A 71,331-nucleotide genomic window follows, 5' to 3' on the forward strand; every position below is an offset into this window, starting at 1 on the left:
TCAGATCTCACAGAAGAAGAACAGTCGTACAGTTACTCTGCTGGGAGTTCAAGTGTAGATCCGATTTATGAAATTTACGTTCAATTCGTAATATTTTCTGAAAATAGGTTGATTTTCCATTGCATTGTATATTCGTTTGGTTGTTTGTTTTCTTTACGAAACATGAAACGAAACGCCACCTGAATGCGGCGGCTTTTTTATGAACCATGGTACTGTCAGTGACTAATTCTGACATTCTGACTAGTTTCTTGCTCTCTGTAGTATTTATTCCCACATAAAAAGGCGCTATATAAATTAAAGAAATAAATTTCTTCCTCGACACAATTTGCCTTTAAACCGCTATAAATGGAATTTTTAGAGATTCATACAGTTAATTTTTCTCGGCCACTTTAGAATGTTATATTTCAAAAGTTCGTATTCAAATTTGGGACCAGTTCAATAAAAAAAATCATACAAAAAGAAAAAAAAACAACAAAAATACAAACAAAAAAACAAAACAAAGCAATAAAAAAATCAAAATGTACGTAAACCCAAATGTAGTCTGTCACGTGTTTTTTCTTCGTCGTTCAAATTATTTAAAATTGTTTGTTTAAAAAGTTTTGCGACTAAAAAACTGATGTCCTGGGGAATTTTGTAAGACTTTTACGACAAAAGAACCAAAGAAAAAACAAAACAAAAAAGAAGCAAGTTACATGGAATCCACATTTCCCGCTGGTTAGACAGAAACAAAGTATCAACGTATCAACACTTTATTAACAAATTCGATTCATATGAAAGAAAAGACCGCAATACTTTCCTTAATGTAGTCCTTCGTCATTTTTTTGTCAAACCAATGGATGATCAGAACACGACTACGTGTTCAGAACAAAAATCAAAATAAAATACACTTTTTAAAAGAGCCGATGCATTATTATGTATTAATCGAAAACAACTTCAAAGGATGCCGAGGTTAAACAATACTTTCTAGAAGCTCAACACATACTTTCTAGAAGCAGACTTGCCACGATAGGAATCTTCTATTAATCACGATCCCAACCAAAAAAAAAAAATGTATTTCAATCAAGTGGAAAATTTAGATCGCAATCACAATCAATTTTTCAATCAATTTTGCGCGCCACCTAGTTATAGAATTGAAATTGATTACATTTACGAAATGATTTGAATTGCTCAATATGTTGTCAAAGCAGAGATCGCACGGCAAGTCTGTCGACTTGAGAAATAGTATAGTTGTAAAAACAATGAATAAGGACACCACCTGGGCTACATACAAATGCAATACAAAAAGAAAAAAAAAGAACAAAATCTTTCTTTTTATAGTTAATTAACTGTAAGTAAAGGTTATTTGAAAATATAAAGCCTTATCGACGAATCTTCTTTGTTTATTATCGCATATTTGGGCTCAAACTGAATTTTAGCGTGAAGCTTGATTTCATTCAGAAATTAAAAAAAACTATTTTTAACAACCAGACAAGAAAGCATCTCACAAAAATGTAATAAATGGGTTTTTTCTGATTGGAACAGTTACTTCCTTTCGGCGTACCGAAAGGATACTTCCGTTCCGGAAGTATTTCCAAGTAGTTTTTCCCCTTCAGGGCAGGCCCAACCGCCAAGTAAGGCAAAGCTTCCGGATCTCGCCGAAAGGAGCAGCGCAGTCGAATTCGTCGTCTGAGAAGGGGGAGGGGGCAAAATGTCGACTGCTGGACTTTCCAGAGAAACCCCATCTCCTTATCTGGTATGAAATGTAGTGTCGGTTTCGCTTTAGCTTAGGAGCGGTAACTGTAACCACTTTCTATCAGGATAGTTATAGACAAACACCATAACACCTTTTCGCCACCAACTAACCAATGGTAGTGATGGAGATTGTCTAAAAATTTCTATTTACCAACAATTGATTTTTTTCAAGATATATAATATCAATAAAAATATATTAAATCCAACATCAAACAAACGTATGTATAGCCTACTACAATGATCAAGCCCAAACGTTGCACAGTTAGTGGCAATGCCCTAGTATGACAAGGCTAGGTCGATTTTAAATAGATTTTCGTTGAGATTGAAAGATGCTGCTCCAAACACAGAGCTACAATGATAAAGGGTCTGCTTTAACACCATCATCGCGACAAATTCATTCAACGATGTAGCTCTCTGTCGGCGGCAAAGATGGCTTTTTTAAAACATCTTCTCAGTGCTTCTCAGTGCTCAGTGCAAGTGCTTCTTGGTTAACGAGGTAACTATTGTTTTTAAAACGAACAAACCGACCACATAAGAGGTGGCTTGAGAATTCTTAGAAGGCTTTAGAATCCTTTCTTGGATACTTTAAAGGTATTTTGTCGAAATCTGACATACAATCTTTGTACAAGCGAACCAGGTTTTCTCTTTCGAATTTAGTTAGGTTAAGGATTCAACAAGGAAAGCAGGCAAGTTTGTCGACTTTATCCCAGCCACAAATTTATTTTAAATCTTTACTACACTGGCGTCTCCAATATTTACCAACAACAATTATCACCACTATTTACAATCATTACAATCATTTTTTTTTTAAATAAATGTAAACTGTCTTTAATGACCAAATAGGAAGGTTTTAAGTAACATACCTGGAATATAATTTTCATGTATGACTATGAAAATGTTCTAGAGAAGTATATTGTCTGCCACAGGTGTAGACGGAAAGAGAAATATAGCCTCTTTTTAAGGCTTCAATTTTTGTGTACAGGCGAATCCCTGTTGGGTTTTATAGGCACTGAATATGCTTTGACTTGGTGTTCAGAACATCAATTGCATCTTTCTTTAGAATCGGGACTCCTAAAGTGTAGGTAGCGTTAAACAAAGAGGAAAAACTCTTTCGAGCATGGTAACAATATCGTTTATACACTCCTTGTCTTTTGGCGGCAATGGTGAGCTACTTCTTGCTTGAGAACCAAACTGTTTTGGCTCTCAATAAAGGCTCACAACTGTCGGGGATGTGGGTGGTTGTGGATCTTGCATATGTAAATAGTGGGTTGCCATCGATAAGTTAGAACATGATGTGGAATTGGTTTACGGGTTGAGTGGGATCCCCTGGGATAATCTGTTCCAAGTCCCAGCGAAAGGCCCTATCACCAACATAGAGTATCATACTGGTTGGTCAGGTTTATCGACAGTCCTCAGCCAGAAAATGCCGAGAGAAATCCGTTGTTCATCGCTGTTAGTTTTGCCGCTGTGTTTAAAAATAGATCTTGTTGGAAAGCAGCAAGTCTATCGACTTTATCTCAGCCACAAATTAATTTAAATCATTACTACACCTGGCTTCTCTATTCTTCAGCGTTAGATCTAACTCTGTGACATCGATTACAATTTCACAAGAAAGATCAAGCTGAGGATATATTAATTTCTCAATGCAGATAGAAGAATGGCAAACAACAAGTTGTATTTGGAGGATTCATCTCCTATCAACAGAAGGGGATCGGAAAAATAATATTAGCTTTGGAATTTAGTTGAAGAGTGTCGTTTTTTGGAAGTATTTTGCGTCAAAATGCCAAAAACAGCAAAATCAAATTCGGAATGGGAGACGAGAATCTTACAATTTTTGGCAAGGGCAGAGGGCTAGTAAAACCACCAAATGGGGCAAAGTTGTTGAAAAAATAGAAAAGTGCCCAATGAGAACACTTCAAAGTAGAGGTAGAGATGTTATGGGAAAGCTTCGTGTCTGTGATTGCGGATACCATGTAAGTATTTGACATTTTACACAACCTGTGCAATTAATTTAATCATACTCTCTGTCAACAGGGTAAGCCAGTGGTTCCTGAAAAGAATTGTCAAGTTGTAACGGCCACAAAACCAACTGTGGCAGACTCTGTCAGTGAGTCTGGATGCCATGTAAGTATTTGACATTATAAACAATCTGTGCAATTAATAAAATCATACTTTGTGTCAAAAGGTTAAGCCAGTGGTTCCTGTAAAGAATTGTAAAGCTGTAACGACCACAAAACCAACTGTGACAGAGACTCTGTCAGTAAAAGTGCTGTGGTTCCGCTCTCTCTCCCTAAAACATTAGTGTCAACTGGTAGGCATAGTGGACAAAATTTGATTCCGTTCAATCAGTCTATTCATCAACCAACAGACAACAAGTGTGATGAAAACATTCTGGCTCCGTTATCAAAACCAGTGGATTCAACAGTAGCAGTTAATGTAAAGAATCCTGGTGTTCAAGTATAACTAATAAGTTGCATTTATTTTGTAGTCATATCTTTTAACATTTCAATTTATTGTTATAGGCCTCATCCACCAATCTTCCATCATGTGAAGAGAATAATTCAAGGCAGCATGATTACTCGAAAAGACTTCTACTTGGCTGGAAAGAAAGTTTAGGAGAGCAGGATCAACAGTGGATAGGGCACCAAGTCTTTTCAAATAAAGGTTTTCTTTCAAAGAACTTAAAGCAGTGGTGGTATCCACCAGAAATACCGGGTCCAGAGTTGAAGCAGTACCCGAACTTGCATTCATATTTCCACAGAAGACTTTTGTTATGGATGCTTAAGCGAATGTGGGCTTTTGATCTAAAATGCCCAGTGTGTGCCAAGAGTTTTTCACTCAATTCAAAAGGAGTATATCGAAAAGTTCGCAACGTCAGTGTGTGCCAAGAGTTTTTCACTAAATTCAAAAGGAGTATATCGAAAAGTTCGCAACGTCATTGACTTGAAAGGAAGATATTATCTCGCTGCTGCATATCATCAATGTCCAACTTGCCAAGGAACTTTCATATCATATGATGACCGAATTCTGAGTCAATTGCCATTTTTTCTTTGAGTTCGATTCCCAGTCTTACTAACTCGAAAGTGACACTGGCGTCGTCAATTTGATGCGTAGTCGGACTCTTGAAAATAGTTCAAATTCCCTTTGGAATAATGTTACAAAAATGCACTCTTATGAGTGGATGAGGAAAGCTGTAGCCTATCTCAGTGATTGTGAGCGCCATAAGATTTCGCGTAAGCGACTTGGAATTCCGGATGTTACTTGCGCCACTTTGCCCTTCTTTCATAATCCACCTGGCTGTAAATGGTTCCTCGTAACCTATGTACGAGATGTGTGGTCTCGTCTGCCTGCTTTAAAATCACGAATCAACTCAGTGTATGGAACAATTTTGAAAATTGACTCAACTAAAAAAATAACACTGAAGCTACAGGTATATTTCATTCTTAAATTTTTTTATACGTTTTTAACAAATAATTTTTACAGGTCAAAGCTGCAAGATCTACCTCATGGTGTACCAATGTGGGGAATAAGCGAGGAGAGATAGTAATCTCCGTCTTATCAACATCCGAGAGTTTGTCAAATCAGAAACCTTTAGCCAATGGCCTAGTTGAGCGATTTTCCAAAGCTAATCATTAACATCCATCATTTTTATACACAGGTATAATGATTAAATGGTTTTAATTACTGCAATCAATATTCCATTAAATCAATTTTCCATTTTACAGACAGAGATTGCTGCAAAATAGACGAAAGCAAATATTGACGACTTCTTCCACAATGGGAAAATCTTCTAGTACGAATGGATTCGTGGCATTTCATGCGGCGGATCGCCAAGGCATGCAGCAATGAGAGCCATCCCCTCTACCGTCCCCTTATACAGAAGTTTCTTCAGCCATTTTTTAATGGGACCTCGGCGATGTTGCAACATTACGTTCTGCTAAGGAGGGTTAACTAAAAAAAGCGGGTGTGTCCAAGCCTTCCACTGCGGCTGTCAACAAAGCCATCACGAAATTTGAATTGACAAGGCATTGTCGGCGAAGAACCAGAGGAGAGAAATAAACCATCCGGCTCATAGAAAGTCTGATTTTGAACGCCGAGTATCTGACCAACTTTCTTGGAACTCCTTTATTAAAAGAGGACGCTTTTGAAATATGGCAAGAAGAGCAATGTCATGTTAAGTGCTTACAGAATCCTGTTGATGTGATGCTCTACACGCAAACCGATGCAATATCCATGGGTGGTATTTCATTGCAGGTTTATCGTTTTTTTTTTACCATCTGGTGGCGCCACTTCTGGCTGCACCTTTTCACAGTCTCTGCTTTTAGTCAAAGGTTTTTAAAGTTTATCCTCATCTTCGTCTTTGTGTTTGTGTAGACTTGACTAAACTTGTTGTCGTGCATCCGCTGAACCAAGTTTTAATTTTTTTTGTGCCGTGTGAGTTGTACTATGAGTGAAAGTCTTTCTCTCTGTATCCGCCATGACCATTGTTCACAGTCGGTCTGAGATACTTGCATGTCGCCCACGGCAATATCCTAAGTTATCTCTATCTCTTCACAGCTATCGACAAGTTATTCTTCTAATTATTCGTATTTTTCATTTGTAAACATTTGCAGGCATAAGAACAGCATTTGTGTTGAGGAGATAAAAACTTAAGGAGGAAAATTACTCACTATTGCCATATGCGCAACATAACCACTGCTGTCATGTCAAGTCAAGTCAATTGAGTAACCATATGGTTTTTGAAGAACCCCAAGACAATACCGGTCTGGCTCAAGTTAGACGACGATACACGGTTCCATCTAACAATGAAGACAACTCTCTCACAAGTCAAGAAGACATTGCTAAAAATCCTGAAATTGACCTTTTTACAATCGTTGTGATTGATAATTCCAAATTGTTGATCAGTCCAGCCATATCACGAACAACGGCATGGCGTAAAATAAAGAATCCTCCAACAGGAAGTGTAGGAAAAGAAAAGGAGCAAGAACGGTAGGGCTTACACCTGCAATAAGTGTCAACAACCGATGACAACTAACAATGGATATTCACAGTTTAGAGGACAACTATACTGTCCAAATACAGAGACCCTGACAAAACAGAAATGGCTAGAAGTAAAGAAAAACGAAAAGAACACATAATGTGGGTGCTTTTTCTTTTTGTGTGTTCTTCAATTCTTTAATTTATGTTGGTTACTATTTCTATAACCAAGTTCTTTAAATAGGATTTAACGTTACTTTCATTAAATATAACAGTACAGTTACAATCACTAATAGTGAAATTATGATTCTTCCCTCTCTGTCCAGTTTTAGACATGTAGTCTCAGCTTGTGGTGGCACAAAATTGAGACCACTTTCTCAGCCCAGTTACAGTCCACAACTAACAGCTTTTGATGGTCAACCTTTGAGACCGCTCTCTCATCCCAGTTTTAGACATATAGTCTTCGATATCATTCAATCTGGATTAAAGAGAATTCCTTTTGGTGAAGATTTGAAAGAATTTGAAAGGGACCTGACTGTTTCTTTTCTTACTATGGCGGCAAATTCAGGTCAAAGCTGATTCGCCTCCACAAACCAACTTCATCCGCATGCTTCCACCGAGGTCCAGCAGGACGCCATACGATGCCTTCAAGACGAAATTGCGGCTAATTTAAATTCCAGCGACCTTGGCGCCTTGTTGACAAGTTTCAGGCAACGTTTGACAAGAACGCAATGCTTCTAGGTTGCGCTTCATGTGGAATAAGTGCCTTTCAGATGGGCTCACTTGAGTTCGAAGAAATTCACATTCGGAATTTGGCTCTTCTTCGAATTACTGACGCCCAGACTATATCTTTATTGAATATACCTCAGCCCTATCAGTGATGCATAAGTGTCTACCAGGTGAGTGTTCTCAACGTAACGTCTTAATAAGCATTGAAAAATTTGAACGACACTTTATATTTTCTGTTAAAAGGTGGACATCAAATTCTACCATCTTCATCTCGAGTTACTTGAAAACAATATGGCCACGCTGTGAGAAACGTGTTTATACCAAATCCGACACTCTACTTTGGAGGTTCCAAAATTCTGTATTGTAGGCGGAATAGATTTCGGGAATCCGGAGAGACTGGGACTTACGTCTCTCACTCTGGTCAAGGAACTACTAATTGCGCAAAGTCGCCTCTATGTTTCAATAGTGAAATTGACGTTCTGATGATTGTGTCCCGATCATTCAGCAAAGAAAGAGCATGTTATCATTTCCTCAGCCTGACGGACCTACCAAGCTAGCCGAACTACAGAGGATTATTCGTCTGATGTTGAACAATATCCCAGAATAGAAAATCTAGCAGCATTTATTTCAGTCGTGTTTGTTGGATCTCGTCGTCAGTTTAATGCACTAGTCCCATCTCCTTTGAAAGACGTTAAGGAACTCCGTGTTAGGACTGAGATAGTTTATTTTTGGCTTCACGCATTGAAGATTTTGAATCCACTTTATCGAAATGTGGAAATCGTGGAAACAACAACCATGCATTACGCTTTCAACAGGATATTGTCCGACCTTATAAAAATGCCACGATTGTTGACAACGAGGCGGAAATATTGGTAGATCGCCTTACCACTCTAGAAGGTACCACTGATGTTCCAGTTGAAGAGATTGACCAAGATTGTAACGAGTCCTCAGATCGGCCACTTCCTGCTTCGTTTCTTACTCGAAGCATTCCTGTCAGTCTTGACAAAACTAAACCTGTTTGCGCAGCTTTCCGTGGTTTGTTACACACATTTGGAGATGAAGGCGATGGTACTGAAACGGTAAGCATAATGTGTTTTACTCTTAATATTTGTGTATTAATTTCTTTCGAAATCTTCAAGGCGAATGAAACAGTCGACGCCAACGTCCAAGAAGGAGATGTAGAACCCGCTACTACCGGACGAGTAGATAATGATGAACCTAAAGAAGCAACAGTAAACCATTTGAGTTTCTTTTCAAGTTAATTAATTTTTACTTTTATGGTTTCTAAAGGTAATCAATTATTTGTAGGTGGATGTCGAAAAGGGAACAAAGCCGTTCAATGAATTTCAAACGAATGATATATTGTTCTATGCACCATTTCCGTTCCTTTTTGTCTTCGGACGCGAACTTGAAAGATCCGGGTCAATTTCAGAAAAACGCGTCAGGCACATGATGTTCCAGTAAACAGGGTGTTTTGCAACTTGTGAGCGCCTCATTTTCTTACTTTTCGATCAGCTTCAACGTCACGCAGCTACTCGGGTTCTATCTTTTAGAATAAAATGCAATCCTGTATCATTGATACGTCATTGATACGTTTGCAAAGTGGATGAATGAACCAAACTTTGCGACTGAACTCGCCCAAGCATCTCGCAACCCCACTGCAAAGTCATTGACCAAATTGCTTGAAAAGTTTGCTCCACACATCAATAAGTCGTGCACAACGAGGATTCCATTTACAAGTGCACATCGAGGAGCTTCAATTTCAAAATTTGATTGCGATGCGCTACATGTATGGGATGCCTAGCATTTTCTTCACCTACGCCCCTGACGATATTAATGGAATTCTCAATCTCCGAATGCCATTCCCAAAAAATGGAAACGGCGGTTTCCCAGCCGATGGTTCCGGCTTTGCTGAGGCTATTCAGAATAAAGAAAAGGATTTCCACACAATTAAAATAGCTCCACACCATCTCAGAACTATACTGACAAAAGGACCTGTCGCCGCAGCTGAAGTGTTTCGTCTGCTGACAGAGGCAGTTTTTGAAATTCTACTAGGTACTCCGACGGATCACTCTACCAAGAGAACGCAACCTTTACCAGATAGAAAACCTGGGGTATTTGGAACTTCAACAGCATCCTTTGGATGTGTCGAGGAGCAGGCAAGGGGATCGTTGCATTTGCAACTCGTTTATTGAAGTGGATTACCAGCTCATCTGTAACAGTGTGTGGCATCTTACGAGGCTTTAATTAGTGCGGTGGCCAAAGCACTCGACGGCATCGTAAAAGGTGCACTTACGACGGCTCGTCATCCTTTGCGTCAACCAACACAATTTCATGATGACGTACAACAGGCTGCAATTATCTGTAACTGCCACAGCCATTCACAAACATGTAAAGCTTGCATGTTGTATTTTGATTGTAAGCTTATTGTATATTGCATTAGAAACATCCTGTTGTAAAATTGTGCTGTTTCAAGAAGCTTATGGTGTGCGAACGTATAAAAAGCGTCCAGAAATCAGAACACCAAATATCGGGTCTCAGGATTACGAGAAATATGTCAAGACTTCAAATTCCTGAACGTAACAACAGATTGGTGATGTGGGAAATCAAGCGGAGACCGATGCTGCCAATCGAGAACAAACGAAGAATTGAATGCAAAAGAAACAAAAACTGACAATTGACCTCTTGGAAAGATATGAAAACCTTAGTCCAGAAAACAAGAATATTGTCAACAAGGTGCTCTTAAAACGAAAGGGCCTTATCGTTGAATTCAACGAAGTTATCACAACGTTATTAGGTTGCAATACCAATGTTGGCGTACTAGGAAGTGAAGAACAAGCTAAAAGCACCTTGTGTTACCTGCTGAAATACGTGACGAAACCGACTTCCGAAATTACTCCCAAGATTAGTTTGATTAAAAATGCTCGTCGGACTGTTGAAAATCTTCCTTCAGTTCAGCGGAAGATTCCAGAACAAAAAAGAACTGCTATGCACATCCTTAATTGGATCATCAGAAAAATAAGTAGCACTATTGAAGTGTCGTCATCCTTCGCATCCCTAGCTATATTGGGTGGTCCAGCCGAATTTACATCCTGCACGTTTTTTAAGGTATACGCAAGATCTTTATGCAAACAATATAAATTTGTATTTGTCCAGTACTTACAATATTGTTTGTAATTTCTTCAAGGTATTTGTCATAGAAGCAATTAAATATTTCGTCGATTATCCAGAGTATGCAGCTTATATTGCGGGCGATGATTCAAACGAGTTCGAAATTTTACCTGGTGACGAATATGAAGAAGACGACGAACAAACTAGAGAAGAAGATTTAAGACGTGCAGAAAAACGGCTTGTCACCACATCAAGATTACTTATATGATGAAGATCTTGATCCGGAAGTCTTGGGCATTGTAGACGAGGAATGTCCAGCTGAAAGCCTTGATGTGAATTCCACTGCTCAAATTTATACTGAAAGCACGGGAAAGATAGCTGTGCCTCAACATATTCACTATGCCCACCGTGGTTGCGCATTCAAGGATTAAAGCATATACGAATTTTTGCTTCAATAGTGGATGTCGTTCCGAAAAAAAGGAAAAAGCAAACAGTAAGCATGAACGTTACCTACATTATTGGAGATCTAGCACGTCAAATTACTTTTATTTTAAGGAAGCAAAAGAAAAACGAGGCAGGCCATCTAGGCCTAATGGTTGCTTTCCATTCGCGTCAACACACCCGCTTTATGAAACTCATGAACTATGTCTACGTTCCAAGATAAAAGTTTCTGTGCTTTCATACGCACCTATACCTCCTCCAACTAAACCTGGCAAGCTAAAAGAAGCTTGGAAGAAACAGGCTAGGATTTTTGCGCGTTTTTTCTGGTCCTGTTTCGGCCGTAGGAAATTGTGGGCCAACTTTTCTCGACAAAGTCCGAATGAAATGGATTACAAATAAAACCCATGGACTGCGTACAAGTAGTACCGATAGAGAAGCAGTTCAAATGTTCAGCAGACGAGACGCAAAAATTTGAAATGTTCCTGACAATACATCCCTGCCTATTGGGACGGCAGAAAAACTAACAAAAAACGAAGAAAATGAAAACGATGAAGCCGATTTAGCACAGCTAAAAAGCATAGATATTTTACGGGCCCAGGCTACTTCTGATGACAATATGGGAAAACCTTACTCGAAAGATGACGAATATCTAGAGGCAAACTATGAACGCTCTGTCGACTATCATGGGAAGTAAAGACAATCCGGAAGCGCCACCATCGCTAACTGAAATTTATTAATTAACACGCAACTCGAGTAAGAGCCTGATATGGACGAAGTCATCAGCAGATTAAGTCCCAAATATCAAGAAGAGAACGACGAAATGCCCGATGCAACAGGACTATCCGGATGTCGATTCGAGTTTACTGAACGAGTGCCAAAAAAATGTTTTAGATCAGTGCATCACTTACTTCCAGGTCAGTCCACTTCTCCTCTCTGGCATAAAACGCTGTAATAGAATAGATGTCCTCTACGAAAATTAACTTTAAAATTCTAAATTTAAAGTAAGGGTTGCTTTAAAATGTCATATGGGTAATATAGTAACAAAACGTTGTCATGTTCATGATTTGAATTTTATATCGTTTTTATGATCTAGATGATTAATAAAACCGTTTTGAATGAAACTAGGCTAAAAGAGATGCTGAAGAGATCAAATCGCCAGAACCGGAAATCATTCAATTACTGATGCACGGAGGACCTGGTACTCGCAAATCTTACCTGACCAGCTGTATCTACCAAAAAGCTTTAGAAATGGGATATTTCATTTAATGTATGGCTCCAACCGAAATAGCGGCAAGTAACTTACCAAACGGCTGCACGATCCACAACCAATTCGAATTCTCAATTACCGACCTAAAGAGTCTAATTTTTTTACCCGACTTACCTGCTGATCAGTTGAACGCTTTGCACGCGAGATTCAAATCTGAAATATTAATTATGATAGTGATTGATGAGATTTCGTACATTTCCCCTGAAATGCTGGCCCAAATCGACAACCGCCTTCGTCAGCTAATGGCAAATCCTGAGACTCCTTTTGGAGGAATAGCAGTGTTGCTGATGGGAGATTTTTTCCAATTGCCACCCCTCACAACACGGTACACTTTTTATGGAGCCTGTGTAAAAATGATTCAAGACAAAAAAATAATTAGAAGACACGATTGGACCAAAAACAAGAGGCACAATTCTTTTTCGTAAATTTAAAATGATAGAATTGACCCAACAAACGAAAGCAGCTCTAGACGTGGATCACACGAATTTCCTCAATCAAATGAGAATACCTCGTCAAGGTCAACCGCGGATTAATGCAGATCACATGAAGAAATTACAAACTTTAACATCAAATGATATTTAAGAAGATACCTTATGGCAATGGGCATCTATTGTTGTCACAAGCAACAAAGAGCGGATGGTTATCAATAATTACCAATCGTCAAGCTGGGCACGATACCAAAGTGTACAAAGATTTGTTTGGGAAACACCGCTACGTGGACGTCTGGCTGCAACAGTACGTACCGCTGTGCATACCTACATCTACCAGTATTTTCAAGCTTTTACTAGCTGCTTCGTAAGTGGTGCATCCGGCTATCTGACAGAAAATATTAACCCTTCACTGGGCCTATCGAACGGAACACAGGTAAAACAGAAAAAAAAAATTAAAAGCATAATTAATAAACTATACATTCCTTGACCCTTCATCCTGAAGAAAATATGCACCGCGTTTTGGAACCAATTACGATAAACACCGGCTCAGACATCAGATTGCAATTCCCCCCGTCTACATTCACGTTGAAATACCCAATGCTGACCCACACAAATTCATTGGAAAGTCTCTAGTTCCAAACAAGGTGGTGATACCTATACGCCCGAAAACAAAATCAGAGGAAAGAAAAGTATATTTTCCCTTACGAGAACAACCTGCGGTCATCAAAATTAGGCCACACACAGAAAAGTTTGCCTTTGGTATTACGGTACACAAGATGCAAGGCCAAACTTGCAAAAGAATCATTCTGGATCTCAATAGCCGTCCTTTTTCACCACAAATCGACTACCACGGTCTTTATGTTGCCCTGTCGAGGGTTAAAAAAGCCAAAACCTTCGTATTCTACCTTTTCAGCACCTTCAAATTAATTTAAATTATTGATTTGATCTCAAACCTCCTTTTGCACTGACAGATTGGATTCAAGGATTTGATCAAGAAGGTAATTGGAGTGGCACATCAATTTTGACAAACAATCAATCATCAGAAAGAAAATTCATTAAGAGGAAGAGGAAGGATTCAACAACAGTAACACTCACCTACCTCGTGAAAAATATCAGTCGATTTCCAAACAAACTCGTACAAATGGCTTCAACTGGAAGTCCATCACACAAAAAATACCAATCCAGAATAATCCTCCAAAGAAAAAAGACAAAGTCGACACACACCCCAAAGAGAAAATGTCCTGTTCCTGTCCCTGTCCGTTTGTCAAAATTGTGGATCTTAAAATCGGCCAGCAAAAGTAAGAAAACTAATTAATTTCGCCTGAAGGTCCTCCGCCACTGAGTTAAGAAGGATGGGAAATCAGCGACTAAAACTTATCGTAAAGCTTATTTTACCAACATCCATGAAGGTTCGGAAAAATTTTTTGGAGCGCTTCACGATTTTGCGTGTCATACTTGTGCGTCTTAGACCCCAATCTTCGCTGTTGATTTGCAACAATTGAAACAATTGGAGAATTGAAACAAAATTGGAACAATTGGAACAAAATTGGAACAATTGGAACACAATTGGAACAATTGGAACAAAATTGGAACAATTGGAACTGGAAAAAACAAATGAGTGTCGACAAGTGTCATTACCCAGTTTATCATTTTTAATGCTGCTAGTTTCATTTAATTCAAGTTTTTTTCGCTGATTTCAAGTCTAAATTGATAAACTGATTAGCTTTAAGGGCAGTAATTTACATAGAATTAAGTTTAAGTCTTTAGCTTGGTCACTTGCTAAGTCTTTTCGAGTCGAAATGCCCAAGAGTGGGAGGAAAGAATCTTGGAATTTTTGGCTGGAAAGCCAAGGGCAGAAGCCTGGTAAAACCACAAAATAGGGCAAAGTTGTTGAAAGAATTGAAAAGTGCCCTATGAGAACGCTTCAAGAAAGAGGTAAAGATGTGATGGGAAGGCTTCGTGTCTGTGAGTGTGGATACCATGTAAGTTTTAGAATTTTAACAGAAAAAAATTAAGATCTAACTAGTAATATGGAGATTTTTGTTCGTTCCCTCAGGTCAGTCATCAAGCAGCAACATCATCTGGTGACAACCAAATTTTGGTAACGGTCTCATTCTAAACTTTGCCATAGAAAAACAAGGTTCTAATCCAGAAATATTGTTCTTTCCCTCAGGTCAGTCACCAAGGAGCAACATCACCTGGTGACAACCAACTTTTGGCAACGGTCTCATCCCAAACTCATTCTACAGTGAAAAAAGGTTCTAATCTAAGAAAATTGATTCCGTTCCCTCAGGGCAGTCACCAAGCAGCAAAATCAGCTTGTAACAACCAAGTTTTGGTAACGGTCTCATTCTAAACTTATACCATAGAAAAACAAGGTTCTAATCTAGAAAAATGTGTTTGTTCCCTCAGGTCAGTCACCAAGGAGCAACATCAGCTTGTTATGAACAACTTATTGTGGCTGGCAATGCAGAAACTAAAAGGATGGAGTCGCCTCATCGAAAAACCGATTATTCACAACGATTACCTTCAGGATGGCGTGAAACTCTTGATCCCATTGACTGGCAATGGGTCGGCCAAAATCTCTTTCCTTGTAAGGGTGTTTTCGTGAGTGACCTCAAAACTTGGTGGCATCCCCTACATCTACCGGGTTCATCGAGGAATCTTCCATCCTTGGGATCTTATTTTTACAAACGGCTTTTTCTTTGGATGCCACGTAAAATGTGGCTGTTTGACTTCAAGTGTACAAGCTGCGTTCGCCACTCATTGTCTTCCAAGGGACTTTATCATCGCGTAAGATCAGTAATTGACATCAAGAATCGCTACTATTTAGCTGCAGAATACTTGGAATGCTCCTCCTGTAAAGAAATGTTCATTTCTTACGATCATAGTCTAATGGAGCAATTAACCGAAGATTATAAAGCCCGATTTGGAATTTTTTTTGACACGAAAGTTTGCTTGTGACAAAGCTATTGTTTTTTTTTATGCGTGCTAGGTCTTCGGGAAATAGCACAACGGCATTGTGCAAAAATATCCATGAGCTGCAATCAGAAGAATGGATGAGAAGCGTTTTAATGTATTTATCGGATTGCGAACGGCACAAAAGGGAGAAGGAACGATTAAAGCTTCCGGCTCATGTGTATGAGGCGAAACCGATTTTTAAAAGCACGCCCACTCCCAAATGGTTCTTAGCCATTTATATTCGAGATGTGTGGTCTCGATTATAAGCCCTGAAATCAAGTGCCACGTCCATTTACGGAAGAATTCTTAAGATCAATTCTACAAAGAAGATCACGCGAAAACTACTAGGAGCCTCCGCGAATTCTGTATCATAGTGCACTAATGTTGGAAACGAGAAGGGCGAAGTGTTGCTTTCAATTTTGACCACATCTGAATCTTTATCAAACTTGGATAAAATAGCTCAAAGACTCATGGATCGCTTTCAAAGTGCTGGTCAGCCCGCTCCACTTGTACTCTACACCGATCGTGATTGCTGTTCGACCAAATTTTAAACGATGTTCAACATGTGAGAAGATCTAGTTATTCGGCTTGATTCGTGACGTTTTATGCGACGACTTGCAGCCGCTTCCACAAATGAGTCACATCCATTGTATTGAACCTTTATGTCACGCATATCGATGGCCATCTTCGAATGGGGCTTAAATGACGTCGAAATGCTGAGAAAGGCCAAGTTTGGTGAGCTAAAGCATGCTGGAATCTCTAATCCATCCAATGCAACAGTTTTGAAGTCCATTTCAAAACAAGAACTAGCTAAACATTGTCGACGTAAAACGCGAGGCGTAGAGGGTTCCGCTACTCTCTTGGAAGAATTATTTTCATCTTTACAAGACGTCTTTACAACGCTCTTGAAATTTTGCGCACAGTAGTCCAACACATTAAATGTTTGCAAGATCCTGATAGCGTTCTACTATACACAAAGACGGGATCCATGCAAAAAGGAGGGATTTTGCTGCCGGTCTATCGGTGTGGTAGAGGTACTACCTCATTAGAAAGCTTCCACAGTTACATCAAAAATTTTATTCCTGGTATGTGTTTAAGATAAGACTTCCAACATTTCACAATTTCATTTTGTTTCATCTATAGGAACCTCAGCAAACGATGTACATTTTCAGGCTTTTCTTCTGGACGTAATAGCTATGTGGAACATGGCAAGAACGTCGTCTTCGATCGATGCACCAGTTTCATCGTTGCGCTCTTTTGACGTAGCTTTACAAAACAAACTGCATCTGCTTTCTTCTTATGTGATGGAAACACCTCCAGATCCCAGATATCAGCCGCCTTCAGTCTGTCGTGGAGAGTTATTAGGCGTGGAATACTTATATGGTGAAAATTCCGCAACTGTTTCACTTGACGTCGACAAAGATATACAGTCTTCCGTGAAAGTTTCTTGAACAGGCAAATGGCTCTCTATGATTTAAGTTTAATTTGACGGAAGGGATACTACGGTGCCTACCGTACCCACGGTATTTTACGCCCTTTTCTCTTTTTCTTTATATTCTTTTCTTCCTTTACCTGCAAGAACAGCAAAATCCTCTCGTTCTCTACTTTTGCTGTTCTTGTTATAGCACAAATTATGGTTTGGATTCATTTTAAGGCGCAAGATTATGTTTACAGGCGCAAGTTGATCTGGAGAACAAACTTTTGCTACACTTGCGCCAATTTATCACTTACTGATCGAGTTTGCGTGGGTTGCGTTTTCAGTTTCGAGCAAAAGTTTGCAAGTTGTGCAAAACCCAACACAAGTTAATTTGAGAAAACAACACAACTTTTTATTTCTCGATATTATTTTTTTAAAGTTTATTTAAAAATACTTTCGCTTACACTTTGTCTAAATACTCTTTAGTTTTAGAGATATTGATTTAAAAAAATTGATTTTTTTATTAATTTTATCAAATCTGGCAATAACTGAGCAGACGACGTATTTCGTCTGTATTCCAATTTCACTACGGTTATCCTATCTTTACTTAAGTTTATATTTATGCGTGATAAATACGTTTTACCGCAGCTCCTAGGGTTTAAGTGCACTGCTTTTAAGCCTTCTACCGATAAAAAGCCTAGCCACCTTTTCTTATCTTGTTCTGATTCGGGGCGAAGATAAATAAATACTGCTTCACATGGGTCGCTGTCAATCAACTTTGCGTCTGGGTGATTGACACATCTGTTGTTGTGTACTCTTTTAGTAACAGAGATTTGACATTTCTCCTCAGTCTTAGTGTCTCCTTCACACACCTGCAACGCATAATATGTTATTTAATTCGTCATTTTAATAAATCTAATTAGAAAGCCTACGTTGACCCCATTGCAAAAGGATCTGCGCATCAATATTTTGCACTCAGCGGATTCCGTGGAGCTGGATGCCTCGGACAGATTTTTTTTACTTGAAACTGGAATACTGGAAAACTTTGTTTTTTTGAAAGATTTATATCTTCCCACAAGTAATCTCTCTTCGGTTTAAATGGATATCCTTTTGGTAGAGTATAGTCCTACACGAACAGTAGTTTAGTCGAGTCATGATGATAACCAAGCATTTCGAACTGTTCATTTCTTTCTAGTTTTATCCATGTTTTAGGTCCGGCACTCATCATTTTGACGATTCTGCTGGTGTTTTGATCGCAATGCCTTTTTCTTGTTTTTTGTGGAGTCTCTGTGAGGTTTTCATCGCTCCTAATTAGAGGAAAAGAATTGTTATTTGTTACTTTGTCCATGTATGATAAATATAAGAATTACGTGGACAAACGAGCTGCAACCATGATTGGATCCGGCAACATTGGAGCATTCACTTCCCCATTGGCCTCCTTAGCCGTTATCGTTTCGTCGGTTAAGCTCAAGTATTTTGCCAAGTTTGTTGTGTTTGTGACGGTATTGAACTCAAGGCAAACGTATTTCAGTGATAAACACTGACGCAATGTTGCCTTTATGTTAGATTTGCGCACAGTTTCGGGAAGCTCTTTCAAACATGCATAAGTAACTTCTTCCATGTTGTTGGAGTTGAAATGCAACCACATCCAGTTTGTTTCCGCGCCTTACATCCATTCTCTGACTTGCTTCTCGTACACTCGAGTTACGTTGTTTACCTTATTGTGAAAGTATAAATTATGAGAAAATGAAGCATAACTTTAAATGTAATCAATGAATACCTTAAGGAAATATAGGGTTTGGACTAATAGAAGTAACTTATCTGTAGATTCTAATGGGATGGCACTCTTGATTTGACACCCAGTACAGCACTTCTCGAGATGTCTTGCTGGAGCCGATATCCTTTTTTCTTCAAAAAATTGGTGCTGATATTCTCGCAGGCAATCACCCGTATAGATCTTTGACATATAGATCTAGACGTCCATGAAGTCGTTAAATCACTCTGCAGAGAAATTGATGCCATCTTGATCTAAAGGAATATCAAACGTACGAAGAAGGTCTTGGATTGTAGAAGGTGAAGGAAAAATTCCAATAAAGTTTCTGTGAAAGATCTCGTAGATACGACGGCCTCCAAGGATCCAAACATTGATACAGAAATGTTTAAGAACAACGTCGTCATGCCGTAACCCTTTAGGTTTCTTTCCAAATTGTTTTACAGCTTGCCGCATCATTCTAATTAAAATAGATTGACCAGCAACTTCTAGTGGATTTTCTTGATTATGAGAGGCGTTTTTTTTTATTTCTTGTATTTTTGAACAAAGATATTCGTTTTCCTTGCGAAGGCAAATTTCCGTGTCAATTTTGTTAACGAATTCAAAATAGTCAGAAATGCGACTTTGTTGGGGATGTGAAGAATTTTTCTTAATTTGAGTTGCCGTCTATCGAGTCTACTATTCCAATTAATTTATGAAGTTTTCTGACGGGAGTTGCTGTGCGGCAATACGGCTTCTCCAGTTTGTCTGTCTCAAAGACTCTGAACATCTTTTTCTCCATTCAACGACGAAAGCGATGACACCTCAGAAGTCTCGTTGGATCTTTTGCTTTGATGTTTGTCAGAAGTCTTTCCTTTTTCACAGTCGTCAAAAACTGAGAACATTGTAAATAAAAGAATTAGCAATAACATCCACCTTTTTCTTGTAAACACTCTTTTTGATGCTAACCATCTTTTGATGATCAATTTTCTGAGCTGCTGCCATCATTACTTTCATTAGTGTCGTCACCAATAAGTTCAACAACTAAAGAAGACACAAATGATTAAGTATTAGGAATATTTGTGGTTTCCTAGCAACAAGGAACAATTCTTGTATCAATTTAAGCTTATTGTTGAATAACTTTTAATGAACAAAACAAAAATTGTTATATACCTGTACTAGTAGATTTCTTTTTTCGTGAAACAAAATTTCCGTTTTTGGATGTAGAATTGGCAGTTACAGTTTTCTGATTTTAATTTTTTGGACTGGCTTTGGAAACTTTCTTTGGGATATTCTTGATTTTGGGTTCAACTTTTAAGTGGTTTGTAAAATTTGAGATTTGCCAGGAGGAGCCATCCTTACTTTTTTGTAACTTATAGCTCTTGTTGCAGTAGGTTGAAGCAGATTTCTTGTAAATCTGCATGGAACAGTATTATTGCCATCAACTTTGAAATTACTTTCACAGGCGAAGTCTTTTTTATTCTCCCAACGTATTATACATTCTTCTAGGGAAATACTAGGTCTGCTAGAAGTTTCATCTAGCAAGATGGGGTTTTGGCTACAAACACCTGCTTCAGCCTCTCAATTTGAAGATTGGCTTTTTGCTGTGGATGTATGAGTGCGTGCTGACTCTTCGGTTGGTTGGGTGTGATCTAAATTTATGGATAGAAATGGTGATGTACATGTTGAGTATGAGCAGAGGTTTCATCTATGTCACAAATTTGAAACTATCCACAAGTTCTTTACTCACTTTTTGTAAAAAACATAACACAATTTTGTCATCAACAGTAAACTTAAATTTGTCAGGGCATAATGCATAAATTGGGCCAAAGAGTTCAATTTTCTCTTGTTGATTCATTTTGACAGTTTGCCATTTTCAATGGCTGCTAGTTTGACTTTGACGTATTTCAGTCATTCAATTCAAGTTTTTTTTGCTCATTTCAAGTCTAAATTGATAAACTGACTAGCTTTATGGACAGTAATTTAAATATAATTAAGTTTAAGTCCTAAGCTCGGTCGCTTGTTAAGTCTTTTCGAGTCGAAATGCCCAAAAAGCCAAAATTGAATTCAGAGTGAGAGGAAAGAATCTTAGAATTTGTGGCTGGAAAGTCTTTTGGCCAAGGGCAGAGGCCTGCTAAAACCACAAAATGGCGAATTGTTGTTGAAAGAATTGAGAAGTTCCCTATGAGAACGCTTAAAGAAAGAGGTAAAGATGTGATGGGAAGGCTTCGTTTCTGTGAGTATACCATGTAAGTTTTAGAATTTAAAAAAAAAAAAAATTAAGATCTATCTAGTTTGGCTATTGGCATTGAAATTAATAATGAAACGTTCACCTTGGAAAAAAAACGACTATTTATCTTCACCTTCCAATTCTTTCATCAATTCCCCGTTGATAGCCATCCACATGTCACTACTCATCTTTGCCTCGTCATCCGTTTCAATGTACGAGTCCATTTCTGAGTCATCTATTCCTTCCAAATTCAATTTTCCCGAGTCGGGTGGAGCCTCGTCTTGTTTGCTGAGTTCTTCCTTTTCCACGGATCTCGAGAAAATACCCAAACTGGCTAATGAAGGCCCTAAATAACGTGCGTGAAATAAGTTAACAGAGCATCAGGTGTTTGAACTAATACGGGGAGTGCTTACTGAGATGATGGCGTAGTTGAAGGTACGTGGGGCCAGGTGGAGGCATCAAAATAGATTCGTCTGTATCGGAAGTAGTTTTTCGGGCAGTGGGTAAGGAGTTGGCATCAACGGTGGCAGCTTCGGTAGGAGTAAGGCATTCCTTGACGGCTGTCATCGTCATGTCGGCGATGACGTCTTCAATTTCAGGATCGGTGGATGGACTAATTGTCCTGCTGGGGCCGGCGATAGGTGAGTATGGAGCCGCTAGGGCCTCTGTAATGAAACGACGATCCATTACTGGCGATGCAACTAGCACAATAGGAGGTAGAGACCAAACCTTTGGCGTATTTTGCATAAGGACCTCGTTTCTTCGCTAGGCTCAAGGCAATCTGCCGGTTGATCTCTTTCTCCAGTTCAACCATCTCTTCTGTCGACTGAACGAATTTCAGAGACGGTTATGCAGAAGAATTTTTTGCCAAGCTAAATTGTTTGCACTACCTCTTCCTGAATTTCGTCAATCCTGTCTTTTTTCCGAGATTTGAGGAAGGCCGGCGGATCGTGTTCTTCTTCCAATTCCACTTGCATAAACTCTTCGAAAGTCAAAATGCTCGACGCAGTCTCACCGAATTCTTGCATGCGCTTTCGGACCGTGTTCTCATGGACTTTCACCTCTTTGATGACATCAATCACAGCCCGATTAAAGCCATGAAATTGGGCAGAAATCAGCAGCGCCGCCCCACAGAGCCCAGATGGACGTCGACCAGTATGAATCCAATCGCGTTTCATCCGCTGCACAAGTCGTAAGGCAGACCTGGACACTTCGTGAGTCTTATCACCAAAGCTCATTCGATTAGCGTAGCGAATCACGTACAAACAAGGATCTACATTGATGAAAAAGGTTAGGATTGGCGAGTTTCAGATAATTAGAGGAGGTAAAAAAATGATGCAACTTACCAACTGATGGAATATTCAGATTAAACATCTTAGCAATCTGCATGAAAGTGTGCCCAAGTGTGTAAACGTCGATATCTATAACATCTGCAATGTCTATCAGAAGATCTAGAAACAAAATTTTACATAATAAGTAACCCAGACAACACTCCGCGTTTTATTTTGGGACTAAAGACGTCAGCACAAAACCGTTGAAAACACCCGGAGAAAGACGGCTTATTCTCGATTGCATACTGGTCTTCCTCTTTCATAATACAACCTGTTTAAAACACGTCTTTAAAATGGTCAATTCTTTTTTTTTGAACATCGGGTATTTTTTACTGTGAGTGAAAACTTAGTATTGGGAATTCCCAAGAAAAGCCATCAAATAGATGGCTTTTTCCGGTCTTAATCTGTGCTTTATTTAACCGATTGTTACGTATTATAAGTGCCTTTAATTGGTCTTTAATTTTTAAATTAGATAACTGGCTCGTCGCAAATTGTATATTCATAGAAAAACTTTTTTTTCTTTTTTTATGACAAATTATGTATGAAAAGCAACAGCAATAATAGACTTGGCAACTTAAGTTTTGTCGTAGCAGTCTAATCGTCTGTAGGCCTAAACTTTAATGTCGGTGCTTTGTGAAAAATTTAATTTTTTTTAATCCTTCAATCTTCACGACTCGGCATTTATACAGTGAAAATTGTGAGTTTATCCTCTCAAAAATCATGGCCTATAACAGGAATCAAATGTAAAGCCTCTGGCATTCCCTATTCTTCAATAAACGACTTTGCAATTTTCCCGCTTATGAGAAGACTAATTCTCGCGATCTGGCAAGTGGCAACCTGGTGGCAACGCTGAAATAGCAGAAGAGGTATGGAAACAAAAGATGGGAGACAACGTTATGAGAGCCACAACTAAAAATTGGAATAAGTGTTTTATTGTTACGAAACTGTTATATCGTGGTGGTGCTACTCTTTTACCAAGTTGTTTTGTGTGTCTTTATTCCCTATCTTTTACAATCTGTGTCCCGTCGAATTCCCAAAGTTATCTGATAAGTGATGGCATCGAAGAAGCGTGGTTTGCCTTCAACTCTTGCCACAACAAACGTAAGTAATAAATTGATTTTTTTATTGTTTAATTTTCACTAATTCATCTTCGTTGTAGTCTTTTGCCACAGTCAAATTCCATTTACCTGCTGACACGAGTCAGCTTGATATTGCCCCTTTGGAGTGGATCAAGAAGAAGGGGAATAAATCCACATGTTATTGGCCAGATGAAGATGTAGCAGAGAATGCTACTGCATTGGTAAATTTGATAACAAATAAGAGAGCTGTTGTTGATAAAGAAAATTGGACGGTATTGAATGTAACAATAATAGCTAAGTTTGGTAAGTTTCTTTCTTTACGAAATTTTTTTTTTTAAATTATCCATATTTTCCAAGTTTATTTCTTTACGTAAACTTTTTGAGAAATGTATCCATATTTTTCAAGTTTATTTCTTTACGTAAACTTTTTGAGAAATTTATCCAGATTTTTCAAGTTTATTTTTTACGTAAACTTTTGAGAAATTTATCCTTATTTAGCAAGCTTCTTTCTTTACGAATAACCTTTTGAGATAGTCATCCTTTTTTAAGTTTCTTTCTTTACGACTTCCTTTTTCTAGAAATTTATCCTTATTTTTCATTTATTTGCAGACACTTACAAAGGAGCACAAGACCAATTTAAGAATGCAATTGATGGTGAACAGGTGGTTAGCACTGATATTGAAAAAAAGAGGAAGAGGTTAACGCACTGAAGGAAGGAAGCTTCTACCACCCGGTGAGAATACTTCTTTCATGTAATTACAGTACGTCCATTAATACCTTAATTTTTTTGTTTACAGCTCATCAACAATCAGCTATAGCTGATATCCAAGAGGTTTGACCGAGCCATCAGAAGGACACTGCTGGGGGTCTCCAACATTCAGTCACCGAAAATCGAAAGCCAGAAGAAACAAATGGACATTCCAATTTATCTCTCTATACATACTTGTTAACCTTAACCAATCTCAAGCCTATACAGTTGTATATTCTTTAATTGCCAAATTGATGTAATACACCAAGATGATTGCAACTTTTGAGACATTTTTTAAATTTTCAAAAAAAATTTGCATTAAATATTTTTTCTTCCGGCATTAGCCCAGTTATGTCCCTCATGTTCTCAAAGTAGAACGAGTATTATCCCAGTTAGGTCCTTCTATAAACCCAATCAAAGCCCAAAAGAAAACGAACATGAGCCCTGTAATATCCTTAATATGAACCAGTTAAGCGCCCAAAAAAACCCGCATATTAGCCTTGAAATATCCCCGTCAGGGGGGACATAAAAACCATAACGGTCCACCTACTCGCCCCCTTCGAGACGTCTTTAATGCGATATGCATGGTCCCCTAGATGGACTAAAAGACGTCTTAAATACGGAACCGTGCTGTCTGGTAAATATGGAGGCTGTATGGCGTACCAAATAAACCTACGGACAGTCCCTTCCATGCGGCAAGTAATATAAATGCATGCAGCCACAACATGAGCGGATTTTCTGCCGTTTGTCAAATGACGCTGAAGATCCATGCCATAAAAATTGACAGCCATGTCTATGAAGTGTTGGTCCAAACTGAAAATCAGATAAAAACGGTCAGTCCTATTGCACCGACAGACTGTCGGTGCTCGAATGAAGGATCTGGCTATTGCACCGACAGACCGTCGGTTCTCGAATGACGGATCTGGCTATTGCACCGACAGACTGTGGGAGCACCGAAAGATGCATGGTAACCATCGCTAGAGGCGCTGCAGTAGTTCTGTCGGTGCACTGAGATAGACCAATGGAGCTACCATAAGGAGATCAGTTTAGTAATGAAAACGCTGCAGTCGTTCTGTCGGTGCACACTGAGACATGCACTGAGGGTGAGACATAGACCAATGGAGCTCCCATAAGATCCGTTTAGTCATGAAAACAAAGTGCATTTGCACTAAAAATCAAAAAAAGAACAAACAAATTTAAGAAACGTTAAAATTTTGAAATTTTTACAAAGTAGAAAAATTATAGAAAAATCTTAGTCAATGCTTCAAAAATAGAAAAATTATTGAAGTCGAGGTCAAAATTCTTTAACAAAAAAAAACAAAATAAACAAACAAAATCAAATTATGGGTCAATCATTCCTTACAGGACAGGTTTGGCAGAAATAAATGGAAAAATCTATTGCACCGTGGAGTCCACGGCGCTCTAGTGTCAATTAGTGCTATAGCATTATGGCACTCCATGTTAAAATATGCTATGGCTCCGTGGATTCCAGGTGGCGCGGACTGCTCTGCTGTACCTTCTTCTGCTTTCTTGGTTTTCTTTCTTTACCTAGTAATTGGCCTGTTATATATTTCGTGAGTGTTAATGGCGTCCTTGTTTCTTTGATGAGTTGAAATTTTCCTGCTGTCATTGCTGACAATCATGATTTTATATAAAGATTGAATTGGACACCGATCCTTTATCACAAAACCAATAAGTTAGTTTACGATCAGATTTCTTACATGTTGGATTAATTAATTTGACCTTTTTTACAGTTATCAAAACACCAATCAGTGCATGACGAGCTTTCTGCAAACAGAGTTGATTTAAGAATTAATTTGTCATTTTTTACGGTAATCACTAAACAAATCAGTTAGTGCATTTTGAGCTTTTTGCTTGGATACATGATGGATTAATGATTTATATTTATTACAGTTATCACAAAATCAGCAATGATTGAGTGCACGAAAAGCTTGGTACAGAGTTGATTACTGGATTTTTATTGTTTTACAATTATCACAAACCCAGCAATCAGTAAGTACAACACAATGAGTTTTTGCTTTGGCACAGAGTTGATTAATGATTTTTTATTTGCTACAGTTATCACAAAATTAGCAATCAGTAAGTGCACGATGAGCTTGGTTCAAAGTGGATATTGAATTTTTCATGTTATACAGTTATCAATAAACCAATCAGTAAGTGCACGTGATTAGCTTTCTACTAGGGTACAAAGTGATTAAAGATTTTTCGTTTTTTTACAGTTGTCACAAAACCAATCATCATCAAAATTTTGGGGGCAATCCTTTGATGCATATTGTGTGATACCATCCTTCACAACCCTTTGTGTTCAATCCGATGAGCTCCAACCCCTTTTTCTCCAATCCGGTTCGGCGACAACAGCTCTTCTTCTTGAACAATCTCCATAGACGTCTTGGCTCGGATTGGATCCGATGGAAATGGCGTTAAGGTTCCCGAAACCAAACCGTCCATCAGGTGCGCACACAACTTCTTTGTGTTGTATAATCTGTTTTCGGGTTCTTCTCCGTTGGCCAAACTTGTGGCAAAAGCAATGGCCGAGACTCCGCAATCATATCCGTTACTTTGACGCTGACGAGATTTGCAGAGATTGCGAGATTCGAGAGACTCGACATGCAGCTTAGGATGTGGTCGTTCTTCCATGGCGTGCTGGGCATACTGTCATAACCCAGGACGTGGTTAGGTTAGAAAAACCTTTAGCGACACACACCCAATGGTTTGACCCTTTTTGGATTATTTGCAACCATTGGTCGCCCTGCGCGGGAGGGAATTCAAGTGTCACCCCCATTGTGGAGCAATACAACCCTCCGATCGTTGGATGAATTCTTTTCAGGATCACTTGGGCCAATTTGATGTCGCCCGTGTTTAGATAATTTTTGTTCGTTATCACTTGGGGCTTATCCAAGAAGAGATGTGGCTCTCTGATTCTGGTTCTATGTGTTTTGGCTTGCGATAAGTTTTTAGAACCTATCAATAGGTAACGAGGAAATTAGTACCATTTATTTGAAAGACTTTCTTATTTAATTTTTTTTCCTCCACAGACGGATCATCAATCGTAGCAGCGTCCACTTTGCATTTTCCGTCGGCAGACAAATCGTATGGTGAAACGGTGGAAGCTTCCACTACGCAACTTTCGTCCGCAAGAGGACTATCAGCGGGTGAGGAAGTGATGAGATCAATGTTATTGCACGTTTCTTCCTCTCGTGCAATGGCCTCGGCTTCCTCGTTCAGGATTGCCGCTTCTACTTCCAATCGATCATCGAAGTCGTTTCTTTCCAGTCTTTTCTTTTTTGCCTGCTTGTGGTATGGGTGGAAGTAGCCTTTGTTCTCCTTCAGCCTGCCCCGTTTTCTTGTTGCAACCGGCAAATGAAGGGCTGCCCTTGACGAGATCTACAAGTATTTGATAAAAAAATTATAAAAAGAAATCACAATTTTAAAAAAGTGTTACCTTTTCGTTTTTAGGCAAATCAGTACTGTCATCAGTAGTAGGAGGTTCTTCATTAAGATCAGCTCTACCTTCTTCCTTTTTACCTCTTGTCGACTTGACTGGACCAACTGAATTGGCTTATCCGTCTTGATCAGGGTGTGTATGTCGTGAAACAGCCTCATCTTCTCCTGGAAATCTGGTATGGTCAGGGAACTGATTGAAAAAACAGAGCAATGTAGACTTTTTATTTCTTTTGTATTGTGGTGGTTAAAAAATCCGAAGCGTGGACTTTTTCTCGTTCTGTGAAAATTCATTATTCCTTGTTTTGATGTTCTGTTTGACAACAATTAATTTATGAGTTATTGTTCCTGATGAACCAAATATAAAATAGATTTTTTCTCTACCTTTTCCAATTTGCAACAACTTTTCCATTTGCAATTGCAATTGGTGTGAGAAATGTGAACAGTGCGAAATCCCATTTTTTTAGATACGCGGTCCAATCTGGGAATAGTACACTCGCTTCCATAAATATGTAGGCCACCGCCCGCGGGTTGTACCGCTTCAAAAATACCTTTATGCGCGCCTTTATGGTATATTCGACAATAGAGTAGGAAGGGGTTACATATGAAACCAAAATAATGATGGGATGAGCATGAAAACCAAAAAAGCTATTATTTCAAGGCTTTTTTCCTTAAAATTTTTCTTTCAAATATGAAAAGCTACACTGTGTTAAAAATGGCAAGAGTAGGTGGGCGAGTTTTTGGTCCGCATGAAGAATTTCACCGTGAATCTTACAGATTGACTGATGCAATTCGTATCGAAATAATTAGACTTCATAAAAACGGCATAGGGCAGCGCACAATCGCGCGTAGATTACAAATTCATCGAAAATCAGTGGAATTGTGGATCAAAAGATATAACGAAGACAGAAATCTGAAGGTTTATGCTAATGATGAAGGGGCTCCAAGATTGACTTCCGAAAATGAAGATTTTTTGTTGGCATGTTCAGGTGTGTGATCGTCTTAATGAATAATTTTAATTTTTTACTAAATTTTATTAATAATTACCATTTTATTTTTAGCCACTATAAATAATTTTGATAATTCTTCTGACGTAGCGGCTAAAGCCGGCATAAATTTCTTATCGATTCAATCTATTTCAAGACGATTGAATGAATCGGGTTTACAATATAGAATCGCCGCAATAAAAGACATTCTAACACCGGAACATAGAGCCGGAAGACTACATTTTGCTAGGCGCTACGTTGACTATCCCGTGGAATTTTGGAGGTGGGTTCTTTTTACTGATGAAAAATCGTGGTCATCGGCAGCACACGGTCAGATCCGCGTTCGGCGACATCAGAATGAGAGATTCAAGAAAAAGAATATCTATTCTATTAAAAGAAGCGGACGAACAACTGTAAGCGTGTGGGGTGGTGTGTGGTTGGGTGGCTTAACGCCACTGTATCGCGTTCAAAATAACTTAACTTCGGCGCAATACATAACGAATGTTTTAGAAGGAACTCTACTTCCTTACATTCGCCAAGCATATCCACATGGGAAACCTGTCGTTTTTGTTCAGGACAAGTATTTATAACAAAAATAATAATCATAAAGCAGATAACTTTATTTGTTTTATTTTATTAGTTCTTCTGTCCATAATTCGCGCACTACCCGACAATGGTTAGTTGAACACCCGGAAATTGTTGCTCTCGATTGGCCCGTGAAAGGAGCTGATATGAATCCCATCGAAAATTTGTGGGGTCATCTTGTTGTCGCCCTCAACAAATCGAGAAATGAACAGGGATTGCCTTTTCACGCACGCGACGCAAATGGAGCTGACGAGTTATACGCCCTAGTAAATTCTGAATGGCAAAAGTTAATGCGTAATGAAACGTATATCGAAAGCCTGATAGAAAGTATGCCACGGCGACTTCAAGAAGTAATAAATGAAGAAGGGGGGTGGACGAAATATTGATCTTTGCCTAAAACACTGTAACAAAAAATTTTCCGCTAAAATAAAAAACTTTATTTTGCTGACCCATCCCTCAAGTTTATTTTCTTCCTTTCACAAGCTTAAGTAAACATACCGTAAAGGTATATTTGAAGCGGTACAACCCGCGGGCGGTGGCCTACATATTTATGGAAGCGAGTGTACCAGTACATGTAATCTGACTTTTATTTACACTTTTATTTACGAAAGTTGAAGCTACAAAGTATGTTAACTTCCCTTCGCGACATCCTAGCCGTCATCAAATTTCAGTAGCATAAACTTTCTCTATCCATCATCCTAAAAGGCCGTGCTTAATGGAAACAATTAATTATTGCCGCAAATGGAGGAATCGTGATGAGTGGTGGTAATTTGGTTCTTCATCAACGGCAGCAGAAGCAGCGACGAATTTCAGTTTTAAGTTCGACTCATATGGTAATGGCTGCCGCTGGAGCCGCCGCTACTGCCCTTTTGGACAATCATCAACTGCAAGTAGCACATGCTCCACTCAAGATAAGTAACATTTTACTCCATTACGGATTTTTTTTGGGGTAAATTAGCGGTTTTGAGCAGGGGTTCTTCTTATAGCTGCCTGGACAATCCAGTGGTACTTCAATCTTTTTTTGATGTGATCAATTATCCCCAGCTCCTTACACGAACCAAAAAACGCTTGGGTCGATCAAGATATTTATAGAGGCTTGTGAAACAACTTGTTTTTTCCTGCGATCCGGAAAAAATACAAAGGAACCAGTTGCAATTTTTATGGACAACTGCTATGGTGATGATCCTTCTTGTGTTGCCTTGGTTGGTCAGGTTGAAATTTTATTTGTCCCACCTAATTGCACTTCAATCTATCCACCTCTTGATCAAGGGATCATAACTACACTGAAAACTCTTTCCTAGTGAGAGATATTGAGCTCTTTTCCGGCTGCGTAAGAGAGATTCAAAGAGCTTCAAGAGCTCGCAAAATAGATTTGATCTTCAGTCTTAATAATCTTTTAAGAAATGTGGTTTTAGACATAATTTTTAAATGTTATTCTGGCGAAACAATGCTGGGGGCATCATGAATAAATGTTGGGACTCTGTGAATAAAAAAACCATTTTGTCATGTTTAATTCACCCTTGTTGCCTTCCCCACCTTCCTGGTGTAATAAGCGCGGATGGTCGTGAATGTTGTACTCAAGCCGAGCGTCTAGTAGTTTGTGACATCTTCATTATGTTTTTCCAATTCTCATTTGACCCAAATAATTTTGAAAACCTTGATTCACTCGGTCTTTTGGCTTCGAATTAGTTGAGGCGGTTATAATATTATTATAGTAAGGCTTTTGCATACTCTGCCACCAAACTGTCAAAAGAAAGAGCAAATCAGAGATGTGTTTACACAGTCTTATTGCTATCACCAAAGTCAACAGAAGTTAGAACTGAAAAGGGTAATGCAGCTGTTTTCAACCAATCCCAGGAAATAGTCGACACAGACAAAAGGCGTCTAGTGAGTACAACTTTTCTCACAATTTACAACTTTTCATTTATTGTTTACCAATTTTATTATTCTTTCACATAAATCTGAAAAAAAAAATTTTGTGTGTAAAGTTTACCATGAAATACACATCTTTTGAAATATGGGTTGTTTGCTTTTCACTGTTGTTTCGTTTTTCATGTAATTGAATAATAAGAAAAGGGTTCACCATATTCGTTCTCCTTACATTTTTTATATTTTTATGCATTGCTTGGCGAGGTATCAAACACAAAGCATAAATCTGATCTTATTTAAGAGTGGTAAAAATATTACCATCTATATGACTTCCTATCAGGAATATTAGATAAAAAACAAACTATTCATTATCTTGAAGAAGAAACGGAAAGAAGAAATAATTAATTTGTAGATTTGTAATTTTTGCTGTATCCACTTCCATTTCTTTAAGGTACTCCGATAACGAGTAACAGTTTAAGTTGGAAATTTATTTGGACATTGAAGTGTTTGCGATTACTTTTTTTAAATTGACAAATAAAGAACAAATTTGCTGTCTATCAACACAGTTAAGAGCAACCGTCTTACTAAGTGTCACATAAAAAAAACTGTTGCCTTTTATAAGTTGAATAAAATTGATAGTTGTGTTTAATAAAGAATTATTGATGTCAACTTTACGTCATGTTTAGATCAAATATTTGTTGCCAAATATTTTACCAAATTAGTAAACATCATCATGACCTTGCTTGTCTCTTTCTCTCTTTCCTTTGCTCCATTGCTCTCATTTTACCTTTTCACTTGCTTTTCTTTGAACTAACTCTTCTATCCCCATATCCTATATTTTTTGAAGAACAGTTTCGCGCATCGGCAGTTAAAGGACTGTTGTTATCCATTGTGCAACTGACTGTATGGTGAACCTGCCCTTTCCCTATTCTAAATTTGTTGTAGACGGGCTCGATGTTGTTTTGCCAGGCGAAAAGGGTGATACCAATTTACAAGATCGTGATAATGTTGGATTTGTCCTAGAGTTACTACTACTACTGGAATTTTAAAAATACACTTGACAAAAAAAATAAAACATGTGAACGCTCCCAAGACGATGTAGAAGACTGTGGCGAAATAGCATGCCACACTGAAGATATCTATGACAACGCAACTCACAGAAGTAACGGTAGTTTAATGCTGTCGTGGAATAAGTATTTTTTTTAATTAATTTTTTTCGATAATTGCAGATGCTCGACTAGTTAACCACAAGATCAAATTTGTTTCACAAACTCATAGCCTACTTCATTCTCGGCCACAGAGCACAGATTCACCCTGTGTGTCAATTTTGTTCGAGCCACCCACCCACCCTCAGCTGCCTGTGGCAATTATACCTATGCCACATGCGTTGCCATTTTACGAAAGTATAATTTTGAATTTCTGTTTTCCGAAAACATTTCCCATCGTTTCCACTTTTCATTTATTTTCAGTCATGGCCAGCCACCACGTTATAATCAACAGGGACCATTTACGTTTAATTTAGTATAAGCAAGAATTGTTTAGTTTACGTTTCTTTTTTTATTCGATAGAAAAATGAGAAAAAAGTGCTTGCTTAAAAACTGTAAAAAAAAAACGTACGGAGAAAATTTGAAACCTGATGTCACTTTCCATCTTTTGCCTTAAGACGAAAACTTAACCAAGAAATGGATTGATTAATAAAAAAAAAACAAGGAATGTAGTGGATTCTCAGGAAATTATGAGATAACATTTAGTAAATCATCTGTTGTATGTAGTGACCACATCGAAAACAAATGTTTTGAGCAATCATATCTCGAAAGAAAACGAAAACAGGAAAAAGTACCGACCTTTTTTATTTTGGTATGTTGTGTACAGTTATCATATCATTTAGTTATAACCTTTTTACTATTTGCAATTATCAGGAGAAAACAGATCAAACAACAGTTCCAACAAGGGTTAATCTTGAAAAAAATTTCCTTCGTGTCTTGGTCGGGACCAAGCTATTCAAAGTCAATTGATTGACAATTCCAAAAAGTCAAATTCACAGTCATCTTTGGTTAACTAACTAACTTATGATACTTTTAAAATAATTTTAGTGATTCATCTATCAATAAGGTTCATGCTCCATGTGGCAAAGAACAAATAGTTTTTTAACATTTCATTTTATACTTATTTGTCTTCAAAACCTAATACTTAGCGCATAAACATCGTTATCTTTGTTTTAAATAATGAGTTTAGTGGCTGCATAAAGTAGCTGAATTGCGAGTATAAGAACTAATTTTACATTTACCAAAAGTAAAGATTTAGCCAACTACTTTTTGCTCTGCTGGTTAAAAATTGCAAAGATTGTCTAAGTTGTCAAAAAAAACGAAGAGTTTTATGAAATGCTTGAATGTATCTGGATTATTGTAAGAAGCCCAGTTCAGAAACTTTTTAAAACAGAAATAACTTATTATCTATCCTCCATAAGCATTTTCATTTATTATTTTTTTCATATTTTAAATTCCAGGATGGCTATTTTTGATGCAAGCACTATTAAACTATTTTCAAATGTTTATGAAAAACAACGTTCTGTGACAAGTGAAGCTAGGTAAAGAAAAAAAATTAAAAGTATTTTTCCCAAAACTACTGTTCTGTTAATTCTAACAGGCAATTAACAATTCTGTACAGGAATTGAATCGGTTCATTCATTCAAAGTAAGAACACGTTAATCAACTCATACTTTATTTATAGGTTTAACAAATGTATATGACGTTACACCGACATCACTTTTGCAATTTCAGGACTTTTCTTTTCTCTGGTTTATTGAATACTATTGGTTTTTTATCTAATCTAATTTTACTTTTATCTTCCTCTGTTCTCATAACACCATAGAAAAATTTAGACAGCAGCAGCCTAGACAATTCTTTGCTATGTTTACCATCTTCGGAGCATTTAACTTCAGGACATTCTGATAACAAAGGTACAAGGAAATCAACTGAATCATTTACTACCTTGGTACACTGTTTCAGTTCTAAAAAAAAAACTTTTCAGAAAGATGTGTAGAGTCCAAAATCGTGCTGCTACCCTTTCCGTAGGGTACTTCAATCCACCCCTGTCTTAATAAAATTTTTCAACGTCAAATAAATTGTAGGTAAATGTACTATATAAACTAATACCGAGATTTTTTATTAGCCTCAGATATTTGGCTGAGGACGACGGTAAGTTTACAATAACAGTCAATGCAATAATTTTCCTTTTGACCAAATTTGTGAAGTGTATATCTGATTACATACAAACAGGTGACTGCATCTCTTGTCAATGGTAAATGACCTAATACAAAAGAAAATGAAATTGAATTTACGTTATAATTTTTTCATTATCAATACCTGGTGTTTCCTTTAACTGATTTAAAATTTTGAGATGATTTGAGCTTGTGTTCATCAAAATCGTTTTTCCTCTAGGTCTTGTTATCTTTGGTTGTCTTTCGCTTGCTATTAAATGATCATTTCTGCGCAATGCTGCCTCAGTTGGCAAGGGGGTATTGCATGAAAGTGAAGTTAGGGCGAGTTGAGTCTTGCTTATTGCTTCTATTACAGATAAGCAGTTCGCAACTGCAGGGTGGTGATTGCTTCCATAATAATGACGAACTGCCCCGTGAAACCTTTCAATCTTATCTGTAGATAACCTTCTCGTTAAGACAAAATTAATTCCGCTGCGAAGCAGCTGTTTAATCAAGTTAGCAGTCGATCAACTTTTAAGGATAATTGCGTTTAACGTTTGCGGTGTAAAACATTCCAGGACGTTTCCTTTTCGTTTATTCCATTCGCGTAGTTCTTCAGGAAAGTCCAAATCCAAATCTGTTATTCGTTCGTCATCTTCTTCTGCGAAAGGGCTCTTTATGTCGAGTCTTTTTGAAGTTGCTTGGGTCCAATTGCTTACGTCTTGATAGCAAAACCACTTCCACATTCTTTCAAAAAATTTACATAATGGCTCGACATTTTCAAAGCCAACTTCCAGAAGGTCATGCATTGTACGTAAAGCAGCAACCATCTCTGGTCTGAATAAATCGACCGCTAGTTTAACTTTCATGCGTTCAAAGTTGGTGGGTTCAACGTGTTTTCTTGATAAAAATCGAACCATGTGGAAATGGTCATTCATAGTTCTACTCAACAGCAATTTTATCAGGTTGAAGTCCAATAATTGACCATTAATTTTCAGTGATCTATCAATTAGCTGCTTTCTTGCGTTTTTCGTTATGTGAGTGTAGTCGTATGATACGAATAATGGTCTCTTAGGATCGACTGGATGAGTTACCTTGAAATCGTCTTCGTCACAAGGTTGTCGTAGCAGTTGGAAAAGTTTAACATTAACAGAGGCATTGTCACCGACAATTCTATCCACTAGGAATCCAATACTTTCAAGTGTCTTTATGACATGAAGCGTTACAAAATACAGTTGACGTGCATTGAGTTTCGCAACTGTCCATGATCCAAGAAGAGCTGAGAACTTCGTTGTTAATCCGGTTACCATGAAGTTTAGTAAACTATTTGCTAGAATAGAATTACTTGTGGAATTTTTTGATTGTTTTTCTTCATCCTCTTGAAAAGCAGCACCGGGATCAATTCTTGGTGGGTCCCATCCCACATAGCACACGGCAGTCCCACGGATGTTCACCAGATGTCGTACTGGAACATACAAAACATCCGTTGGATGTCCGAGGGACCGCCGCATATCCGCACAGGAGGGCGTTCGGAGGTTGGAAAAACGTTAGAAGACCTACCCAAATCGGCGCCAACCGACATCCGCCGTTCATCAATTGGGACATAGGGATAATATTCCTTGGCTTTGATTTCATTTCATATAATATGCCTATTAAATGTGTAATTTACTGTAAAAAACTAATAAAATAAGCCTTCAATCAATCTTGTTGCAATCATTGTAATATTATTCTAGGTCATTTTATTACATCAACACTGAAATTATGCAAAAAGGAGAAAACAAATTTAAGAACAGAACATTCAGAATGACAGGAAACTAAAAAATTAGGGGATCAAATGGACAAATTGTAAGTCAACAAAGCGGACGCATGGGAACAAAAAAAATTGTATAACGAAAATTAAATGAAACCAACCATATCTCAAGAAATATACTGAATTAATCTTTTTCCGGAAAACTTTATTGCTGTTGTTGTCTGTTCCTTGGTTTGTCCTTGCAGTGCCTAAGGAAGTCAATCATAACATCTATTACATCTCGTTCACAAATAACGGGCTTTTCACGCTTAGCCGCTCCTAAAACAAGTACGTTTAAAATTGAGTTAACTTTTGTATATAACAGTTAGAGAAAATAAAAATTTACTCATAATCGCCTTTCCTATATTGGTCAGAGAGAGATTCCTGTTTCCTTTCTGCCCAAACCAAGAAAAATTCTTTGCCAATTCCTTTGAAAATATCCGCTTGGCAATGGAGTGCACTATATTTCTTCCATCCCGCCCTCCAATCCCAGTTAGATGATTATGCTAAAGAAAGAGATGATAGAAAAGATTAAGAACACAATTAAAATAATATTGGTTGCAAAATTATTACGTACCAAAATCTTTCGAATAGACTTATTATTAATTTCTTCGTCAAAAAAATTGAATTCATCCATTGTTTTGAGAGGGAGATTTTGAAAAAACTCGTCATCATCGTCGTGATCCTGATGCCGCATAAGTTTCATTTCCATTTTCTTTAGCTGATCCAAGACAGCAGATCCCAGGAATCGCTGATCTCTCATATCGTGAGTTATGGAGACTATGCCCCTTTGTACAAACTCATCCGGAGATTCTACAAACAAAAATTGGAAATTAAACGACTTCAGCAATGAGAATGTTAAACGAATAATGAACTAATATCATACCACCAGGACGAGATGAAATTTTGGATCTTCTATTCCCAGCCTCATTTTGTTTGTTCTCCTTGCTCTCGATATTTTCACCTAAATAAAGAAAAACTAATTCTAACATTAATAATCAGCAATAAATCAATAACGAAAATTGACACGATTATTACTACATCTTGAAGTAGACACCACAGCTCGTTTCTTCGAAGTTTGATGCGACCGAGATGAAAACGTCTCTTCTTCATCAGAACTCAGTGATAAGTTAATTGAACGAAGAGGCGATCCAAGGCAAATGCCGGAATCTGGAAAGAAAAAATGAAATTGAAATACATGCTGTTCCATTCAGATTACTCATATAACCAACAAAGTAAGCGAATAAAGGGTATAGACCAAGATAATTATCATGATTTTTAGAAGTAGACGCCACAGCTCTTGTCTTGGTAGATTGAGATGACGAGCGAGATGAAAACGTATCTTCTTCGCCATCAAGCAAGTCATTTGTAAAAACTGATGATCCAGGGCGAATTCCGGAAGCTGGAAAGAAAAAAAAAACAATTGAAATACATGCTGTTCAATTAAGATTATCATTTGCTCAGATATAACCAACAAAGTAGGCGAATAAAAGGGTATAGACCAAAACAATTACCATGATTTTTAGAAGTAGACGCCACAGCTCTTGTCTTGGTAGTTTGAGATGACGAGCGAGATGAAAACGTATCTTCTTTTCCATAGCAACCTTCAACGTCATTCGTGTAAAAAGCTAATCCAGGGAGATTTCTGGAAGCTGGGAAGAATTAAAGCCATCGAATTACAAGTTTGTACTTATGTGTATGGTCACTTAATAGTTATTATCAAATTTTAAAGTAAACAATAAAGTTGGCGAATAAACAAGGAAACAATCGAGATTATTACCATGATTCTTTGACGTAGACGCCACAGTTCTTTTCGTATTAGTTTGAGGTGGCGAACGAGATGAATTTGTCTCTTCTCCGTCATAATCCTGCAGTAAGTCATTTGAACGATTGGCCGACCCAGTACGTTTGCTGGGAACTGGATAAAAAAAAATAATATTTCAAATTATCGTCGCTTTTTCAAATAGCCAACAAATAGCAAAATAGCAAAATTAAAACAAGAAACTACCGCGAGAAGAAGACGCAATGCCTCTTGTCTTCTTGTTTAAACCGGAAGATGGAGGCGTTGGAGGGCTTGGTATGTCCTCTTCAGAATCACTCACTGTTGGGTTTATTATCCTTCTTCTTGTAGTTTAACTGATTCTGCTAACAGGAGACGAGCTAGGATCAAACGGCAATTTTGCTTTGCGTACAGCTCTACTCCTTTTCTCCTTTTCAGTGTCCGTTGACTTCATATCTCCTAACGGATTTTCCACAGCCTTAGTTTCGTGCTGCATCACCTCCTCGAACGTCACTAAGGAAACAAATAGACATTTTAAGTTAATTAAATGTCATATTTTGACTAATCTTACTATACTGCTTCCTCATTTTGGCAGGATATGACTTCCATGTGTTGTGATCCGGTAAATAACCTAGGTCATTGAATTTCTTAAGGCTTTTATTGTCCCTACATTTTGGAGGCCACCAACAATTTTCTCCGTCAAACCATAATGAAGGGACAGCAGCGACCCAAGGATCGTCAATTCCTTCACAAATCATGTATGGAAACTAGAACCAACAAATTAATTAACAGGAAGTGAACATACCGTTTAAAGAACCACACATCATTAGAAATAGTGAGTTTATATTACAAAAAAAAATAATTGTCTTCTTTAAAGAAAGCTAATTTCCCTCCCACCAAAATGAATACATTTTCAATAATAATTTGTAACCTAATAAAAATACCTTAAACAATAATTGTTCATTTCTTTAATATTCGTTTCTTTATTCTTTAAGTACCGGATATAAAGTAGTTTGTAAGTTGTAATAAAAATTAATGGTTCTCTTCCATGAGAAGAGGAAACACGGAAAACGTACCATCCATTTCTTGTGTAAGCCCTACAAAGTTCGGTACTCTAACAGCTTTACATTTAATATTAATCAGAGGAAAACATTCCAACGAATCACTTAAACTACCTACTCGAAAAAATTCATAAAAAGATGATAAAAGTTGACGAGAAAACTGCTGCACAAAAAACGAAAAAAGTCCAAATTTCGGCTACCCCCTCTCAGTTTTTTTAAAATATCTCCCAAACTACAAAAGCTAGGCGATTGCGGTTTTTAGCAATCGACTAAGCGAAACATTTTGCACAAAACCCATCTATTTGTTTATTTTTAGAACCCCCAGCGACTATTTCCGCTAAATCAAAAACCCCCAAAACGGTCTCTTTGAGTGGCGGATCGCTTGTTAAATACACGCAGTTATTAGGAATCTTGCAGCTAAGATACCAGGGACCAAAATGCAATTCTTTGTACTGTTTTGAAGATCGAATCATATTTGGGAGAAGAGGGCCACTATCATGTTGTAATTTAAAACGAAATTGTCTTTTATCATAACAAGTTTTTGGAGAAACTTCATCAATATGAAAACGTTCCATCAAGCGTTTGATTACCTGCTGTAACGCTTGATTTGATTTGCGCAACAATTTTTTCAATGACTGAAGCAAATTTTCAAAAGGGTACGCAGAAAAATTTGGCAAAGACCCGAATCGCAAGACATCATCACACAGATAGATCAAGCAATGTACATTAAAAGAAATAAAGTATGAGCCGTAAATTCTTTCACACTCTGAAACAAACAAATTCAACAATTTTCTGGCGTATTCGTTTTGATCAACGCAATATTTGTTCGACGAAAGAATTCTTACGGCAACATGCAATACAAGAAAATTATTAAACAGTCTACTTGACAAGATACCAGCAAGTACAACAGGGCCAATATAACTGACAAAGAGGCCAAATTATGTAATCTCTTAATAGCTCGAGACGGGCACTGATTATTTCTACAAAATTTTTCGGAAGCCTTCTCTCAAGTGGACCACGAATCCAGGTTAACAATAATTTTCTACAAACACCTAAATCTACTAAATGCATCGGATCCACAGGAAAATCCTACACCATATCTAAATCTAACAGTTCGAGAATGGAATCGCCATTGTGATGGTCCTCATGAATGCGATTACGAAAAGATTCATAAGTCCTCAAAGGAGCATTTCTCTCTAAGAATACTACTCGGCCTTCATAATCACCTTGTTGGATACATTTGGGACATCCAAAATAACCAGTGTGGCCTTTAATATTTAATATAAATGAACGGGCAGGTGTGTCACATGCGAAAGCAGACATTTTGAATTGATAATGTTTGCCCTTAAAAGAAAATCCATTCTGCTCTAATTCTTAGGCTTCCGCCACGAAATCAGCTATGTAAATATCACAACTTTCAGGTTTGGCAATTCCACAATCCTATACTATAAAAGAATAAGCCTCTTGGGCGGAGCTAAATAGTTTGTGCTCACGCGCTGATTGGCTCCCAGAGTTTCTACCTGTTTTGGGTTCTTTACCCTCAAGGGAAAATCCTCGAGTTGCAAGAGGGGAGGCTGAGTCGCTGAAGGGGGGATCTAGCTAGGGTAGAAAATGTGGCGAAAGGAACATGGAAATTCGTTTGTTTTTTTTACCTACGATAGCTGTTAAGCAAAAATGACGTTTGTAAAAAATGAACTTCATATTTAACACAAAGGGAAATGTGTTCACCAAATAATAAAGACTAAAATCGGCTTACTAACATATAAATAACGAGACGGCAGTATGTAAATTTCACTCACCACGGTTTGAGCTACGGCAAAGTATATAAAGGGTGGCAGAAAGCCTGAAACTCAATGAAATATGAATTTACCGTTTCTCACAAGGAAAATTGTTGTGATCGGAATTTATTTCAAAGTTTTTTATGGAAAATAGAATTAAAAGGGAGAATAGGTACATTTCAAGGAGAAAGAAATTCGCTTAAATATAATAAAGCGGGTCTTCATTGTCGGGGTCTAACTAACACTACGGCTACTATATCTACTATTTCGCGAAAAATTTTGTTCCTATAATTATTAATAAAAAACCCTAGAAAATTAATAATAAAAAACCCTAGAATTAACGGATAATAAAAATTAAAGTCAGAAGAAAACGAAAATTTGCTTCACGGTCTAATATAATGAAATTGACTCAATTGTTACTAGGAAAAACGTTAGTGACCGGTAACAAATCAAAAGGCAGCAATTCCAGTCTTAAAATTAATAATAAAACCCCGAAAAATAACGTATAAGAAAAAAAATACAGAAGAAAACGAATTAGATGGTCAAACACAATGCAATTGAATCAATTGCAACTCGGAAAAACGTGATTGTCGGGTAACTAATCAAAAGACAATAATACCCCTCTTAAATTAAACTGTTTGATTACGCACGAAAACAGACACAAATTTCGGGGAAAAGACGAATAGCTTTAACACTAATATTAAGCGAGGAGCAGACAGAATATCAGGCGGAATATCAGGCGACGAATCGACGGGCAGGCAACGAATATTGGGTAATAAATAAACTACGGACAAGAAATGAACAGGCTAATCAAGATATCACGCAATTCAAATTAATTGCAAATAAAAAAGTCTCTACAACTTAAAACGAAAAAAAAAGAAAAAAAGTGATAAAAAAACGAAAATAGTCTAGCAAGAAGAAAATTAACTGGCAACAAGGCGACAATGAGTTTGACTGGCAAGATGTCAACAGAGGGAAAAATTTAAATCACTCTGAATCAAAATAAAACATCAATCAAATCAATTGCAAATAAAAAATCTCCGCCACTCCAATGAATAAATGAAAAAAAGTGACCAATAAACGAAAAAGGTCTGGCAAGAAGAAAATTAACAAGGCAACAAATGAGATTGACGGGCAAGATGTCAACGGGGGAGCAAAATATAAAAAAAATGGCGAAGCAAGCACGGAAATTTGTAAATTTTTTAAATTTACCACAACTGTGAAGTGAAAACGACATTTTGTAAAAAATGAACTTCATGGTTAAAACCAAGAGGAATGTGTTCATGAAATAATAAATACGGAATCGGCCAACTAACTTATAATTAACCAAACGGCAATGTGTGAATTTCACTCATGTTGATTTCAGCTGGCAAAGTATACAAAGGGTCACGGTTATATTATTAATAACATTTTTTTTCTAATAAAATTGGCTTTTTGGGGCGGAGAAATAGGTCCGCTTTGAATGTTTATAAAAAGTAGTCCTTTTTCGTAGGGTTCTATTTGCCTATCCCCCGTTTATAGCAAAAAGAAATTTAACTGGCAAAAGGAGAATGACAAGGAGACGATTCACTGGCAAGATGTAAATTGGGTGGGAAGTAATTCAATCAAAATGAAAAAAATTCAGCAACTCCAAAATTGCAACATCGACCACTCTGTAAAAAAAACTAACTGCCACTAACTATGCCGATACAACCGGAACGGATGTAGCGAGGATACCTCCAGAGCGTGACTCGAGCCCGCTGGGGTGCCCCTCTGGAACCCCCAGCCCCGCGGCCGTGAGAGGAGTGCTGGAGATCCTCGCGGCTAAAGAGTGGAGCCCGCGCCAAAAGTTGCAACATCGACCACTCCATAAATAAAATCAAATAACTGCCACTAACTTTGGTATTTACCACCGTGAAAATCGGTAAAAGGTGAGGTTAGGATAAGTTATGGGTTTATTTTCGAAGTAAAGTCGAACGACGGGAAAAGTAGAAGTCCAAATCGCTTACGAAAAACACGAATCCACGTTGCCTTGGAAAATCATTAACGTACCAAATTCTTATGTTTCCGTTACGTTAGCTTACAACTGGCACAAGATTACTAGTAAAGACCTATAATGAAAACCTTCTGATTTTTCCCATTCCAAATTTTCCCTAGAATAGGCCAAAATTGATCACAGCTACTTTTCGAGATAGGAATCCCATCAATATTTATTAAAATTTCAATGGTTGGTGGAATGTCTTCAACTGGCATTGAACGGATAACTCTTAAGAGGCTGTTCAAAATGCCGAAATGAAAATATTTCCCCGGGGGAACCGATTTTATCCCAATTACCTTACGAGGTGTTTTTAATAAAGTTCGTGCCGTCTTCGGTAGCGATAATCCCCAATGAAACAAGCGAAAGATTCCAAGCAACGTATCGACGGCATTTTGTTTGATCCCCCAAGTTAAAGCCCACAGAGCAAATAAATTTCGAAATTTTAATCCATCGTCACCACTGTCTACATCGCTATCACTATCACTACCTGTTTCATTTGACATGTATTCACTTTCTATCTCGTCGTCGCTATTTCCCTTCTTCATCTCTATATTAATAATTACAATCTTCAGTAATTTCTTCTACTTCAATGTCAACATTAACGTAACCATACACGTAAACCTCACCAAAGTCTATACTTGGCCAACAAATTCTTACCGAGACTGAATCCATAATAAGAGAGCTTTTCACTGCATTTCATCTAATTCAATGCTCACCCTTCTTTCGAGATCTTGCGTGAGACTATCAAAAATACATTTCAATCTTGCTTTATTTACATTCGTAATACCAAGTTGGCCCCTTGTTTTTCCTGTATATGTCAAAATGGTTAATACGTTATGCTGTCTTATGAACTCATACAGAGTGGGACTTCTACCCTGTAGAATGATGCTGTATTTAATGGTCCATTGATCATACCGAATTCTACATTTTTCACGACTAAAATTCAGTATTTGTAAAATCAAACAGTAAATTTAAGTTAATAAGAGGTTATCAAAATTAATAACAAAATAATACTTGTTTCAGTAAGAAATTTGCTTTTGCATTTAGTTCTGAATTTTTTTTTGCCTTCTTCCTCAAACATAAATTTGACCGATGAAATAATATCCTTCATACGCTTTGATTTCCTTAATAGCAATAGGTTTTCTTTTCCAACAAGTTTTGTGATGTTTTGTAGTGATTTTTCCAATGAAGAAATTCTCTGTCTGAGTTGTTTAATTAAATCACTTTTTACTTCTGCTATTCCTTTTCTTGAGATCTTTCTATTGGTTCTTGAACTGGATTTCAGTGTGCTACACGTAATATCCACTTGAGATAGAATTTCATGTTGCATTTCGACGTCGTTGGAAGAGTTCAGTAATAAGTTAGGATCATCAGTGAAACTTTGGGGATTGGAAATAACTGAAAAGTGATCGTTGATTTCGCTTTCTTGCATTTGTAATGCATCCACATTACTTTCCAATTCTTTGGAATAAACATTAGCCTCCCATTTTTCAGAATTTTCTTCATAACTCTCTTCGTTGTGATAGTTTCTCAGGTCAATCACCTCACATTCTTTCATCTGAGAAGATCTCAATTTGGTATAATTGCCATAGGCAGCTGAGGGTGGGTGGGTGGCTCGAACAAAATTGACACACAGGGTGAATCTGTGCTCTGTGGCCGAGACTGAAGTAGGCTATGCACAAACTTCGTTTATGAAGACGGAAGTTTAATGTGGTTGGTAAAAGAGCCAAACTGAAGATATCTAAAATGCCCATCACAAAACTGAAGATATGCTTAATATGAAAAGCTATGATGGTATCACGCTCCAGTAAGTTTTCAAGTATTTTATATTTCATACTCATCCAAAGGAAGTCGTTCTGGCTTTGGGGGGAAATGCATTTGACCTTGAGGTTCACCATACGAAACGAGCTTTTGGTGCTGTTCCTCGTCTTCAATATTGCCGTGTGCCAAAGAGTTTTGGGTCAGAAAGTATATACAAAAGAGCCAGAAGAGCTACATTAATGAATGAATAGTTGGGTGTTCATTGGATCCTCCAGGATTTCGAATTATTCAAAAAAATCAGTAATAGATGTGATGATCACAATAACAGTACACTTAACTTACACTTAATACTGAACTAACACTAATAATAATAGTACCGCATCGAAATTGGTTGTGCGCTTATTGCCATCTAGAAATGTCTTTTTTCAACGCAAAATAATTGAAAAGGATGGGTGACAAGCATATGGTTTACAATGAAAGTAAGCGCACAACCAATTTTGTTGCGGTACTATTATTTTTCGCGCCTCGTTTTGGGGGGTAGATATTTATGGACTCGGGTGTAAAGCGGGCTGTAGAGCGATGACAGTAGGGTGATTGCTGCTTTTCTTTCGGTTTTCTTCGTGAAGTTCCTCTTCAACTCAGCAAAAAGAACGCTTGATGGGAAACGCACCCTAGCAGCAACACTCGCACGCTGGTCATTCGAGTCACTTCTCCCTATACGGACAAAAATATAAATAACATGATGTTACGGATGATGGAATACAAATAAACGTTTATTAAATTTAAGTTATGGAATACTTACAGCAGTTAAAGATGAATGGAACAACACTTGTAGAAGCGGGTGTCGTGAAGACCGCTTTGGACCTAACCAGAGAGGTAATCCGAGAATGGAAGCGGGTTAGGTGTTTTGCCGTTGAATCCCCTGGATAAGTTCTGGGTAAGCTGGGCACGGGCACGGGTGAGTCGGACCACGGGATCGTTGCTGTCGAGGAGTTGCGTGGCCCGAGCAATAATCCAGATATCCGAGTCTTTTGTGAACTGAGAGGCGCCTAAGCCGCCTGCCATACGGTCAGAATAAAGAAAACCATTATGAGCAGTGTGGGGCACATTGGAAACGAATCTAAGAAATTCGGAGCAACGTGAGTCCATCTCGTCCAGGAAGCCAGGGAGTACCCGCCATGTGGCAAGATGATGAGAGAGCGACGGAAGTAAGTAGGCTTAAAAAAACCTCCAACTTTTACCAGGGCGCCAGGTCTGAGTCGGCCAATTTGGTTAACTTTTCAGGCAGATCGGAGACGGGGTGGAAGTTTAGAAAAGTGCCTAGGGGGACAACGAGATAGCAATCGCTCTCCCCCATCCAAACCACGAATAGGGGTGCCGTGTATAGTCAGATGTGATGAGCTGGTGGCATTCCCTTTGTACATTGCAAGGGAGGAGCATTTATCAACGTTGTAACCAGTGACACTGCCAGGGCTGACAACTCAGACGGTAGATTCGAACCAGCGATATTGCATTCTCCTGTCAATTAAATTAATTGATGGGGTTTCATCAATAGATAACATCAGACATATCACATACCTGAATGACGTGGAGTTGCTTAAGTGGTTGGTTCCTTGGGGCGGACATCACGGTACTTGAAGGTCAATCCATCAAGAACAAGCGGGGTATCCTCCACGCCGGGGCCTCCGTTTACACCATGAGTGACCACCATCAAGAACAACTGGGGCAGCAGATGGTGATCCTTGGTCAGACCAATCATTGAAGTATGATATTAGCGGTTGGTTTCCTTGGAAGTTGGCAACATATCCTTCTAAGGGTCGATTCTTGTATCTGACGTCGCTTGACGTGAATACAACCCCATCAGGAACATCTGAAAATTTTTAAATGTAAAAAAAATTAATTACTGTGATTATACAGATAAAATAAAAACTTACCAGATGAGATTTGATGGTTGTTAACTGTGATGCTTACATTCCCATTAACGACACATTTAATGTTTCGGTTGGAAATTGTTGATGGAATAGTCGGCATAAACTTATATGCTTCAACTTTCCTGGCGTTGAACAATTTCCTGTACGTTTTCATGTAAGCAGCATTGTACCATACGTTGAATCGGAGTCCAAAATTAGCCGCCATAATAGCGTCAAGAATGGACTTGAGTTATTCAGGAGTAGTGCCGATGAGAGAAACGTCGTCTGCATAGGCGGTGGCTTTCAGCACGGCGCAGAAAAGGAGGAAAACCAGAGTTGGAAGGAGACTTAGCGCAGCGAGGCTTTCAAGAGTCCATCGCCCTGACGGACACCAGAAGTGGGATGAACAGTGACTAGTTCTCTGTCAACCACAAACTGAAAGATGCTGTCGGTATAGATGTCAGAGAGTATGTCGCGGAGTTCAGTGAATCGGGAGGGACGCGGAGAGCTGGTGGAGAAAATCGTGGGGGAGCAAACTGAAGGCAATTGCAAGATCTAACCAGCAGATGGTGAGGTTGCTTTTCCTCAGTTTTGCCTCTTCAATAGCTGACTCCAGCAGTTCCTGGATCCCATGCACCCCCGGAAGGAAACCTTTTTGCTCAGGTGAGAGCTAATCGCAGTCGGACGCTACTGTGGTAAGGCGAGAACTATAGCCCTGAACAATAGTTCAGGAAAATTCTCGATTTTGGCCAAAAATAGGATTTCGTTTAAATTACACCTAATCAACCCCAAATTTCACGGAGATCACGAAAATTTCGACGGTTGCTCAATGGATAAGGCGCAATCGTTTACTTCCGGTACACTTCCGGAAAATTTGCATAAATGTAGCATGTGAGCTTTGTTCCCTTTAATGCTCTCAAGATTTCAAGCTAGTTTTAATCGAATTAAAGTACGCTGTTCTAGTTCAAGTTGTGTCACAAAACTTAGTTACGTTTTACAGACTTTCAGAGTTGCTCAATAGTTGGCAAGTCTCCTCGTTTTTCATAAAATCGCGGATTGTTGGGTCGTTGTCAAAAGTTTCCACGAAATTACCGATTAATTCATTAGTAAACTCAAGTTTATTTCTGTGCAACTTTTTTTATTTACTATTCCGTATGTGAATTGGATCACATTTCATATTTCTCATTACAACCTGAAGGAAAGAAAGTATATCGGGAAGCATCAGCCTTCAAGTAGCCTACCATAAACCCTTTCATAACCGACGTTCTGCTGAATGCATCATCCAGTTAATACAGGTAAAAACCAATAATACCATTTTTTATACCTCTTCTCATATTCAGTTAATATTCGTCATAATTATCTGGAGTTTCTATTGATCTTGGTAGGTCACTAACCCCACCGTGGACATGCATAGTTTTTTCTGTGGATTGGATTTTGATGGAATGGATTTCCAACATTTACACATGTGGTGTGTGCTCTCAACTACTACACCAATCCAACTACACCGACTTGGGGCAGTTTCCGGTTTGTCCGCCCTTTGGTGGGTGGTCAGCCTATCAACCAACTACTCCGCCTCTGGTTTGTCTGCCCTATGGTGGTTGGTAAGCCTCTGGTTTGTCCGCGCTATGGTGGGTGGTCAGCCTCTCAACGTGCTCAACCCTACTCCGTCTAATTTCTTCCTTTCTCCGTAACTACTATGACACCCGGCTCTTACACCCGGTCTTTACGGCCAGCTACTTCAACTAGCTAATACACCTGGCTACTACACACGGCTTCCAAACCCGGCTGCTACACCCGGCTTCTACACCCGGCTACTACAACCGGCTATTACACCCCGGCTACTACACCCGGCTACTACATCTCTCTTCTCCGTCCTCCTCTTGGTCATGTCATCCACGACAAACGCCTCTGGCAATCCAGGTGGGGGAATGCCGGTCTACCTCAGACATTGGGTCGCTGCAGAACGACTCGTTGGGCTCTATCTCCATTGACCAACCACTCGCAGTGAATATTCTTGCTTCACCAGTTTCCTCCGTGTCTGATGTCGAGGAACAGGAAGAAGGCGAAATATCCCAGTGCGGTCTATTCTTTAATCGTTGGGCCACAATTATTCTTAGCTTCTCTTCCAGGGAAGAATTAAATTATATTTCTGATAGCCTCGCAGCTGACTGGCAAAGGCTTACCTTGAAGGCCGATTCACCTGCACCATCTGCCGACAGACTGCCCCGCCCTGTCACTCCACCAACGAAAAGCCCTTCACACCGTAGGCGCGGCCAGTCCAGACAGCAACAACGAATTAGAAAGAAGAAAAACTCCAAGCGATGGGAAGCGGCCAGCAAGCTTCAAGCCTTGTTCAAACGCTACACCCGGCGAGTTGTCAGGAAAGTCTTGGGCGGGTCCTCACAATGCTATCTATTTATTAAGACAGCCAAGAAAACAAAAATGAAAAATAATTTGTTACAATTAATTTGGAAGATAGGACAGTAGAACCTAAACCAAGTATTACCGTCGCTAGATCTACAGCACTGGACAGTAGAACCTAATAAATAAAAGAAAAATAATTCTGGCGGACATAAAAATTAGACGACAGTGCTACCCAAAGACAGTAAAACGGCACGCTCAAAACCTACAAAAGACACTTCATCTTCTTGACATAAAATTTACAAAAAGAATGGACACGAAAGCAAAATTTTTAAATATTTTTTTTTAAATTAATTGTGAAGTGGAAGTCAGAACACTCTTGTTTCTTGTTAAAAAGAAGAAATTCCAGAAGAAATCTTCCGACGCTTTGGCCATAAAATCACTGATATCTCCACCCCTGATGGCTCAACATCTTGTCGCAGGTTCACCCTAACCACGTCGGCATTCTTTCTCGCTCTTCTGAGACGCTCCCCATTGGCGGTGAAGATCTCTTTGGCGACGCTTTCATCAGGGAACTGTTGGCCCAAGTTCAGACTGCTGCACTGGTTAACATCTCCGTCGCTCCTTCGGCTACATCCACTCCTGCCAAACCCAGTCCCCAGCCACTAGCAGGTCCCAGCAATCCTAGTTTTCCTCAACGGAATCACGACAACAACTGGTATGTTACTGCTGTTTATTCCAGTGGTTTTCTTCGTATATGTGGGTTTTTTTGTGCTGGTTTTTTTTCTGTTGAGTTGGACAAAATTTTTTTATTTTGCTCTCGACTGTTTGGTCTGTCCCCGCCCTTTTGACTCCCGTATAGACGGTAGGACATCAAATTTTGTTGACGGTTGGACTCAGCTTTCGCTGGATCCCTTGGTTCTCTCGACAATTTTTTCTGGTTTTAAGCTCGACTTTTTCGGCAACCCCCCTTTTCAACGCCATGCTCCATCGAACGCTACGATGGACGCGCTTCAATCCTCTCTCTGTGATGAGGAAGTTGACACTCTAATCACGAAGGTGCAGTGGTCGAAGCAGGATAGGAAGCAGGTTACATAAGCCGGTATTTTTTGGTTCCAAAAAAAGACCCTAGTGAGTGGCGTCCAATAATTAACCTGAAACCATTGAATCAATTCCTCGGATACAGACATTTCAAGATGGAGGGTATTGTGACTGTCCGTCACACAGTACGACAGGGTGACTTTATGGCAAAAAAAGACTTAACTGACGCCAATTTTACCATCCCAGTTTTTAAGGAGCATCGTTAGTTCCTTTTTTCTTTCGTTGGAAGAACAACCTTTGAGTATACCTGTCTCCCTTTCGGTCTCTCTTCATCACCCTGGGTCTTTACCAATCTCCTCAAGGTTCCGGTTGCTATTCTTCGCAGACTCGGGATCAAATTAGTAATTTATTTCGACGATATTGTCGTCGTTGGAGCTACCTTTCAAGAATTTATAGCTTTGGTCAAGAAAGTCATTTCCAGCCTCGAATCTCTTGGTTTCTTGATCAACTTCAAGAAATCAGTAACAACCCTATCGCAATGCATAGAATATATTGGGTTGATCCCCGACTCTCTCGCCATGTCATTCCGCTTAACCGACAAGAAAATAGCTGATATTTCTCGGTTATGTAAAGAAGCTATCAAGAAGCACTCGCAAAGATTCCCTCACTTCACTCCCACACTTCCAACAACTTTTTCTGAGCTAGATATTCTACTTGAAGATTATCCAAGACTAAAGTAAGTAATTTCAGTTAATACTTAATAGATTTTTGTTTATAATTATTTGTTAAAAAACAAAGAGTAAAAATTGTTGGCATTCTAAGTTATGTTTGAACTAAAAATTTATTGCCTTTTTAGGATGGTGAAAAATGGATCAAAGCTATTTTATTCTGGGCTTGTTTCTAGTAGAGATCTTAACCCGCAACAGGCTGCAATTTTCATAAGTCCATCTGTGCTGCCTTAATTCAACCGGTGCCTTGAAATGGGGATGGATGGAACCTTTAGATCCAAGCTGAGTCATCCACATGGGATCAAACAAGTCAATGTTATAACAATATTTATCTATGGTCGTGTAAGTTTTTCTTTTAAGCATGATTCTATTCTGGTATTTTCAGGAATTTTTTTCTATTTTCTGACTTCATTGTAGGCTTTTGTTCTTGCCACAGTTTTGTGTAGTGGAAAAAGGGAAAATCTTTACAAATTGATTTTGTCACACCTTAAAATGAAGGCTGTGGCCCTCTCAGATGCAGCTGAAATCGTTCCGAAAAAAAAATGTACTGCGACTTTGAAAGGGCATGATGAATGCTCTTGCCCAAGAGATATCTGGTACAGTTCTAGGGTGTTACCACGATATAATAGGAAAGGTACACTCTCGGCTATCCCCAAAACCGGCGGGTGTTCAGTGAAGAGTCCCAAGATTCCCCGCCAGGTTCGCTAGTGTTTGAGGCTTATCGCCTCTCGGGGGTATAGTAAAAATAGGGGTTTTTGTTCTTTATCTGTAAAATTACCAATAAATGTGTCCAGAAATTGATTTAGTTTAAGCTTTATCTTTATGTGATTCCCTATCCTAAAATACCTAATTCATCTAGATTCGGCAATTTTTTATATGTTTATTTTGTGATTGAAATTCACAATTTTTTGAAATTTGTGCCAAACAAATCAAATCAAATGTATTTTTATTACTTATTTTTTGTTTATTCTATTTTGAAATATTAAATATGAATTTTAAAATATTAAAAATGAATTTTTAAATTCATTAAAATAGAATAAACAAAAATCCTTTTTCACACAAAATGTATATAAGAAGATCGATCGCAAATCTGTACATACACATTGCGATGCTTATGTCAGTATCCTTTCGGCCGTAATGGCAACACGGTCTACCAGGAGAGGTAGCCAAACGACATGGCAGCAGAATAATCAAGGGACTTAGAAGGTTCCCTAATTTGCCCCTTGGATCGCGGGCGTAACTTGGTCACTACTCTTCAATGCTGCCATTGCCGCCAATTGCCGCTGGCGGCTTAGGGTTGGATTCCCGGAATACTTAGAAGGAGGGGGGAGAGGAAGACTGTGCAACACCATGGCCTACTTAACTGCTAGGCCGGCGTTCGAGCTATATCCCCTTAGTGTAACTTTTTCCCCCCATCCCCTTCTTTAAACCTGGACGGTACACAGCACTCCAGCGGTCAGATTTCCAGCAAGGATAGTAAATATCCATTCAAGCATGATTTGACCGCTAGAGGTGCTATATAGCTAGCTATGACCACTAAGGGGATAGCTCGAACGCCGGCCTAGCAGAAGTAGGCCATGGCCCAATGCAACACACAACAGCTGGTGGCCAAGCTACGCCCACGATCCAAGCGGCAAATTAGGGAAGCTTCTAAGTCCCTTGATTATTCTGGCTGACGAAAGTGATAGGGCGTTTGGCTACCTCTTCTGGTAGACCGTGATTGCAATCAAAGATGTTGGCTTCTCAGGGCGCTTAAGGCTATATACGGCTATATACGGCACCCAAAAAAGAAAAAAAAAAGAAAAATGATCGTCATGTACATTTCGTTCCGAAATACGACTCGAAAAACGAGTTCAACACCGTGAAGACTTGAGCGCTCTGCTAAGCGATGCTTGGGCCAACCACCGGACACACAATCGCATCGACACGCCGATGTGGTAGAGGAAGAGCGCGGCGGGAATCGTTCAATTTGAAAAATTTTCTCTGTGGGGTGTGTGGCTGTGTGCCAGTGACAGGACGGCGTTGCGGAATGAGCGAGCCCTTCCCATTTTTCCCCGTTTTTTGTGTTTTTTTTTTTTTGTTTCCGTGTGTGTCTTTTTCTTATATTGAGTCGCCTACGTGCCGAATTGGCACGGAACGGGTGCCGCCTAGCTATTTCCCCCTGCCCACGTCGATATATATATATAAATATACACAAAAGGCGCAAGCCGGCAAACGGAATCCGCACCGGCGCTTGTCTTTCTGTTTTTTTGTTTTTCTGACGCTGGCTTAGGCGAGATTACCGTTTCCCCCCTTCTTCTTTGGCCCTCACTTTGTCTTTTTATCGGTAAATGTCAAGAGCGCGTGCTATCAGCAATTAGCACCGCCGATGAGTGCGGGCGTGACCCACTGTAGAATAGTGAAACTTGTTTTTTTTTTTCTTTTTCAAATCTAACCGCCAGCAGCAGCACTCCACTCAAACAAATAACCAAAAGCCACAAACGGAGATTTGCCGTCATCAAATCTCCCAAAATTGAAAAGGAGGTAAAGATGGGAAAAAGCGAAATAATAAACGAGCTGCTATTTTTTTGTTCCTGGTCCTTCCTTGTTGCTGTTTTGCATTTCTTATATTACACGATATGTTATAGATAGTATCTTTGGCCGCGACGAAAGGGTCTCCCCACAAACCTCCCAAAAAGAGAAGAAAGGATCGTGAACTTGTCATCCTATTTCGGTAATCTTTTTGGTGGTGGAGTTTCATCGGAAAGAGAATTACGAGCTGACCTTCAATGTCTCTCAGCTCAGCTACAGCGATCGCTTTTATTTACCCAGATAGGAATTTTTGTCCCAAGGCGGGACCAAAGCCGTGCGTCTGGTGCGGTGGGCACAGGGGAATCTCTAAGATGTCCCATTGCGAGCCCTTATTTGGATACGTTACTCATTTTTCATCTTGTCGGATACGTCATTTTTTACTCCCTCTCGTAGAAGTGTCTGATGCGTCCCGTTTTTATTTTTTGGCTCCTTCTCGACACTTAGAAAATTTCGGAGAAACTGTCTTTGTCTTTTCGCGGCAAAGTTTGATTCTAAAATCTTATTATTACCTTTATCTTCGAAATTGTATACAAGAATTCGTGGCCCATCTGTACAGTACTGGCTTCTCACCACGACAACCCGGGTTCGATCCCCGGTCCAGGTTGCATATTTCTTCAACATTGCTGTTAGTACGCTGTCGATTTATGTAGTGTTTCCGGTAACACTTTGCATACTTTGACAAACAAACTTGTCGTCCGGATATCCGGTTCAGCGTTCGTGAAAAGATGTCGGCACAGCAAACACTCATAACAAAAAGAAGAGGAAAGAAAAAAGGAACGAAATTCAGAGTCCAGAAAAAGATTTATTATTAATGACATCTTGAGATCCTTTTTCCGTCCCAAGTACGTCTAAAGTCCATCCAATGGGACGGGATAAGGACCGCTATGAGATCTCGGCGAAGCGGACATTGGCCATACGTAAAAGACGTCCTTGGAATGTAAACTTGGGAATCTGCTATGTGCCAAGTACATCTCAGACGTCTCAAAGTGACGTATTTTGGACGTCTATGGGACTGCACTGTGCTATCTGGGTAGCTATCGCCTCATCGTCTGCTTGTGGTGAAATTCTCATCCGAAAATTGCATTTATAGCATCTCCCCGGATGATACCCGTATGATACTTACTCCCCCCCCCCAGGAAAGTAAATGATGTGATCGATTATTTAAAAAACGAATCGACGAAAAGTAAAAAAAAAAGAAAACAGAAAACGGAGAGGAGAGGAGATTGTAAATCATGCCAACCCTAGAGCAGATGGAGTTTGCATGTATGCTGGGTGTTCTTTTGCGATGCTCTTTGGCTGCTGTTGGATGCTCTCCGCTCAACGGAGCGCGGACCCAGCACACAGCAGACCGTTGTTTTCCCTCGACTTAATTACCATCCTTGGCAATGCACGCAATACACCTCGAGTGTGTGTGCAACTGAAGGTTTGCCTCTTTCTATTCTTTTTTCTTTCCTTATTTTTTTTTATAACTCATTATAGATCAACTCCTTTTTTTTCTTTCTCCTTATCTTTTCGCTTGTTTGCCAACCCGTTTAACGGGAGAAGATGAAGAAGAGACCATCGCAAAGGGCACCCCCGGCGCACCTTGACAGCTCGCAGAGCAGCACAAAATAAAAAATTACAAAATCTTTTTAAAAGAAAGAAAAACATATCTTTTTTTTCTTTCTGTGTTATTATTTTCAATAGGCGAAAGCGTCCCGCTGTTAACGGCAAGGTCGGGACCTAAGAGGTGGGGCGGCCGCAAACGGATTAGGCAGCGCGCATATCACAGAGCGCAGAGGCTCGATCGTATATTTTCTCTTTGATTTTTTTTTTTTTTTGGCCAATGATATAACTGTACGATCTCCCTTTGACACCTGCAATTAAATCTGCCCCCCCTCGTCTCTTTTTTTGTTTTTTTTTTTATATTTATAGCATGTATATTTTAATTAGCCATGCACGAGATCGGAAAAGCGCTCCGGGTGAGTTTCATCGGTGAAAACACACCTGCCACGCAGCTTGCGCTTCATTGAATATTTCAAACGTTTTTTTTTTTTTTTTTTAGTCGACAACAAAAAAATGACGTCTCTGCAATTGATACAAGAACCCCCCCGAAGGGAAAGCTATAATTAACCCATTTATATCTGGTGTTTGGACCCTGCCTCGGCCCTGTGCGTAATATAGATTCATCGATTACCCTCTCTTCACCTGGATGTGTGTGTTTTTGTTTTCACGACGTCATTTCACTGTTTAGACATTGGCTTGTGGTTTTTTTTCCTTCTTCTCTTCTCTTCTTTTTCTTATTATTTTTATTCCTATAATCCCAAATGACTTCCGTCCTTATAGAGTCCCCTCCCCCCTCCTGTTATTTCTATTGGCGTACCCTGCGGCCTTTTTTCTGCAGAGTCCCCTTCTAATCACATCAGATGCTGGGGGTCTCTTAAACGGCCATCTAACGGTCAAAATCAACATCAGGTTGTATTTCACGGCCAAAAGAACCAAAATTCCAATCACGCCAAGGGGAAAACGAAAAAAATAAAAAAAAACAATTTTCAAAACAAGAAATATTTGATATTTCAGCGGGAACACAAAGATGGAAGCGCCAATAACTGATCATAACCGTCATTATCGGCGGCTCCTGCCTGATCGCTTGCGCCAGCTGTCGCTTGAAGCGGGATATAGCGAACTAGAGAAAGAAAAAAAAAAAAAAAAAACGAAACGATTAGCAAACACTCCAAATACATCCGATATTTGACGTTGATTAATAGACAAGAGCAATTTTTTTTAAACACTGTGTGTTTATAATATTTCACCTTTGCTTTTGACGGCGGACAGTTCGTCAACGTCAATCACCGAACTCAGCGTAATCAAATCTGGGCAGACGAGGGATATCTTGCACCAACCTCTAATTAAGAAACATTAATGTAATTAATAGTGTTTAAAGTAATATCATCTAACAGCAATTGGCAACACAAAAAGTAAGTTGGCGAACTTATCTTCCGCTTGCAAATGAACATTTAAAAATTGTGTCCGCTTGAAAAAACGTAAACAAGTTTTGACACTTGGCACTTGGCAGCAATGTTCGTGTAGCGTTGTCAAATAAAATTAACGTTGCTCCAACTCTGACCAGGGTGAAAATTCAAAAATGAAGACTAAACTAAACTAATGGCGGCCACTCTTTCCTGCCTTGCAAGCGCCCCCACTCGGACGATCAGCTTCAATGCCATCTATTGGAGAATCAAGCAAAAAGCCCAAATAGATGGAATCTACGCCTGCCTACGACCATTTTCTTTGATTCAGATGAAAAGTAGTCTTTTCCTTTATAAAAATAAAATAAAATATAATAAGCTAAATAAAAAATAATATTTATAAAAATTAAAATGCTTACATGACGAGATACCGCTTACAGCACGGAATCGCTTATGTTAAAAGTGATTAGTACGGCCCGATCTGAAAGATCCTTCACGATCCTGGTTTCTAGTATTACGCCGAAGTCCTCAAAAATTTCCTAAATAAAAAAAGGTAAGTTATTATTTAAAAAATAGAATTAGAAATATTTAAATTTTTTACCTCCACTTTTTTAGCCTTGCAATACCTCAGAATGTTCTCAACGAACAATTTGCGGGAGAAATCCAAGTTCAGCTTTTGACTTGTGAATTTTCTAATTTTTTTCGCCCATATTTTCTTCTGTAGCTTGTTAACCATGGGAGTGTAGAATTCCTAATCTTCTTCTTTAGTAGCGACACTCAGCTTCTGTTTTTTGGGTGTAGACATCACTTGACTAACTCTAAAACTCATGACTTGACTAACTTGACTAACTCTAACAGGACTTGGTTTGTCTAACTCAGGAGAAGAAATGGCAGTTATGCGCCAATTTATCGAACATCTAGAGAAAATGGTACCCGTCCTCCACTAGAAAGCGCTCCTCCTTCTAGGAGGAGGAGTAGGGTCACCTCATTGCTCCTCCTCCTCGAGGTCATCCTTCATTGGTTAGGGAGAGTAGCGTCCTCAACTTCTCCTTCCTAGAGGTGGACGGTATTACTTGATAATTGTTCGAGTGAGCGAAGCGAACGAAGAACCATTTGGATTGTTTGGAAGTAGTGAAGACAATAACTGTGTTGACCCTTTTATAATCAGCTGTTTCTAAGCAAACCGACAGTAGCTACCAAAAGTTTGCGAACGCCCGAGAGAACCTTATGTAAAAAGGAGACTTTCGCGGCGTTCCCAATTTTTTTTTTTCAGATAATACACCAGTATTAATTTCGTGTTGTTCTGAGTGTTAATCCTGAATAGCTTGATAGTATTTTTAGTCGAAAACGGTTTATGAAACTGATTTTTAATTAGAAAACTACCCTAACTTTACCATTGCAATTAACAGTACATCGAACTAGTTGACGATAACTTTTCATTCAGTGTGTTAACCTTATTTTCAATTTACCCCTTACATCTACTATACTAATTATTAAATCGATATATATACACTCTAACACCATTTCATCATTTTGTTCTGGAATGTAATCAGAACATCATAAAGTCATAATCTGTTGAAGTCTTAGTAGCTTTACCACTCACGAAGTAATATTCCATGTGCAGTCGAAACAAGTTTGTTAAAACACCAGAATTGACAACTTGTTTATACTTTACAACAACGGAAACTGAAATGATAATCTTCTCCCTCTGTTCCCTGTTGTATTTTTCTCATTTATTTATTCATTAATTTTTATTACAGATTTATCTAAATAAAAATTTTGATCTTTCTATCAACGACACAGTTCATTTTTCATTATTTCACAATCAAAGTCAAATGCATAAAAATTATAATTTTTACTTAGTTTTGATTGAAATTTCTACTTTAAAGTCCAAACGTTCACTTGCAACGTCAATCAAGATATTTTGCTACGATCTTATGACAGCAAGATATTATTATTTTAAGCCGTTATGGTATAGTGGTTAGAGTTATCCTGTGTCATGCTAGAAATCTATTGTTCAATTCCCGATGAAATCAAATATTGTCTTTATGATTTGATAATTTATTAATTTGAAACTGAGCTAAGAGTTTTCACCAGTAATAAACGCAGTTAATAATGGAGATATCAAAAGTGGATGTACCCAGCACTTAGGAAAAAAATGTCTATTATTTTATTCGTAAAGTTGGAAATGAGTGTGAGATCCCAGTGTAAAACGCATAATCCCCACTTCTATTACCCTCGATGAAAAGAAAATTGATCGTGTTTTACAATCTAGATTCAGGTGGAGTTCATACTGGTGTAACACACCCATTATAAGCTATAGGAAACATATTCAAACCGCAAATCTCCAGAGTCAAATCTCCAGAGTCAGACGATAATTGAATGAGTGTTCCGCATGAGCGTTCGCAGCACCAATTTGAAACCAATAAAAAAAGGGTTTGAAATGAGTGTGTTGCACCACACCAGTTTAAACCCCAAAAGTTCCACTAGGGATATACTAATTGGAACGATACAGAGAAGATTAGCATTGCTCCTGCGCAAAAGCTGGGACTTCATCTTCTCTGTCCCGGGGCAAAAGGGGGAAAAAAGAGGGGGGAAGGAAAGAGAGGGGGGAGAAACGTCGGGTGTCGTTTTTCATTTTTTTTTCTTCACATTATTTACCTATTATGGCGTTTATTTTTGAAATGATTTCAGAACAAACCTGTCATGAACGGCGGAATCCGCCCTTCAATTGTTTTCGAGTTCCCTAGCTTTTTTATCTTGGCGTTCTTTTTTAAAGTTGTTGATCTAGATTGAATGACTTTGGGCATCAATTTTACTGTATGTTTTGTATCGGAATAAAAAGAAGTAAAAAAGTCGTTTTTAATCATCTGTATTCATGTTTGAATAGTCAACTGAAATAATCCTTATAAGAGAAATCAACCGAGATAAACAACGATGAAAAACAAACAATTTGTGGTTGAATTGTCAACCGAGAGATGAGAAAAAAACGGAAAGACAGTCAACGGTTGGTTGAGCAGTTATTGAGTTAACAAGCGATCCACGATTCAAGTAGACCGAAATCCCGGAGCGGCTTTCCAGATCTAAATCCGGAAAGGCCTTAAAAATATAAAAAAAATATAGGTATGTTTGTCTTCGCACGCCGGATTTACCTGCGTTTGCAGAATGACAAAATTCCAACCCGTTTAGGAGTTATTTAGCTTTAAAGTTTTGGTTTTTTTTTAATTTTGTCAGAAAGTGAGGGGCTTTGACATCCATTATCGGAAAAGCGGGGGAGCTAGGAAAAAAAACTAATTTTTTAAAAGGTTTATCGCATACTCAACCACCGAAATCCAAAAGGAATTTCCTTTCCGGATTTTATTGGATGAGATATGACTGATTTAGTGAAAGGATAATTTAGCTGGTTTCCCTCCCTGGCTTGCAGCCATTTTTTCGTACGGTCCACTGCGCTCCTGGTGGAAGCCAGCAGAAGGTCTTATACATCGGCCGATAAGAAATCTGGGTTCACTATATATGAAGGCCTGTATAAATGCAATGGGTATAATGCGAAGGCCGATGTATAAGACCTTCATCAATTATTTCTGGAGCCATTTCTGGATTGGTTTCGGCCAACGCTGGAATCGTGGCATGTTGTCTCACCTAGACAGAATGATGAATTGAAGATGGAACTCACAGCCAAAATAAATTATTAAAATCACCTTTGCAAGCCCAGTGTAATCTGAGGGTTCAGGAAATATCATGGGGTTGAGTGGCGTCTCACCACCAGCAGGCATACACTCCAGACATTTTGACGGTGGTAGGGCTGTCGCCGACAGAATACAGGGTGCACTTAAATTAGCCCCTTGAAGTAGCAACTGAATCTCAGAATGCCTCGTTATATCCTTTAACCTAGTTCAAGAATAAAGAATAGTAAACATCAATAAATATCAACACGAAAAAGGTTTTGTAAATTACCACAAGCTCAGAGTCGTCTCATTAATTGATAGAGTGCAACGCCGGTTTTTTCAACAATTTGAGGGCATCCCATGACGCGATTTCTAATTCCGTTGTACCGTTGCACAATTTTCGCACATCGCAAAACATAAGGCGCCTTTTGTGGGGAGGTGATCGAAATTGAAAGTCTCGTGCAGATTACTTCCACCAAGCGGCTTTTCCGCGGGGAATGCGACGGGGCCCCAGCCGTGATGAAACAACGCTTCATGGCCTCTTAGCCAACGTGGCCACTTACATTTTTCGATTTAGAAAATCGGCCCTGACCGGGCTTTAGCGTTTTGGTGAATGTCAACGGTTTTTTATCAAAAACAGAAAGATTTTGATAAAGTTGAATGAAAGTGTCTGCATCTTTTCTTGTAAAAGCAAGACTTGAAGACTCCAAGAGAAATGTTGCCATTTTGTCGACGAGATTCCAACCCGGAATGGACTTTAAATCCATGCTCACGTCACAAGCAGTATCGTCATCGGATCGCTGACTATAAAAATAAAAATAAAATTCAAATTTATTGTTGAAGAAACCTCATACACCAGAAATCATACCTGATCACAAAAGAACCACAGGTAATATTCAGCTCTGGATCCAAGTCCTCTGCTTCAGCTGGGGTTAAGAAGGTCTCCTCTTCTCTGATTCCTTCGTCTATCTCTTTGTCGACGTCTAATGACAGTGTTGAGACGTTTTCACCATACAAATATTCAACTCCCAACAGCTCTTTGCTAGAAAATGAAGGTGGCCGATAACAAGGATCAACGGGGACCCCCATCACAGATGATGAAAGCTGATGTAGTTTGTTCTTTAGAGCGATGTCAAAAGACCGTAAAGGTGACACTGGGGCGTCAAGCAAAGCCGATTTTCTTGCCGTGTTCCATCTTGCGATTCCGTCGAGAAGAAACGCTTGAAAATGCACGTCATTGGCCGACGTTCCTACGATACCACACAAAAACGATTAATTTGCTGATTACAGTAATAAATCTAACGTTCACGCTTACCCGGAATAAAAATTTTTGATTTGGCTATGGAAACTTTCTAACGAAGTGGTGCCTCTTGCACAACGATAAACCGGCAACGAAATTCCCCCTTTTTCGATTGATCCTGTTTTTGTATACAGAAGAACACCGGTAGGATCTTGAAGACACTGAATGTGTTTTATTTCTGTTTCCAAAATCTCAAACGCGTTTTCCCGAAGGATGGGCACTCCCAACGTATCTGTCACATCCGTCAACGATGAAAAAAGTTCTTAAAGAAGATTGGTCGTATTCTCCACTCCTCGGGTCCTGCGACGACAATGTCTGGCAAGCTCCTGTTTAGTTATGGATTTCAAAACGGTTTCTTGTGATGGTTGTCTGATTCCGGCAAGCTTCAATTCGCCGCACTTAGCCTCTTTTTGCAATGCTACATCACTGGAATGCAATTCGAAAATGGCCGTCGAAATTCGTGACATAAAGATGCCATACAGTGGGTAAGACTCGTTTGTGGAAGTGAAAGCAAGTCTACGCATAAAGTGCCAGGAATCTAGAAGAATTATCAAATTGTCCCAAAGGTTGAACATTGTGGTAAATTTGAACGAACAGCAGTCCCGATCGGAGTAAAGCACAAGTGGAGCAGGTTGCCCAGTACTGTGGTATCGAGCAATGAGTCCTTGATCCATTTTATCCAAGTTGGAAAGAGATTCGGAAGTTGTCAAAATGGAAAGTAGAATTTCGCCGTTCTCATTCCCAACGTTAGTACACCACGACACTGAATTAGCTGAAGTCCCTTGCAGTTTTCGCGTTACTTTCTTCGTAGAATCAATTTTCAGAATTGAGACGTAAATTGATGTAGCACTTCCTTTTAGCGTCTCCAAACGGGACCAAACATCGCGAACGTAAACAGCTAAAAACCACTTTTGCGTTGGTGGGGTTTTGAAGACAGGTGGGGCTTCGTACTGCGCTGGTGTAAGGTTAAGCCTTGCTCTCTCTTTTTTATGACGTTGGCAATCGGAGAGGTAGATCAGGGTGTTTCGCATCCACTCTTCGGATTGAAGCTCGTGAATGTCATTGCATAGTGCAGTCGTACTGTTACCCAGAGTCCGGGCTCGCATTAAAGACACCATTGATTTGTCGCACGCGATTTTTCGAGTTAGAACTATCCTAAATCGGGCTTTGTCGTCTCCAGTTAACTGCTCCATGAGATGATGTTCATAAGATATGAAGGTGCCTTTACATGATGAACATTCCAGATATTCTGCAGCTAAATAGTGACGGTTCTTTATGTCGATTACCAAGCTCACCCTACGATAAAGTCCTTTTGAAGTTAGTGAGTGTTGGCGCGCACAGCACGGGCATTTAAAATCAAACAGCCACATTTTTCGTGGCATCCACAAAAAGAGTCTCTTGTAAAAATAAGATCCAAATGAAGGGAGGTTGCTCGATGGACCAGGTGGGTGTGGTGGATGCCACCAATTTTTAAGGTCGCACACGAAGACACCTTTTGAAGCAAAGAGATGTTGTCCGATCCATTGCCAATCATTTGGATCAATTTTTTCTCGCCAACCTAACGGAAGGCGTTGCAAAAAGTCCGTTTTTCGATGAGGAGACTCCATCAATTTTCTCACCGCATTGCCAGTTGAAGGGCTCTTGACCTCTTGTGACGTGGATTCTTTATCGAGAAGTAAAGGCCAAAGACCATTTAAAAGTGGGTCAGAGTTGTATGAAGGCGAGTCGTAGCTGTGTGAAGACGAGCTAGCAGGCGAGGTGAAGCTGCTTGAAAGCAATCTAGAATTCTGTACCTGAAATAGAAAGGAAAAGAAAACGTTTTAGAATAATACTTTAACAGGTAACTTCTCTTTAAACCAACTTACATGATCTGTTGAAGCTGAAGAGAAGGTGGATGATGTAAACTCAGCCTTGTCTTTATCGCTTTGTGGCAGATTGCTGCTGCAGCTGTCAGTCTATATGAAAATCAAAATAAAAAATTTGTCGACAAGTGAAGCTTCTCTTTAAACCAACTTACATGATCTGATGAAGCTGAAGAGAAGGTGGATGATGTAAACTTAGCCTTGTCATTCTTACATTGTGGAATATTGGTGCTGCTGCTGTCAGTCTAAATGAAAATCAAAACAAAAAATTTGTCAACAAGTGAAGCTTCTCTTTAAACTAACTTACACGATCTGATGTTGCTGAAGAGAAGGTGGATGATGTAAACCTAGCCTTGTCTTTCTCAGATTGTGGCAGATTGCTGCTGCTGCTGTCAGTCTAAATGGCAATCAAAATCAATAAATTGTCGACAAATGAACCCTACTAACACGGCCCATCCTCTTTATGTAAGATGTAGATAAATATGGGATGAATAGATCCAGGTCACAATTGGGGGGCGGTAGTATAGCGTAGGTATAAATTTATTTGGATCTAGGATGGGATCAAATAAAGAATATTCATCGTAGATCCACCAGCGTATATTCATTAACATACTGACTGTACGTCAAAGTAATATACCCGGGGGTATGATTTTGTTGTGATACCATTTGGTACATACACAGAATGTGCATCACAGTATAACCATATTAGGTACACAGTGGACGAAAAAGCTAAAAAATATCTCAATTTCCATTACATCCAAACATTTGTTCCTGAAATGTATGAACAGTTGGTCAAATGGTTAGAGAGGTGAGCTACGGAATTAAAGGTCAGTAGTTCAAGTCTCGGGGTAGACTTTTATCTTTTAATTTCTGACAGAAATCATATCCAAAGATGAATGTTATTTAAGGATACTGTGTATACACAAACCGGTATATTCAAGGGACATACAAATGGTACGTGCGGGGAAGGGGTAATAAGGATAAACATGAAGCATTCCATGGATATGCTGTTTGTATCTCCCTTATCCTTCGGAGTACGCTTCAGTCATATCCATGGTACATCGCTGTGTTAGTAGGGAAGCTTAACTTAAAACTAACTTACATGATCTGCTGAAGTTGAAGAGAAGGTGGGTGATGTTAAGTCAGCCTTTTCCTTCTCAAATTGTGGCAGATTGCTACAGCTTTTTACTTCAATCTAAAGTGAGGGGAATAAAGAATTTCATGAGAACGATACTATTGTTTTACATTTCCACAACAAACTACATACCTCCTTTAGATGAAAATTGCAAGTGCATGATAAGCTTCTGCCTACTGCATCTCTTGTTCTTCCACTTTTAAGTGGAAAAAGATCAATGTGTTCAATCTTTCCCTCCATTCTTTATCCGATTTTACCTTCTTCGGCATTTTGAGTCAGTTTATCAAAGCCTTACTTGAAATTAAAAGAAAATTGCTAGAGTAAAGGATGACACGCAAAATCGTGAAGCGTTCCGCATTTTTTCCCCCTCAACCTTCTGCCCCCCACCTGATCACTCAATTGACATTTTCCAAACACAAAATAATAACATTCAATAAAAACGTGATTTTTGCTGTAATTAATTTAACACTGCAGCAGAATATATGTTGTAAATCGACCAGGTATAAAGTAATCGCCTTTGGTACATTGAAATGTGATACGGAATACATATACTGAAATTGGAACAGAGAAGATTAGCATGACCCCTGCGCAAAAGCTGGGGCGTAATATTATCTATCCCGGGGCGAAATGGGAAGAAAAGAGCGGGAAAGGGGGAAGAAAAAGGGAAAGGAGGAAGGCGCTTGCCAACTTACATATTTTCAAATTTTTAAGTTTATAAAATGGCCAGCTTGTTCGCATTGACGCCCCTCTTTGGTTTCTTGCTCGTCGTTACCTAGGCAACAGACGTATCTTTCGTGGTTCTTCAGATCAAAGTGAAATTCTCCTTTGACAACGTCACTTTTAAATCGCTCACTTTCCTTTCCTTTATTCGAGGAAATTTATTTAAGCGTCGTTTTTTTAATTTGGATAAATTGTGCAAATTTTTTGAGTTCTTTTTTAGTTTTTTATTCGTGTTGGTATCGGTCGTTATTGAGACATACGATTTTTATATTTTCCCAGAACAGGAAGCTATTACTGATATATATTCAATAAGTATTTATTTTTCCTTGTTATTGTTATTTGTAGGTTTTAGTTCATTTTTCCACTATTATTCAATTATCATATCAAGATTATGCATGTAGTTGACATAAATTATCCACAAACAGCAGTTCATACCACGCCCTCTACGCTAGATATTGCAGGTAAGTGGTATTCTTATAACAAGTGAAAGCTTATCGCTACAAATGTAAGTTCATGCCATCATTAATGTGATGTATGATGTTCCTAGTTTTCAGAGCACCAGGTCTGCGTGAGAAGAATTGTTAGATAGTCCAGTCTACTGGCATGTTCCAATACGCTAGATATATTGCTAGTAAGTAGTATTCAGATAACAAGTGAAATCTTATCGTTACAAATGTAAGTTGAATCATGCCATCATTAATATAAATTTTTTTATGTTCCTAGTTTTCAGATGACCAGGTCAGCGTGAGAAGAATTGTTAGATATAGTCCAGTCTACTAGCATGTCCAAATTTTTTTAAATTTACGTGATGGCAATCTTGCATCACTAAACAGACAAGGTAAATTATTGTCATTACGATTACGTCAAAATATGAAAAATCATATTTTGTTTACTTCTTTTTTGATAGGTTGATCCAAAAATGCAAAAAATGCCGAAAGAAGGAAAAACTAATGCTGAATGGAAAGAGCGTTTGCAGCAGTATGCTACCGGTAGTTTTCGATTTGGCAAAGGACAAAAACCGCCACCTCAGTCGCCATGGAGTAAAGCAATTAAACAAATTGATAAGTGCCCCAAGAAAAACAGATCGAAGGATTTGTTCGGGAAGGCTGTCCTTTGTAACTGTGGATATCATCATAACAGTGTACTTATATTTCATTATTTTATTTTGAATTGATATGCTTCGAAATGTATGTGATAGATCATTTTTCATATTCGTTTCATATCAGGTATCGGACAATCGCTCACTGTCTTCTGTCAAATCAATCTTATCAGTGGCAGCGGATACAGAAAACTCCAGGCCTACTTTGATCGCCACCTCGTGAAATAAGGAAGCTATTCGACCTTCACAGGTAAAATTTTGTCAATTTTATTCAATTTTATTATTTCTTTGTGATCGATTAAATAGCTAGAAGCCTAACGTGTGTTATTCTTCTCATTTAACAGGAATCTAGTCGCAAGTTTGACTACTCTAGCCGTCTTCCAATGGATTGGAAGGAGACGTTGGACCCTAACGATATCAACTGGATTGTACATAGTCTCTTTGCCACTAAGGGAGTTTTAGTGTGTAAGCTGAAGACGTGGTGGTTCCCACCGGAAATTCCAGGACCAGAGGAGAATAAAATTCCTCTAGTCAGCGACTTTTTCCAGCGCCGCCTATTTCTGTGGATTCCGAGGAAAATGTGGGCTTCAGAGTTCAAATGTCTGTATTGCCCCATCGTTCATTCTTTGATTTCGAAAGGACTCTATAATCGAGTGTGGAGTGCATAGATCTAAAAAATTGCTTTTATTTAGCAATTGAATACCTCGAATGCTCTTCCTGTAACGGCACTTTCCTTTCGTACGATTACCGCTTGCTGCAAAAGCTCCCAGATGACGTGAATGCTCGTTTCCCCGTTGTTCTAACCCGAAAGTTCGCAGCAGACCAGTCAATTGTGGCTCTTCTGAGAGCAAGTTTAATTGGGAACAGCCCAACTGCTCTGTGTAATGATGTACGAGAACTACATACGGAAGAATGGATGCGTAACACGGTGGCATATCTTAGTGACTGCAAAAGACACAAAACGGACCGAGAGAGAAAGAAACAACTTTCCTGCACTTACGATTCACCGCCCGAGTTAAAAAATCCCCCAACACCGAAGTGGTTTCTGGCCATATATGTCAGAGATGGAGCTAGCACCGTTGAAGACTGGCCTTACACCAGTGTACGAATCAATCCTAAAAATCAACTCTACCAAGAAGGTCGCAAAAAAACTTCAATGAAAAGCTGCTGATTTCGTTTCTTGGTGTACGAACGTCGGCAATGAGCGTGGAGAAGTCCTCATGTCAATTCTTACGATGTTGGAGAGCTTAGCTAATTTGGACCGAATGGCGAAAGGCTTAATGGAAATTTTTGAAAAATCCCAGCCCAATCCGTTAGTATAGTACACAGACAGAGATTGCAGTAAATCAGACGGCCCATCCAAATTTCAAAAGATGTTCCATCGGTGGAACTAATTAATCATCAGACTGGATTCGTGGCAAATAATGCGTCGTCTGTCTTGTGCGTGTACCAATGAATCTCACCCGCTTTACGGGACTTCATGTCTCAGATTTCTGTCGCCATTTTTGAGTGGAACCATGCTGATGTAGAATTTCTAAAAAAAAGCAAAAGTGTCAGAGTTGCAGATGCCCAAAATGAAAAATCCCTCGATAGAGACGGCGATGAAAGCAATCTCTAAGCAAGAACTTGCTGGCCATTGTCGTCAAAAGACTAGGAGCGTTACAAACACTACCAGCATGCTCGAAAACTTTTTTCCTTTTTACTGAACGCCACCGACACCATGGCTGTCCCGATTCTGAAGGAGGATGCCATGGCTGTTCTGAACACAGAATCAAGACACGTCAGTGCCTACAAGATTGAACAGGAGTTCAGCTTCACACGAAGGTTGACACAATAGAAAAGGAAACATTTCTCTTCCCGTGTACAGGTGCGGAAGGAGATCTACATCCATGGAAAGCTTTTACAGTCACATTAAGAATTTCATACCTGGTATGTGTTTTTCTTTGGGTAATTTATAAAGCTAAGCTCGACGCTTGTAATCTGTCTGTCAGTTTATTTCAAACTATCCGCTATCTTAGCAGAAAAAATTTGAATTAATTGCACCAAAAATGATTTCACCTGGTTTTATTTGAATTTTCAGGAACATCCGCAAACGATTTTCATTTTCAAGCATTTCCCCTGAACGGACTTTCCAGGTGGAATACTGCGCGAGCAGCCGCCTCAATTGAGGCCCAGCACATTTCAGATCGTTTGACAACAAGCTACAAGGAAAACGAGATCAACTTTCATTTTATCTGTTAGGAAAATGGCTCGACATCAATTATTGCCCGCCGTCTGCTTATACTGGCGAGGTCTTCGGAGTCGAATATTTGTATACTGAATGTGTTACAGCAGCACCAACATCTCTAAGTGACATTGACGGTGGAATAGAAAAAGAAACTGCCGAAGACAATTTTTATTGTCATTCTCCCGTTGGCATTGAAGAACTCGATCCTGAGGTTGATCTGGCATGTGCGACGTTTATTGAAGCCTCAGAGTTGAATTCCTCAGATGATGAAGAAGAGTGCAGAATCGATTTAAGATCGATTCCTTGGTGGGATAAACTTGACAAACTTGCCGCTGCCCTTTGTTAATTCAACGAGCCTTAGTGTAACTAAATCCGAGGCAGAAAACGTGGTCCGTTTGTATGAGGATTTGTCAGATTTTGACAAAATTCCTTTGAAGTATACAAGAATTCTGAAACCATCGCGCGGTTGCTTTGGTTGATCTAAAAATAACAGTGGCCACGTTGGCCAAGAAGCGATGAGAAGCTGTTTTATAACAGCTGGTTCCCCATCTTTGACACCAACAAAGAGCAGAATCGTTGTGGCCATCTGCTTTCGTCTATCTCTTGAGATAACTTCACCAGATAAAGATCCTCAGATTTCTCGTTATGGAAAAATCGTAAACCGCTATAATTAGAACCGAATGCGTATTATGGATTGCTCATCAATTCTAGAAAAAACCGGTCTTTCTTTATTTCCAATTAACGAGACAAGAGTAATTCTTTGGTAAGTTTGACGAATTTAGCCAAAGTTCGTCTATTTCTGTACCTATTTATGTTTTCATTTTTTTTTGTTTTATGTTAAAAAAATAAGATTAGGATATCCGAAGTACAGTTACTACTCCAGGAAATTCAGCTCCCCGAACTACCTACCACCTCCTTCGAAGCTCTGCCGCTAGCAAAGGAGCGAGAGATGCACCTTGCTCAACCCACAAATCCGTTTGTTTTTGCTGAGCCGGAAGATCGAACAGGATTGGCAAAAGTGAGAAAACGTTTATTGGTGCAAAAGGAGTGTGATGAACAAGCCGAAGGAATAGAGATAAGTGATCAAGCAACCGAGTGTCAACAAGCAACATGCAATCAATTGCTGGTGAAACCAGCTATTCCAAAACAACTGCATGGAGGAAGCGAAAAGCCGAATTAGAATCTCAATCAAAGCACCAAGGAAGCGAGCCAAACTCATCCAGTTCTCAGAAGATCAGAAAAGAATATACCTTCAAAAATTGTGATCAACCCATGACCAGTCAAGGACACACGCAATATTGCGGTCAAAGATATTGTCCGAAGGACAATCCCATCTCAAAAACTGAATGGCTTGAAGAGAAATGAGTCGAATCAAAAAAGTAAGATCCAGGTAACGAATAAATAAAAAAAAATGTTTCCCCTCAAACTTCAGTTTTTGCTAAAGGTTGCTAACATATTGCTTATGTTTGCTTACATACAACTCACTACTTTATTTCATTATGTATCTCAATTTGCTGTTTAGCCATTTCTACAGTTCACGTATCTCACTTTCCTGTGTCTTTGGCCATTTCAATGCTTTGCATATATTACCTTTCTGTGTATTTGGCTATTCCAACAAATCACATATTTCACTTTGCTGGATTTGGCATTTAAACAGTTCACGCATCTCACTTTGTTGTTATTAGCTATTTCAACAGTTAAGTGACTAATGGCTGACATGCCCTACCTCAATCAAGAAATTTAACACAAAGCAATTTGAAAAGAAATAATACGTTTGTTTTTGTTTCCTAATTCATTTTATTGGCCATCGTATTGCTAGAGGAAGTAGGCAGATACATATTGGTATTTACATTTATTTTGCTAACAGATAATAATTATTAATAATACATGCAACTGATGCAGACGACAGGTAATAAGAAATTTATTTTAGCAGCAAATAGATAACATCCAAAATATACTTTACCCCAAGTGAATCAAGATTGAAAGTTTGACACATTAAACGAAATGCTAAACATAAACAGACGAAGACGACGTCGACTGACAGCGAGAGGGGCTTCTAAACTAGATTGCGATCGTTTTAAACGTAAAGGGAATAAAATTGATTGAAACTAACTGAACTGGTAGAGAATGAAATTTAAATTAAACAGAAGAGATTGCTAAGGAACCTGAAATTGACCAATGTACATTGTACAATCGTTGTGATTGATAATCCCAAATTGTTGATCAGTCCAGCCATATATCACGTACAACAGCATGGCGCAAAAGAAAGAATACTCCAACAGGAAGTGCAGAAAAAGAAAAGGAGCAAGAACGAAAGGCTTACACCTGCAATAATTGTCAACAACTGATGACAACTACCAATGGACATTCACAGTTTAGGGGACAACGTTACTGTCCAAATACAGAGACGCTGACAAAAGAGGAATGGCTAGAAGTAAAGAAAAACGAAAAGAAAAAATAATGTGAGTCCTTTTTTTGTGTGTGTTCTTTAAGTCTTTAATTCATGTTGGTTACTATTTCTATAACCAAGTACTACAGGATGTAACGTTACTTTAATTAAATATTAAAGTATAGTTACAATCTGTAATAGTGAAATTATGACTCTTCCCTCTCTGTCGAATTCTACACATTTAGTCTCACCTTGTGGTAGTAAAAAATTGAGACTGCTCTCTTAGCCCGGTTATAGTACAAAACTACCAGCTTCTGATGGCCAACCTTTGAGACCACCCTCTCATCCAAGTTTTTGACATGTAGTCTCAGCTTATGGTAGCACAACATTGAGAACGCTCTCTTAGCCCAGTTACAGTCCACAACTACCAGCTTCTGATAGTCAACCTTTGAGACCGCTCTCTCATCCGAATTTTAGACATGTAGTTCAGCTTGTGGTGGCACAAAATTGAGACCGCTCTCTCAGCCCGGTTACAGTCCAAAACTACCAGCTTCTGATAGCCAACCTTTGAGATCGCTCTCTCATCCCAGTTTTAGACATGTAGTCTCAGCTTGTGGTGGCACAAAATTGAGACCACTCTCTCAGCTCCGCTGCAGTCCACAACTACCAGCTACCTGAAGGACCACCTTTGAGACCGCTCTCTCATCTCAATTTTAGACATGTAGTCTCAGCTTATGGTGGCACAAAATTGAGTCCGCTCTATCAGACACCCTCAGTCATAAACAATAAAGTTATATACAAATTTATTGATGTAAATGTAATATTTTGTGTATTATATGAACTTTAGCAGGACTGATCTACGACTCTAATATTACCTGCAGAAAA

General features: G+C 38.8%; 3 protein-coding genes, 5 long non-coding RNA genes and 1 pseudogene across 10 annotated transcripts; 5 read left to right on the top strand and 4 right to left on the bottom strand.

Annotated features, from left to right (window-relative positions):
* The first annotated feature begins 1,657 nt into the window (after positions 1–1,657).
* Positions 1,658–4,587, top strand: LOC124341973. Its single transcript, XR_006918693.1, has 4 exons — positions 1,658–3,704; positions 3,766–3,855; positions 3,917–4,188; positions 4,254–4,587. It is a non-coding gene; the product is annotated as an uncharacterized LOC124341973 (long non-coding RNA).
* A 25-nt stretch (positions 4,588–4,612) lies between these two features.
* LOC124341974 lies at positions 4,613–6,291 on the top strand. Its single transcript, XR_006918694.1, has 3 exons — positions 4,613–5,161; positions 5,215–5,389; positions 5,457–6,291. It is a non-coding gene; the product is annotated as an uncharacterized LOC124341974 (long non-coding RNA).
* Positions 6,292–19,588: 13,297 nt separating this feature from the next.
* LOC124342148 (transcription factor IIIB 90 kDa subunit-like) lies at positions 19,589–22,419 on the bottom strand. The gene is made up of 7 exons (XM_046795116.1): positions 22,392–22,419; positions 21,936–22,318; positions 21,775–21,871; positions 21,459–21,710; positions 21,179–21,391; positions 19,827–19,859; positions 19,589–19,710 (listed from the first exon to the last, which is right to left on the bottom strand). The coding sequence occupies exons 1-7, from the start codon at positions 22,417–22,419 to the stop codon at positions 19,589–19,591; spliced, it is 1,128 nt and encodes a 375-aa protein (XP_046651072.1).
* An 833-nt stretch (positions 22,420–23,252) lies between these two features.
* Positions 23,253–24,176, top strand: LOC124342239. The gene is made up of 3 exons (XM_046795212.1): positions 23,253–23,477; positions 23,536–23,758; positions 24,065–24,176. Exons 1-3 carry the CDS (start codon positions 23,430–23,432, stop codon positions 24,163–24,165), a joined length of 372 nt encoding a protein of 123 aa, XP_046651168.1. The 5' UTR covers positions 23,253–23,429; the 3' UTR covers positions 24,166–24,176.
* A 1,597-nt stretch (positions 24,177–25,773) lies between these two features.
* LOC124344499 lies at positions 25,774–28,048 on the top strand. 3 transcript variants are annotated; one of them, XR_006919754.1, is made up of 7 exons: positions 25,774–25,903; positions 25,958–26,035; positions 26,118–26,216; positions 26,283–26,377; positions 26,444–27,195; positions 27,260–27,614; positions 27,681–28,048. It is a non-coding gene; the product is annotated as an uncharacterized LOC124344499 (long non-coding RNA). The 3 variants fall into 3 exon arrangements; XR_006919753.1 differs by having other exon boundaries at positions 25,774–25,899; XR_006919755.1 differs by having other exon boundaries at positions 25,774–25,899; positions 26,444–26,675.
* A 7,958-nt stretch (positions 28,049–36,006) lies between these two features.
* LOC124341827 lies at positions 36,007–37,646 on the bottom strand. Its single transcript, XR_006918622.1, has 2 exons — positions 37,608–37,646; positions 36,007–36,302 (listed from the first exon to the last, which is right to left on the bottom strand). It is a non-coding gene; the product is annotated as an uncharacterized LOC124341827 (long non-coding RNA).
* An 8,493-nt stretch (positions 37,647–46,139) lies between these two features.
* Positions 46,140–47,013, bottom strand: LOC124342149. The gene is made up of 2 exons (XM_046795117.1): positions 46,425–47,013; positions 46,140–46,360 (listed from the first exon to the last, which is right to left on the bottom strand). The coding sequence occupies exons 1-2, from the start codon at positions 46,624–46,626 to the stop codon at positions 46,140–46,142; spliced, it is 423 nt and encodes a 140-aa protein (XP_046651073.1). The 5' UTR covers positions 46,627–47,013.
* Positions 47,014–47,647: 634 nt separating this feature from the next.
* Positions 47,648–55,306, bottom strand: LOC124344524. The gene is made up of 3 exons (XR_006919762.1): positions 55,278–55,306; positions 48,907–48,939; positions 47,648–48,812 (listed from the first exon to the last, which is right to left on the bottom strand). It is a non-coding gene; the product is annotated as an uncharacterized LOC124344524 (long non-coding RNA).
* Positions 55,307–58,522: 3,216 nt separating this feature from the next.
* On the top strand, positions 58,523–58,590 carry LOC124346354 (annotated as a pseudogene).
* The last annotated feature ends 12,741 nt before the right edge of the window (positions 58,591–71,331 follow it).

Source organism: Daphnia pulicaria, chromosome 6, assembly GCF_021234035.1.
Source record: "Daphnia pulicaria isolate SC F1-1A chromosome 6, SC_F0-13Bv2, whole genome shotgun sequence".
NCBI lineage: Eukaryota > Metazoa > Arthropoda > Branchiopoda > Diplostraca > Daphniidae > Daphnia > Daphnia pulicaria.

Excerpts from the sequence above, each read along its gene's own strand:
- LOC124342239 (XM_046795212.1), top strand. The coding sequence starts at position 23,430 with ATGGCATCGAAGAAGCGTGGTTTGCCTTCAACTCTTGCCACAACAAAC. Across the intron at positions 23,478-23,535 it reads CAACTCTTGCCACAACAAAC|TCTTTTGCCACAGTCAAATT; the intron begins GTAAGTAATAAA and ends TCTTCGTTGTAG. Across the intron at positions 23,759-24,064 it reads AACAATAATAGCTAAGTTTG|ACACTTACAAAGGAGCACAA; the intron begins GTAAGTTTCTTT and ends ATTTATTTGCAG.
- LOC124342149 (XM_046795117.1), bottom strand. The coding sequence starts at position 46,626 with ATGGCGGCTAATTTTGGACTCCGATTCAACGTATGGTACAATGCTGCT. Across the intron at positions 46,361-46,424 it reads CAACCATCAAATCTCATCTG|ATGTTCCTGATGGGGTTGTA; the intron begins GTAAGTTTTTAT and ends AAAAATTTTCAG.
- LOC124342148 (XM_046795116.1), bottom strand. The coding sequence starts at position 22,419 with ATGTTTAATCTGAATATTCCATCAGTTG. Across the intron at positions 19,860-21,178 it reads ATTGATGAAAGAATTGGAAG|TTGTTGAACTTATTGGTGAC; the intron begins GTGAAGATAAAT and ends TGTCTTCTTTAG. Across the intron at positions 19,711-19,826 it reads TGGTGACGACACTAATGAAA|TTTTTGACGACTGTGAAAAA; the intron begins GTAATGATGGCA and ends CAATGTTCTCAG.